At 38.3% G+C, this 69,404-nt stretch overlaps 4 protein-coding genes and 1 long non-coding RNA gene across 6 annotated transcripts; 4 read left to right on the top strand and 1 right to left on the bottom strand.

Annotated features, from left to right (window-relative positions):
- Positions 1–10,769: 10,769 nt before the first annotated feature.
- hoxb4a (homeobox B4a) lies at positions 10,770–12,804 on the top strand. The gene is made up of 2 exons (XM_041173746.1): positions 10,770–11,229; positions 11,561–12,804. Exons 1-2 carry the CDS (start codon positions 10,824–10,826, stop codon positions 11,878–11,880), a joined length of 726 nt encoding a protein of 241 aa, XP_041029680.1. The 5' UTR covers positions 10,770–10,823; the 3' UTR covers positions 11,881–12,804.
- Positions 12,805–24,089: 11,285 nt separating this feature from the next.
- LOC121294067 (homeobox protein Hox-B3a-like) lies at positions 24,090–33,476 on the top strand. 2 transcript variants are annotated; one of them, XM_041217626.1, is made up of 6 exons: positions 24,090–24,319; positions 24,643–24,720; positions 26,060–26,126; positions 28,118–28,198; positions 31,187–31,717; positions 32,553–33,476. In XM_041217626.1, the coding sequence occupies exons 5-6, from the start codon at positions 31,303–31,305 to the stop codon at positions 33,320–33,322; spliced, it is 1,185 nt and encodes a 394-aa protein (XP_041073560.1). In that variant the 5' UTR covers positions 24,090–24,319; positions 24,643–24,720; positions 26,060–26,126; positions 28,118–28,198; positions 31,187–31,302; the 3' UTR covers positions 33,323–33,476. The 2 variants fall into 2 exon arrangements, with proteins under 2 accessions (XP_041073560.1, XP_041073561.1); XM_041217627.1 differs by lacking the exons at positions 24,090–24,319; positions 24,643–24,720; positions 28,118–28,198 and having other exon boundaries at positions 26,112–26,126.
- On the bottom strand, positions 29,356–31,422 carry LOC121294069. The gene is made up of 2 exons (XR_005946690.1): positions 31,357–31,422; positions 29,356–31,202 (listed from the first exon to the last, which is right to left on the bottom strand). It is a non-coding gene; the product is annotated as an uncharacterized LOC121294069 (long non-coding RNA).
- A 4,539-nt stretch (positions 33,477–38,015) lies between the features above and the next one.
- On the top strand, positions 38,016–40,245 carry LOC121294068 (homeobox protein Hox-A2-like). Its single transcript, XM_041217628.1, has 2 exons — positions 38,016–38,472; positions 39,059–40,245. Exons 1-2 carry the CDS (start codon positions 38,112–38,114, stop codon positions 39,772–39,774), a joined length of 1,077 nt encoding a protein of 358 aa, XP_041073562.1. The 5' UTR covers positions 38,016–38,111; the 3' UTR covers positions 39,775–40,245.
- Positions 40,246–48,005: 7,760 nt separating this feature from the next.
- Positions 48,006–49,704, top strand: hoxb1a (homeobox B1a). The gene is made up of 2 exons (XM_041173523.1): positions 48,006–48,588; positions 49,361–49,704. Exons 1-2 carry the CDS (start codon positions 48,006–48,008, stop codon positions 49,702–49,704), a joined length of 927 nt encoding a protein of 308 aa, XP_041029457.1.
- The last annotated feature ends 19,700 nt before the right edge of the window (positions 49,705–69,404 follow it).

Below are 69,404 nucleotides of genomic sequence, written 5' to 3'. Positions count from 1 at the left end.
GCTGTGAGCAAAGGTGGGCCAGGAATGCTCAAACATGTTCGTAGTTTTAGTTGTTAATGTAAACTTTACTCTTGCTAATAGTCGAGGTACAAAATGTAGCTCAGCCTCAATGCAGTTTCTTCGTTTCTATCTTAGTTTAATCTTATTTTCAAAATATTAACAAAGTTTTTGCAATTTCCTGGAAAAATCATTCTGCTGGAAAACGGGCAGTTCAACAATGTCCCGTGTGGTTTAATATAATCTTTTGTAGTTTATTTACATATATTGTTTAAAAAGGAAATCGGCCTTTTGAGGAAGGCCGTGTGCAGTCAAGGACACCTTTATATTATTTTTAAAGCACTTCCTTGGCTTATTAGTGTTCCGAATGTTAACCACCCCACTAATTGAATGCCGAAGCAATAATAACCACATGCCTTTTTGAATTAAGAGTCAAATTGATCGTCATTGTTTTTATTGTTTAAAAGAAGGCATATTCAAATATATGTTTGTAATCGTAATGTAAGACTTTGCAAAGTTAAAATGAAGAAAGGACTCTATTTAAACGCAGCCTTGTTAACATGGAGTCTAATCTCAAAATGACCCTTAATGATATTTTGTGATTAAGCTATCACCCCGCCCCCACCTTCCCCACTGCCTCACCTTCGGTATCTCGCAAATTTGTTTTCAACTCTGGATCAGTAGGTTTTAGTTAGGCTGTGGTTCCGAACCTTGGCCTAACTGAACTCTTTTAGAACTCATAATGCCTTCAAGGTGAGCAAAGGAACAGGCGCTAGACGGCCTAAGACAAATGTCTAAAAGTGGATAGTGGCCTCTTTTACACCCATCGCTAATTGTACAATTTGATGAACTAGTAAAATATTTTCAAACTATTAAGTGCGCCATACTTCCCGCAATAGGGATTCATATGCGAGACCCAGTCACTACTCTTAAATTATAGCCTTTAACTTTTTCAATGCTGTCAGTTTTGAATTATAGACTTTTAGCCTCTATAAATGTCATCATTTTGAAATGTGACTCTTAAGTACGACTAATTGAACGTTGCACAGACTTTTATACGAAAATGTTTCCTTTGGGGTTTCAAGTTGAAGTGAGAGACAGGGGAATGGGTGCTATATCAATTTGTTAGGCTAAAGAGATTCTTAATACAAACAGATATCCTTTGATCCTACAGTAAAGAATTACCCGAAACAAGTATGGACTAACGTTTTATAATTTAGTTAGATTTTATTTATACACGGCACTTACTGTATGTTACAGTGCTTATCAAGAGTATCACCCTTACTGTAATGGACTTCCTGTCATGATAATCTGACAATTGTCTGCATATTTTGAGGTTCTTTGTAAAGATTACTTGTGTAGTCACAAACTAGTCTAAGGAGAAATGTAGATACATAAGAGGAAAATTATAGTTTGACATTTCTCATCAGTAAATGCCAAGTTTCTCACCCGTTGATAATCATTGTTGTGACACAGTCCTCGAATCCGTCAAGTTTTTAATTCTCGCCGCTTCCGCTGTGCAGTTGAGGGGCGGGGGAGGGAGCTTTTTAAATCAATGTTAGGAGTCAAAGTTTTTTTCTCTCAGAATGTCGAAGTGTTTCTGTCATCTTTTTTATTGCCTTTCCGCGCTGATAGCTGAGGAAATCCAATGGGTAAACAGGAAAACACATCCCTGATGGAGGAAGTACATTGTGGTCTTGCGTTTCATTTCTCATTTTATTCAATGTTCGGTGAAACTGAATGATTATTCTTCAATGTTCTGTCGTAAAATGGGAGATAGAAACAATTAATGCAATTATTTTTCCAATTTCTAAATACGTATTTTACATGTGAGAGTATTACAACAAAACTGGGTCAAGGTTTTGAGGTTGGGCTAAACCTGTTCTTTGCAATATTATAGTGTTTTTCTCCGCAATAAAATAACCTGTCACTTTCAGATCCACTTCCTACGTCACCAACCAACTTCTATTCATTTCAGCTTTGATGGGGTCCTACACTTAGCCCTTCACTTAAATTCTTCAATCTGATTTAAAGACAGGATGCTCAGGAAATACTTTAGCATAATAGTTTATGATTAGTGTAAGAAAGAAACTGATAGAGCATAAATAATTACAGAAATAGACAAGAATCTACGGTCTCTTGGTAGATACTGGTACATAATTAAACTATATCAAACCTGACCAAGAAGGTTGCAGTTGAGTGTAAGAAAGGGAATGCTTAATAGCACCAAATATGTATGTAGCCTGGAATGTTCCCTATTGTAGAAAAATGCTGATTGGTTTCCAATTGGAGCTAACTCTGCTAGGGCGAAAAATCATTGCAAATATTTCATAATTCATTCTAAAACACAGATAACCATTCCCACTAATTCCAATCTATTTAAAGTTACCGGGCCTCTCCCCCTCTTTGTAGATCAACACGGGCACCAGCGTTTATGGTGTGAATCAATAATCAACTGTAACACAACTAATTTAGTTTCAGGGAAAGTGGTGTTGTTTCTTTCCCCTTCTAACACAGATGTATTTGCTCCTGATACTATCACAAGAGAATTATCTGTTCCACAGAAACGTACAGAATCGATAATCATCCCTATCAGGTTAACTGCACAGTCTAAAGGTGATGTATTTTCTTTAAGGTTTTTAAGTGGCATGCATTTGGTGCTCTTATGGGCACTGAATGGATAGGAGGACTGGGTTAAGGTTGTAATTTAGGGGGAACGGGAACAAAAGGCAGTCACACAAACGCGCGACGGAGTCATAAAGGTGTCAGATGATTATATTGTCGTATTAAACATCTAGTTGCAGACACATAGATAAAAGCATTCATATCTCACACGTTATCATTAACTCCACTCCGTTGTTTCAACCGTTAGTAACTGAGATCACTTTAGGCCATAAACCGGCACCCTGTTTCAGAACGTGCGACCTAAGCGAGGCCAGCATACATATCATAGTCTAATTAAATGCAACACGGGCATAAGGTGAGATCTTAAATTACAGAGCACTATTATTTTCGATGCATCTCCTTCACTTAATAAAGTGTTAAATAAAAGAAAAAAACTATAAACCACAATATAATTGGTATCAGGCAACATAATAATTCTCATACTCTACAAAAGGCTTTGTTTTTTTTAAGGCAGACAGGCCCTGAAGATTTTTTTAACCCCTGATTTAAATTTAAAAAAGGTTGATGTCTGACATTTGCTGTGCAATTGAACGAGACATTTTGCAACAGAAAATCTTACTCGGTTAGTTTGAAAACACTACTACCAATATCTCAAACTGTTTTATCCAGTATTCGTTCTCCACCGTTTAAAGAACAAGACGATGACTTAATTGAATTGAATTGAATTTGGTTTAATTTAATTTTGCATTGAATTTAAGATTCCAAAATTATTAAACAATCTGATGACAAAGATAATATAAAACCCTTGTTAATGCTTCATCTCTTGAGGGATTGTTCTGATGGCCTGCTTCTCTATATTAAATGTACTCCGCTTTTATTAAACAAGACACGATTACTGCCAGCTTAACGTCACACGGAACGCAGAGAACAGAAAAACTGACAATGGTTTCGAAAAAAAAACTTTTGCTACTAACAACTTGAGATATTTTGCCGCAATAAAAATCGGACTTATAAGCAGAATTTGAAATAAATACGAACAGAATCTGGGGAGTTATTTTACACATGTAACGTGTCGGATCCGCCACCAGAGCCCGCTTCAGACCAAGTTCATAGTCATTATACGTCTCCTTTCTGCCACAACGCTTACCAGCCTTTCCATTGCAGTTAATCTGGCAGAACAGAGTCGGAGGAGTCTGTCTGATATCTCCCCAAAATGTTCTACTTATGCACTATCAGCAGTTTCTAAGTGCTGTAGTCATTTGTCTCTTCAAAACTCACCCTTTCAGTTTGTACATTTTTCCTGACGAATAATGATATAAATTCATTCAAACAATGCCGGTAAGAAAAAAATATAATTTTGAAGAGTTCAAACCCAACTTTCAAGAAATTCCAGTGTCTCAATAAAATCTTTCGGTTTCTAAATTATATGTCTTTAGTGAAGCAGCGCTTAAGTTAAAACAAAATCGAGCCTCGTGGGGGTAAAAACAAAACTGTACAGCAATACTGTCTGAGGATTGCGATGTTGAAACTGTTCATGGGGGCTTGTTAGTACAGCATTATAGCTAAGGGGTCAAAAAGTGGAGGGTCAAAAGTTTACGTCGTGCGTGACTTGGTGTTGTCTGCTTAGATAGACCCAGTTCGATGTCAATGGTAAAAGGGATGATCTTGGCTATCTGCACAGATGAGAAAATGATACCAAGGTATGATGTGGAAGTGGAAGTAGAGTTTAACGATGAACAACAATCTAAAAGTATGTAAAATAAGACGAGGGAGACGGACAGAGACAGACAGGGAGAGAGAGAGAGGTGGGAGTGGGGGTGGGGGGAAGGCTAACTATCCTGAACACGATCTGTGCAAAAACAGGGAGGATTAATTGATCCCTTTTATAGAACACACTGCACAATAAATAGAAATCACCAGATCCACGACGGAAGTAGCTGCGGTATACGTTATAAGAGACTCTGAAAACACAAATGGACGAGAGAAATAATTCCCGCCAGATGTAATCAGTTTTTAAAATCATTTAAAGAGTCAAGTTGTATGGAAATAGAAACTGTTTATTTATAACGGGTGACATGACGGAAAGGATGAATAGTAAATGCCTGTTGTTATATCAGGAGAAGAGACATAAGATAGGTCGAGTCAAGTATACATTATACAAGTCAATGTGAAAATAGCGTGTAAAATAGGACTTCATATGTACAATTATCATATTTTCAAGCATATATAGTCCTGATATGTATAGGTTTAAATGGGGAAAGATAGGACAAGGGAGTCAAAAAAGTAGAGACAGAGTTTTTGGAATTAATTGACGAATTGCTACGCTTTAAAGTGTCACATAAAGCAAGGTCAGTCACTGAAAACAGGAACACGAGACTCTAAAATTATTTTTCATATTCTTAAACAGGGAAATATTAACTTCTTTCATTTCTCCGTGCATTTGCTTTTAGGTGTTTCTCCCAGTTACCCGCTTATAGACCCTTTGAATAAAATTTATCACGCGAAGCCCATTCAGGAAGATTACGGGAACTTTGATTAAATTTTACAAAAGTAAAGAAAACAATAAGATAGATCCAGCTTCTTGCCATTGGCCTCAAAAGTAACTAGATGTCAGTTTTCTTTGGTTATCATTAATGCGCAGTTGTTGCTTCCTATATCAGCCAAAACACTTTTCAAAGTTGCAAACCATGGGCCCTAGTCTGATCATTTAAACAAAGTAAGCCATTTAAATCTGCCTGCAAGGCAGTGTCTTTGGGGTCGTTCTGCGCACCGAAGACGTTTTAAATCTGTTTACACTACAGTTGCTTTGCAATAAATCTGTTCAAAATAAATATACAAGCTCTTAAATTTTGAATGTTTGAATGAACATTTTGCGTAGCAAACTACCAGAAGTATTTCCAAACATGTATTTATAGACAGTGAGGGAAGAATTAGGGGCTGCCTACATTCAGGTCACTTTGCATTGCTTGGCATCCACATCGAAGCAAGTGCTTTTATATAGAATAATAATGTAAGCATGATATCAATGATTATACAGCATACGTTTTCTTATTCTTACAAAGACAGCAGAGATGTACAGCTATCATTTTCAAGTGCCATAACTAAAATGAAAACGAATTGGATTTAAGAGATTTTTTTGTCTTGATTAGATTATGTTAATGTCTTATATAACTTGCTTGCACTTTATAGATATAAAAACGTTGCATTTCTTTGGTCTTTCACGCTTCAGGATTCCCCAAAGTGTTTTACAACCAATGGAGTACTTTTGAAGTATGGTCACTATTATAACGTAGGGATTATATATTTACTTTCCACTCCCTGATATAAAGGGAATAGAAAACACTACTTTTGCATATGAAATGTTTTGCAACGGTTTAAATTCGGTAGCAAAACAAGCCAGCTATATTCTGAAATGGCGAAAAGATCATGTTCACCTGAAATCACATGTGCGTTTTTTCGTTTTCTTTCAAAAAATTGACTGTTCCTAAGTTTTATGTATTTTATATAAATATCTGTTCTGATACTTGTTTATTTTAATATCTTAAATTCATTATTTTAAGCCAGTGTGGTTTCTGTAACTTACAGGGTTCTTTTTGAGGGGGAGGGGAATTAATCGTCAACAGGAACAGTAACAGAGTCATAGAGATGCTTATATCATTTAATGCAAACTATGATTGTGTTACTATGTGCAATGGGCAACAAACATATGATTCAAACAATAATTGGCGCCGAGAACATCGAGCTGACAGAAATTGATTCAATCGATGAATGTGTCAATATACACGCAATTTGCTCAATCTTAACTGAAACATTCACTCAAAAACAACATTCACCAACCCTTCGCATGAAATTAAATTTCCCACTTTGTATGTTAAATAACATGTTGGAATTGGAAAATATTTGAACATTTTCTTTAATCTATGTCTCCATATTTAACATTGTACCGACACGGTTTCACTAATCTGTCAATAGATGAAAAATGCATTAGAAGAAAATGGAGAAGCAAATGAAATACAGTTTGAGCAAGTTTGAATATAAGTTCATCGAGAAATTTGCCGACATTTGCCTGGAGGGGGTTGCGTCAAGTGGGCGTATTCTCCTTAGTTTTAATTAGAAAATCCTCTGACGTGTTAAAACAATCATTTTCAACAAATTAAATTAATTCGCTGTTACACACACATGCACACATATATAGAATGTGAAATGTGCTGGGACTTTTTATTTGCCTGATGCCTTATCAATTGATGTTATTCTTTGGCTTATCCAACGTAGTAATACATGAAATATTCAACTGTGAAAAGGATAACATTTTATATTTATGCAACTAAGCATGCCCAAGAAAACAGATCTATTAATTACTTTTGTTATTCAAATTGGAATCTGGGTACGTATCTGCCAATAGAGGACTAGAACTGTGACTTCTATAATAAATATTTGATGTTAATGGAATCACAGAACATGCAATGCTTGAGAGAATTTCCAGAGCCTTAATGCTGTTTTGGGTAAACTCCTGCCTTGCTATTTTTCTCAAACGTAATGACCTGAGCAAAATTCAATATGACTGAGAGACCTATCCATACTATAGAACTTGTAGAGGGGGAGAGTCCAAGAGCGGGGTGAAACTCAGGTCAAAGCGTCTAACAAATATTAAAATGTACTCGGACGCACGGCACGCCTTGGTGTTTAACAAAGACTGTCAGTGTATGAGATTAATACGAAAACTGAGGGAGAAAACAAAATGTTCACCAGGCCGGTTCTCGGCCACTTCTTAAAAAGCTGCTAGGCATTTCGAATGGGGGAAAAAAGAGGGCTGCTGGAAAGCTTTGCTCTAACTAGATGTTATCAGTGCAAGAACAGACAAAGGAGAACGAATATGTTTATGTTGAAGTTGGTATTTTCGGCCTCTCGGTTTGATTTTTTTTTTGCAAAGCCCACACCGACGCGTTCTGTAATGTATAATTTGAGAATGTAGAGGAAGAAACACCAAAGGGTTTTTGTGTGTGTGAGAGGTTATGAGTGTGATTTAACGCAATCGGAAAACTATGCTGGGATGTAGGAGTAACTTGGCGACATGTTTAGCCTTGAACTAACCCCAATAGATGGAGGGGCTGGGAACGATGTCGAGAGAAGTGTGTGTATGAGTATGCTTAAGACAGAATACCACAAAATAACTTTGCAAAAACGATCAGAGTATGTGATTTAACTACCAGTAATGCAAAACTAACCGCAATAATTAAATGCCACCGTGTTTAAAAAATGTAAAAAATGCTGATAGTTACGTTAAATCAGTTAGGTTATCAATGCTTAGTAAGATGGTAGTATTTGCATGTTCACTTTTTTAAATCATTATCATTGGCTGTAGCGAGTCCTTTGCTACAGTAATGTTGAGGCCTGCGTTTCACTTCCCCTATGGCAAGCTACAAACAGGAGGGGGAAAAGGCCTCCCCCATCCCGCTGATGTTTGCATCCTCTGTTAGGATAGCAATCTATAGCGAGGTTCTTTTGAAATGCAGAACAGATAGGGGACAGTAAATATATTCATCTTCCAAACTTCCGAAATGTCGACATTTTTATTACGGCGAGTTAAACAAAGCACTTGGATTATCTTTTATGAAAAGACACCTTTGAAGAGGCTCTGTGTTTCCTTTTTAACTACCGTGATAGTGAAAAGATGTTTAAAAGGCACAACTGTAAAGGCCAAGGATATTGGACAAGAGTAACATTACATAAAATTCCGCTTCTGTTTTTTGGAAGGTTTGAATGGCAGTGATCAACATGATCGTAAAGTTAGACCTATAAACAGGGCTTTTTTTGTAAAGGCCATAAAGTCTTTTTACATGCGTAGGGTGTACTGAGAGAAGTCTCTGCATCATTTTTATGTTTTATTACTACCGGAAATAAAGTTCTTTGAAGCAGTTTGCATGTTTCAAACAACATTGGTCTCTATTCATAGAAGAGCTTTATGTTAAAACAATTTGGTATTTCTGTTTCTCCGTCGTAAATGAATTTAGATTGACAAAGTTTTTAAATTATAATTTTGTGGGCAATTTATGCCAGCCATCATATTTAAGGAAAAAAAGGCGTAACCCTGAAGGAAATTACTAAGGTCGTTTTAGTTGGTCTTTTTAACCCCACTACTTGGGCCGCATGCTACATAAAGATAAATCACCCAGGTACATCACAGTAACACTCCTTATTTTGTATGAATTTATCAGAGTGGAGGATGCCATGATTTTCGCAATGTCTGCTGTAAGATTTATGTAACCATTGCGTGGAGGCTCCTCCACTGCTCTTGAATAAATTAAATATAAAGAAAATGTATTTGTCTCTGTTGCAGCTGGAAACAAACTTTTGGGAAAGTATCACGTGTGACTTGTCCTCCCTCCTATCTAGCTGTTTTGTATGAACGCATGGATGTTTGCTTGTGCGATGATTCGAAGTTGGCCCTGAAAGTGGATTGTTTGGATTCTTCCAGAATACTTTGTTCAGAATTTACTGACATTGCTTTCGTTGCATTTGCAAAACTGTACGCCTCACATTTCAATGTATAAAGAAGGTCCATAAATTGCATTACAAATCACTGAAAGAAACCGGAGAAAGGGATCCTCACTCAAGTTGTGCAGATACATATAAAACGCACACACGTATGTATTCTTGGTTCAATAATGCGTGCACATTTACATTGGATGCTCTTGAACGTCTCTGGGCTACAAAAATGCTGAAAATATATCTGTCCTCTATATATACCCTGTAGATCCGAATTTGTGTTGACAAAGTTGTGGTCACAAATTCGTATCTAGGGGAGTATGTAGTCGACACAAACGCTACAACATTCACCCGGAAGACAGAAGAATATGTTCACGCCTAGAATCTTCTTCGTACAAATCGATAATATAAAATAAATAAAACCGAAACATAGTATTCATCTACCTGATTCTGCGGGTCAGACTGGTGCCTGGAATGACGTGCTGCCCTTTTTCCCCCCTTTTCAGTCGTGTTGCTACAACTCTCAGCACTCTCTGGTGCTGTATTTGTTACGTCATTTAAATATGGAATGTTACTGTTACCTTTTTCGATAATCCCGCGCATAGCTCCGTTAAAATGGCCAGCTTTAAAGGGTTTGTTATGACTTAGAAATTAATCAATTCGAACCCCCCACGCATGTCGTTTACTGCCCATGGAATCACAGTCTACCATGCATTAAAAGTATATGAACGTCTTCAATTATTTAATCCAGTTAATTGTGGTTTTTTTCACAATTTTATATGTATCATTTTAAATAAAACTTTACAGCTATTTGTGTCATATTTGCTCGAGAATTCAAACATGACGACTTCAAAAATAAATGGATTTTGTAGCTTTATTGCTTAGTGCACCCTTTATAATTAAAGTCAACGAAAGCTATTCAATGTGGCAAGAGGCAAACCTGTATTAACATTCCTTCCACACTTTGGGATCATGCTTTTAATCGAACATGGGCAACTTCGTTTAGACTTGCGTGTGAATGCTACTTGTGAAATATTTCTCTCTTTTTTAATTGTGCGTATTCTAGGCATGTTTCGAGGGGAATCGTTTCACCAAGAGATATTCTGGGTAAAAATCGCCAGTGTAATGCATTGCTAAATGCAATTTGTTGACTTAGGTGTCCTGAATTAGTTGATGAATTTTCTATTGATCCAAAGCAGCCCGATTTATCTTTGCCAGCTAAAATGCCTTCCTCCTCCCCAAGCTCTGCAAAGGCGTTAGCATTGCGATTACAGAAAGATTTACAAGCCGCGGATAGATTCTAACATATCAGATCGTATTTTATGTTTTTTGAAAAGCTGACTCATTTTTTTGGAGTGATATCGACTGGCAAGAAACCATTGATGCATATAACAAAAACTTTTGGACGACGTTAATTCTGTTTAACGGGCTTGAAACAAAAAGGTCCCATTTGCAAACTTGCCAAGTTTTAGGAATAAAAAAAGGCACATTAAATGCTGTAATCAAAAATTGTTTAGGGGAGAAGCTTGGGAGCATTCAGCGTCCAATTCTATTTCCTTATCCGGGAATCGAACGGGACCTACCATTGGCTGCCGGTGTCACATGAACGCCTAACTTTGTTCACTTGACAGTAAAGTAGGAGGGTTTAGGTAACAGGAAAAACGGCTGGGTTAGAAAAAATTTTGAGTTATTTTGCATTTCAGATATTAAAGGTCATGAGTTCGTTTTTGATTAATTCTAACTATGTGGACCCTAAATTTCCACCGTGTGAAGAGTATTCACAGAACAATTACCTACCAAGCCATTCTCCGGAATACTTTACCCGGGCACGGGAGCCCGGGTTCCAGCATGAGGCGATGTACCCGCGGTCAGCGTACAGCGAGCAGCCCTACTCCTCTTGCAGCAACCTCCAGGGCTCGGGCGAGCAAGTCGTGGCGCCTAGGGGTCACGTACAATCGCAGACCGGCCTGCAGAACCACTTAGCCAAGCATGGCCACCAGTGTGTCTCGGTGACTCCAAGCCCACCGCCCTCCTGCAGCCAGAACTTCAGCAACCAAAACACTCCATGTTCCAAAGAGCCTGTGGTTTATCCGTGGATGAAGAAATTACATATAAACGCCGGTGAGTCGTTTGCCTGGGCTTTTTACCACCTGAAAGCCGGGATCTATTGCACCCACTGTAAATAGCCATTCTTTAGATTTACGATCGCCTATCTGGAGGTCAGTAATCACATCCTCCATAAATTTTTATTGCAGTACAATTACACTTCTGGCCATGTGCCTTTGATGTGTTGTGTCCTAGCCGCTCAGATCTCTTTGAGCAGCAGTTAATGATAGAAGTGAACTTTTTACATTTTTCTTACGCTAATGCTTACTTTAAGTGCACTAGTTCTATTCCTTGTGAGATTCGTGGTGTTCAGTCAGTTATTTCTGTGTTGTTGCTTTTTGTTCAGTGAACCCTAATTACAAAGGAGGGGAACCCAAACGCTCCCGCACTGCTTACACGAGGCAGCAAGTTCTAGAGCTGGAGAAGGAGTTCCATTTTAATCGGTACCTAACCCGGAGACGCAGAGTGGAAATAGCCCATTCTCTTTGCCTGTCAGAACGACAGATTAAAATATGGTTCCAGAACAGGCGAATGAAATGGAAAAAGGACCACAAGTTGCCAAATACCAAAATCAGATCTACTACAGGCTCCTCATCCTCTGCAAGTCATCAATCGCAAGGAAGCTCTCAGAACCAGGAGCCAAGTGGACCATCAGCCACATTATAGCTGCTCTTGTGGGAGAGAAATTGGTAGACGCGCGCATAAGCATAGGATTTTAACTGAAAGACTGTTTATTTATAATGGCAAACTCTAAACTGTAAATACTCCGATTTTGCCCACTCCACTCACCCCTCCCCCATAAGTAATATTGTAGATTGCAGTTTTCAGAAGAGATTGGCAAAGATGAATCCTCGTTTCATCTTTAATCACGCCAAAGTCTCCCCATTTGTCATGTTTACTTGGTGGTACAAAGGATGAACTCTATGCCTACGATTACCTCGACAGCAAACGAACACTTTAATAAATGAGGCTCCGTTTCGTCAACCTGGGATGACAAACTGTCTTTTATTCACACAAAAACAAACCCACAACAAGAATGTTGAATCAGTTCGGCAAGATGGCCCTTGTGGTTTTAAGCTCGGAGTCATTTTCCAATGGGGTTTACAAAAAGAAACATTTTGGGTATTTTCTTTGGAATATTACACTGACATGTACTCCATTTCCTCAGACGTTTTGATCCCAAATATATTACTTACGGTGCCAATAAAAATGTATGTAGTTGGACTTTAAAAACAAACGTGTAAAAATCATATGTAGGAATAAATTATGTCAACAAAGTTATTTAAAGTGGTTATGAAAATGTTGCATGTGACTTGTACAGCCACGATACAATACTTGCTTCTGGCCTTAGTATTAGGAGATTGTATAATAGCCGAAAGAAGTGGAAGGTTAGGTAGATGAACTGTTTTCATTTCCTTATCACTCTTTATGACATTCCAAACTATGAAGTTTAGCAGCTACTTCGTTCGGGCCCACAGGAGTTTGTATTTTCGTTAGCAGTCTATGTCCTTGCATTGTTCTGTATGTATTGACTCTCATCCAGACCAAAATACGTGTACATAGTAATAACCGAAATAAATTTTTTGAAGGTGTATCTTTTCCTTTGTTTATTTATACCTACTCTGCCGATCAAATTCTCGAAGCAATATGATCTGGTAACATGACTGCAGATTTTTCTAAACTCATCCATCCATCTGTGTGAGTTGGCCAGAGTGATAACAAAGGACATTGGCTTGGTGGAAAAATTGCCAAAAGGGGTACACCTCAAAACAAATGTAATACTTATTCTACATTGTTAGAGGCTTTTACACCTGTTTGTGAATATAGATGTATTGCACAATAATACATTGGAGTAATAAGTTTGGAAAACACTCTTTTGTGAAGACTTGTTAATTCACAATAGTTATCTGTTATTCCTTGATTGTTTAGGATCGTTACCATATCCCTTTTTTCTTGCACAATCCTTAATCTTGTAAAGTTAAATCCTTTTCTATCATTTATACCATACCTCTTAGCATTTTTTTTCTCTTTGTGCATGTGCGTTTGGGTATTGGAAAGGGATTGGAGGGTGTAATGGTTCAAGCTTTGACAAGCAAATAGATAATCAAGAAGACAAATGGCCTCTTTTGTCAGATGAAGCTCCGTATTAATTTTAATTTTCTTTCATATAACACATTGCATATGCAATCTAGAATCTGAAAATGCAGCAAATTTCGAAAGAAAAGCTAACCGGAGTCCATATCAATACACAGCGCAATATTCTACACAATGTTAGGAGAAATGTTCACTGGTTCAAGAGTTTAGTTCACTGATGCACGTATTTTGCCTTAGACCTGTAATTTAACAAATAATGTTACCAAACTGCATTTTGAAGTTATAATGAACGATATGGTGATCCCACCCTACCCCATTCCTACCCTTCAAAATTATTCATTCCAAATGCAACCTGCAAAACATCATTGATCTGAACACGATACAATGTGCCCTTTTTTGATGGTTGTTTGTAGTGTGTTTTGCAGCATGATGAGATTTCACATATTCAATTGCTACAAAAGAAACAAGAATAAAGTTTGATTTTCTGAAATCACGTTTTGCCTTTGGAGACAACAGAAAGATTTACAATCTGTCGCTTATATGAGAAAATCCTGTCTAACCAATGTATACGTGTTTTGTGTTCTCCCCCACAACCCCCCCGCCCCCCCCACCCCCCCCACCCCACCCCCGCCCCCCGGAGGTCCCACGAAACTGAGACGATGTGAAATGCAGCCTTTCCAAATGTAACATTTTCGTTAAGGTATATAATTCTGAAGTGTTTTGAGGAGTAATTACTTTAGTTAATAATATAAGAATTATTCATTGAATCTCGGCAATCGCTGCTCAATTTTCTCTATTCATAGACACAGATAACAGGCCAGCCAGCCCTACACCCTCTGCCAGACTGTTGCCAAAGGCTCTGAATGCATGCTATACAACTAAAGTTCACAGGCATTATTTGTACGCAGAGAGGTTCTGAAAATGTGAGAATTAACTTGAAATCATTAATCACTGCTTTCTTTAAATACTTCTCCCATTGTTACTCAACAGCAAATCTGGATGGCTCTTCTCCGGGAAAAGTGGTGCGCGACCTGGAGGGTTCTTTAAAAATATGGGCAGAGCGTGGAATTTCTCAGTCAGATCGGAAGATTCCCTCTCAACCATGATTAAAAATCGTAAAAATGTTCAGGGTTCGAAAAAGGAAAATGCTGAAAGGAAAGGTAATAGCAAACAAAGTCAATTAATTTCCTCACTTTAAAATCGCTTTGTTGTTCTTTTGACAATTAAATGTGAACGCACACTCGCTGTGCGCAACTTGAAACATACAATCATTGCATTGGCTGTAGAATCTGCTTCTACTTAGCGTTTTGAGGCTTATCTTTTTATGGTGTTTTTAAACATATATGAATCTTACGGAATAAAAGCAGCGTGATGGTTGGTCAGCGGGACGGCCGAAAGGGTTCACGGAAAGGACAACTTTTCTATCCGATTAGCTGTTTTTATTCTAGCAGTCTGACCTCTGAAACCCTTGACCTTTAAGACATGACTCTGTTCTATCTGAACATTCTCAATACTAAAGGATAAAAAAATCTAGGGTTACCCTTCGTTCATTCGACTTAAATTCGGTGCTGCGTCTCTGAAAAGTGTCCGTTCTGTTAGACTTGCCTGTGTGCAATTATTTCCAACTTCCATTAGAAAAGATGGACGATCTTGAATGTTTGTTTTGAAATCTCTTTTCATTTTTAATATTCAGTGACAGCTAAGAGTAGGTTGTGGAATGAATTTTAGATGCATATGTGTGTATGTGTGTGCGTGTTGCAATCACATTTAAAGATGGTCTCTAAAACATCCAACCATTGAGATGAAGTGGACCATTGTTTTGCTCTCAGCCTGTCTTTTCTCTGCAGAAGATTTAATATATTGACATGCCCTGAAATTTCATTTCAACATGTTTGTATATTCATGACAAGAATAGGATTTTAGGCTGACTTTTTTATCTTTATATTCGGTTTCCATGCGGACAATGAGCATCGGGCAAGAGGGAGAGTCAGAGAGGGATAGAGAGAAGCATTCCGTGGGCACAACGTGTTGGGCTTTTCAAACCAGTTTATTCTTATCAAAGCCCCGCTACAGAAGTGAACGCCCTAACCCAAATCTTATTATTACTCAGTGCGCCCCTTCACTAAGAATAGAAAATAGATATCACCTTTTCACGATTTAAGAAGCAACTACCGTGGAATACAAATTCTATTAAGAGGGCGTGAAACTGAAGCCCAGTTTCCGCACCTTTACTGAATTCTTTTAACTCCAATTTATTAATGTGACGTTTGTGCTTTTTTCTAGGCAATAAACACGTAAATGCAATAATTTAACATGTAGTTTAGAAAAAAGTTTCAAATATATGTTGAAAGCAAATAAACGAAAATGATGGCTTTGTTAGTTAAGAAGTCTCCGCCCTGTAACTCTTTCCTTTTCGAATTATTTACAAGGCTTTTATAACTAAATGAGTTTTATTTTCTTTTTAAGCCTCTGGAATTTTCTAACATCATTTTAGAATGCAATAAATATGACGGATGGGATTTATAAGGACTGCATTAAATTATGTCATTATAATTTTCTGAAAACTGTGGGGATTCTGACGAGAACAAAGGCCGAGTCCCAGGTAATATTTTGGGCCACTTAAGGCGGATTTTTTAAACTTGTAACGAAACAACCCCTAGTGCTATTGTAAATACACCTACAGCAATTTATATTGCTGGTCTGCACATTAGGAATTACCCGCAGAGAGAATATTGAAACAAGACCAAGTTAGACAGCACTGTGTCAAATTGGTTTCTCGGAGAATGATTCTCACTAAGATTATTGCTTTTTCCAAAGCATTGCTGCTGCCAGAAAAAATAACGAGGATCTCCCACCCCTATCCACACCTTCTTGCCAATAACTGAGATTCAGTGTCCCCTAGCACAGATTTGCTAGAATCGTTATAATGTCACGAATGCAAAACACCTCGGAATGGATTTTTTTTAAAAAATGTGTTATTCTTCTAACTATTCGAATTTTTTAGGAAGGTATTTATGTTGCTGGTAGCGACTGGTTGCCAGGTTGTAACAGAAGGAATAAAAGTGTCCTTGTGTAAGTGAAAAGGGATCGTTCTTGTAAAAGATATATTGGTTCCACAGTAGTACAAAGAGAACTGTGCGACAGAAAGGAAGGATATGAAGGGTAAAACGGAGAGGGTAAAACTTGGAAAGACAATGCATGGGAGAAGCAAACTGGTGGTGGAATGAAACAGGCAGTTCCTCAGTCTAATATATATGCTGAATAGAATACCATCGGCGCGATAAAAGATGGTCATGGTTGTGAGTCTGAAGAAGCGTCTCAGGGTGCAAAAAACGAGACTTAGAAACCTCTAAATCCATTGATACAGTCACACTTCCATTTAGTTCTCGCCTTACAGAATCTCTGCAGGAGCCTCTGAATCCCGCATTTTTAACAAGAATCACTAGCAATGTATTGATACGTTTTTGAGAACAAAATCATGGGGAATAAGGAGAGATATGAAATATTTTCCGCTCTCCCAGTGGAAGGTGACACTTCTCCTTGGAGTATGAATTTGAAATCCCCCCTTCCCCCTCGATCACGTGACTCATTAAATAATTAATGCAGCTGTTGCAGAATAGATATGTATTCGTCGGTAAATCGCCGACATGGTCTCCCTATGTCTGACGTGAAAATCTACTGTCCTTTTAAAAACAAGCCTTTAACTTGAGAGAGAGGCTGGAATAAAACAATTTGGGAAGAGAGACACACCGTGGGTTGGATTATTGTAAGTACAGCTGCAGTGCCTCGTGTCTCTGTATGTAAATATTATGTGTGTTATTTATGTTTTACAGGACTGTCATAACATTTGACAAATAGTGTCTTTCCTCCTATTTTTCAATTTACCACGGTGGTATGTTTGTTTATTTCTCCATTTTCTTTGATTTTTTGTGTGAATGTTTTTCTTCTTGCTTTCTTGATTTATTGCAAAATATGTCAGCAACACTATGGATGCCATTGTGTGTAAGTTGTGTGTTGTTTATGTTCGTCTGTGTGATAAATCATGCTCTTTGAGAATGATGTGCAAGTGATGATATTCAGGAATGAGGAAGGTTGTAATCCTCTCCCCAGAGTTGATTATTGCGGGCCATTTGTAGCAATAGATCAGAGGATAATATGAAAGCTATAGCTGGGGGTCTTAAATTACAGCATCCGTGATTACCAATTATGGATAGTTTTGTATGAATTCTTTAAAACACAACGCCTCATTGGAATAAAAACCTAGTAAAGGAGGCGCTTTGGGTGACCAGAAATGAATTGCGAAACCCAATTTTGAAAATGAGCGAAGACTAACAGACTTCCACAGCGCCTCGGTCCTTTTATTCTGCGGTTGGACGACAGCCAGTCAAATTGAAGCCATTAATAGCAGCGTAACATTTAACACCGATCGTTAGTGCAAACCTTTATGTAGTAAAATTAGAATAACTCAGTGATTGGCATTAAATATTAATGGTTGCAGCAGGCAAGGAACATCAGTATTGAAACACGCGTGCCTTTCAAAATACCATTATCTGTCGGCTGAATAGCAATCTTTTTCTTATTGAGGGATACTTAATGGTCGTTTTTAATTATGATTATCTGAAGTGTTTTCAAGTGTTTGTTTTGATAATTACAGACGGCTTCGTTGGAATTATCTATTGTATGTCCTGTTAGCTCAACACAGATGAAAATCTCAAAATGTTTCTTAACCATTTAATTGTTTAATGTACAAGGCACAGACGTCAATGACAGACACTATTACTTGAGAACAAACTACAAGTAACATGGAACAAATTTGGAACTTGCTAATGGTGTAATGCATTTTATCATAAATATGATGTATCTTCTTTGTTCTTTTGTATTTGACATTCATATATATGTTTCACATAGTCATATGTATATATGCTACATAAAGTAAAGGTAGGCAGTCATTGAATGGATTGACAAAGTCTTATAACAAATTGTGGCACATAATCTGTTTTCCTCTATCTCTGAATAATAGTTATGTGCTTGTAAATGAGGGGGAAAACAATGAAAACACAGAGTTGCTCTATGATTGGCAGGCCTTCGGGATGTCGATTTTCTTCATTTGCCAAAAAAAGGCTCCTGAGAAAAGAGAAAGGGGTAAGGCATTACCAAATCGATATTAGAACACAATTGGATATTGCTTAGCTTCCATAGGAAAGATGTGTAAATTTCTTTGCAAGTCTGACCCTAGATTCAATTGAGGCTTTATTAATTGGTAACTCCCAGCACCAAAATGGAAAAATAATGTGACTCTGTGCCCTCAACACACATGAATCATGCTCAGTCGCTCTGCATTCGTTCAGAGGCGCTGATAGCAATGTGTATTTTATTTTAGAAATAATTTATACCATGGAGAGGCAAAATACGCTCTTACATTCTGAAAATGTTAAGGCTTAATGGCTATTTCTTCTATCCGTAGAATTTACAACCACTTCCTTACATACGATAACTATGCTTTAAAACAAGCCTGACAATGCCGCGCCGATCTACACAACGAAAAGCCCCTCCTAAAGGCTTTGTTCGTTCGACTCTCTTTAACGAGCGGTGGCGACTTCTATAGAAAGCAACACATAAAGACTAGAGCTAATCTGTTTCAAAAATAGGAAAACTCCGAAAACACAGTATTCGAAACCGTGCCGAGATATTGAACAATATTTTGTGTCTTATTATTTTCAGTTCTTGGAATTTTTATCAAAATGTCTGCTAATTTTTTTCTCCTACAGATCACATTCCACTGCATGAAAAAAAACCAACAAAATTATGCAATCACGAAGGGAAATTGCTCAAGTTCTGTGATCTCTGGACTCTTTCCCCTTAACTTTTTTTCCCTCTCTATCCATCAGCTGACAGAATTAACTTTGTGAACGAGTCTAAGATTTATTTATGGTGTCTCATTTCATAATTGCTTTGCTCTCTCCCTTATCTACATCGTTCATTTGCGTTGATATCCTTCAAACTTAACAGATATACTTTAAATAAAATCCTTTTAAAGGGATGATAATGTATTAAGGGTTGCAAGGAAACAACCCTACATAGTCTCAGAATAGACGTTGCTCTTATAAGATGGCTATTTAATATACAGGTAATTACACTCCTCATAATAAATCATGTCCCTTCTCCCTGTTAATATATTTTGCTTGGCTATATATGGCTACTTAAAATTGATGAAAAATTACGACTATTTTCAATGGGAACTGTACCACAGCCTATCTCACACTACGCAGAAGAGTGGGTGAGGATGTCAATACACTTACATTTCCCAATATTTGAATAGTGATAGGAAACAAAATTAAACATACAACCATTACAATTTATAAACAAATCGCTTCTTAAATAATAGTCAGGTGGTTAAATAATTTATACTTCGTTCATACATTGAATGACAATATTGAAAGAAGAACTTAATGGAAAATTAATGGTAAGAATCAATGCAGGACGTGCGATAAGATCATGGGTCATAAATAAAACCCTACAAACATCCTAATTTCGCTGCTAATCTTCTGTAAAATAAAATATGTAAACATCAGCCAACTTCGACAAAGATAGCCAAGCTAAGCGGTCGCTGTGGGTAAACGTGTTCAGTATAAATTCACATATTTCCTTAAAGAAAGAATATATAATTAAACGATCAGCATTGTAGGTAGGTATGTAATGTTCCTGACTTTGCAACTCATGGCGTTTCAACGCTTCTCAATAACCGATAAAATTAGCTCCAGTAAAGACAGGGTAATAAATTATAGTGATGCTGCTCCACGCTCCCAGACTGGCTATTATAAAAGCGAAAATGCAATAACTATAACCTCTGACCTTTTACTGATAATACAAAAACGAAACTAATTTTGAGATACAATTCACTTGATGGCTCCAGTAGTATATGGTTCTCTTTTACGAGAGATCACGATTTTTGATTTTTTTGTTCAATGCTGGCTTCAAATCACCAAAAAGCTTGTATTTTTGGTGCCAAATTTTCCATGCCTTTTCCATTCCTTTGTGTTGAAATGTGGTCGGTCTCTAAGGAGCAATTGTCCGAAATTGTTGCAATTGGAGGAACAAAAATAGGATAAGGTGATGCCCTGTTCGCACTCCGTAGAGATTTGGGGTTTATTTGCTTGAAAGTAATGACTGTAATCATTTTATAACTCACTTGGACATTGTTAGGAAATTGACATAGTACGACTGTATCATTGTACTCAGGAACTAACGTTGCTTCTATTTAAGATATCTCTCTCCATTCCCCCCCCCCCCCCCACCCACCACCACCACCACCGCCCCCCACGCCCCCCCACCCCCCCCCCTTCTCTCTCGCTATTGCTTTCTTCTCTGTCTCTCTTCTCTTCTGCATGTCTCTCCCTCGCTTTCTGCATTTCTTATTCACTCTCGCCCGCTGTTGAACATCACAGCATATTTAACTGGCGTGTCCAGTATTTAAAGGAATCCGGCTAATGTTGCTCTGCGAATCCTCAGCTCATATGGCAGCAATTTCTGACATCCATCGACCAGGCCAGTTCCTATTGGACAAGTTAACTCACATCTTCATTTTGCGTTCTATTTGACATTCTATCGTTTTTTATTGCCTCTGTTGGCAATAGCCTTATCCTTAAATCACGCTAAGTTTATAATAGTAGTTTGAGTTTGTTTTATTTTTTGAACAACACGTACAGAATTAAACTTCTGCAGTAATGAAACTGCCCGGGTTTTTCCTGGAAGTCCGTTCAGGCAAAGGTCTGGTCGCAGTTTGGCCGCTCTTGAATTCATTTCTGCCAGACGAACCCATACATCTTTCGATGACAATCCCGTGATTTCCAGAAAGCATTTTTTTTTCAAAATCCATCAGAGTCCAATAAATATTTTTCCTCCAGTGGGGGGGGGGGGGGGGGGGGGGGGGGGGGGGGTGCGGGGGGGGGGGGGGGGGGGTGGTGGGGGGGAGGTTGGTATAGCTGAGCACCACTACCTGTGATGAAAGGCCAAATTCAGTGATCTTTTTCCAAAAGCTCCACTGCAATAATCCAACAGGTAAGCGAACAAGTAAACTGCAGTTTCAACATTTTTCCCCTCAGCAGCTCTGAATTCCAGGGTGGATATAATTAATGGCCCACAGTGTGACCTGAGAGAGAGAGGTCCCCGGTTGGTTTCCGTGAACTATTGCTGACTTTTGTGTGTAACGGATTAAGACAGACATGGCCTCTCCCACACCAACTACAGCCTCCCCCCACCCCGTCTCCCCCAAAGTGCTCTTTCTTGAGAAGGCGGGTGAAGATTTCTTCAAAAAATTCTTTTTCTCCTCAAACTTCCGAAAGATCTTTCAAACAGTTAAACGTTTGGTTTGGGCCTACCTTTGATGGCTGTTAACACTTCCGAATTCGTGGAAGAAGCTTCAAAAGCATTTTCAGATAGGGTGTTATCCTCAAGATGAATGTGCACATGATTTATGACCTGGGTAAACAGTGTTTACCTATTGTACTCGCGACTTTAAAAGTTCCCAAATTAAAGACCCATCCAGTGTTGGCCGCTTAAAGATCCTCAACTCAATCTCTTGGTTTTTTCATTGAAACCTTGAGAGAGAGAATTAATTTACCTCTTTCCAGTTTCCAGAATTGTTTCATCCCTACTTCTATTCCATACGGAAATAACTTCTGCTTTACTAACCACTGTTGAGAATATAGCCGTTATTTTAGAATGCAACCGAACGGTTTGTTGGTAAAGAATGCGCCACCCTGAAATAGTACCAAAAAGTGCTGGACCATTTTCTAATTCATGGGAGTGCAACATTCTGTTAACGGAAAACGTTTTAATAGGTTTCCATTTCCTCAGGCATTCCTAGCCAGATAGACGACTAGCGATAAGGCGGCGTTTGATGTTAGCAGAAAATGGGTTTACATTAAATTCCTCTCCTTTTTTTAACAAATCATTTTTATATGCTGCGGCCAGCCTCCGGCAAAATGAAAATGTTCCAAGTGTTTGGTATACTGAGGAAGATAGTTTGAACTGCAGGCGTCAGAATGGATCTAGAAATAATCAAATTGAATTTGATCGTTTTTGGCATATAAGCAGAGCTGACTGTTTTATAACAGAGGGCCCTTTTTATGGGAATAATATCCAAATGGAAAACTCGTGGCTTTTTTGATGCATTTTTCTTGGTGGCTGCCGAAACAACCTAATCTAGTTACAGATTCTTAAGGACACTCCGAAATGTTCTTTCTATGCACTGAGCTGCAAAGTATTTGGTAAAAGAACAAAGGCATTAAAGACATCCTTATTAAAAATTAACTCTTTCCTGCTGTACAGCCTCTTCTGCATTATCTCGCAAGTGAAGCGAAGAGTTTGTCACTGCAATTGTGCTTAGCTTCGTAGATCAAAGACCCTCTGTTCTAGTTGTACAGTAACCCTACTGATCTCCCTTTGACTAATGCCAGGCAATCTCAACCCACCAAAACAGCGTTCTCATTAATTTAAATCAATATCTTTATTTATCTTAGTTTGTGATTTTTTAGGTTTACGTTAATTTCTCAGCCGTTTGAAATTCAAAATGTAAAGGCAGTGATACGAGGCAAGTTGCAGAGCGCAAACTGCTCTATAGCACGTCACTGTGCTATAGGTCAAATGTCACATTAAGCACAAGTTATGCATTAATAGGTCAGATGAAAAGGTACATTTGGAAACGTGCCAGTGTACATTATGCAACACGTTTTTTTGCACGGCGAGCATTCACTATTATAGTAAAAACTTATTTAAGTATTGAAGAGTACATTATTTAACGAAGGCGATTTTTTTTTAGATTTTAGTACTGCGGCCTAACTTAAGACGCTTGAGCACATTCCGATGGGTGTATAACGTACTGGCACATTGCATTTTGATGAATAGTTCTTAGTTGAAATCACAACATCTATTTCAAGCAACACCTACCCAAAACAGAGTATCAAATAAATAATGTTTGGTTGAATTAATACACATGATGTAATATATATTGTATATAAAGATATACGCACATATTACATGATTTACGACTGTACCACAAATTATGCGATGAATTATTCTAAAAAAAATAAGTTTACATGTAACTTCACTTTAAATCTGCCGAATGGGAGCAGAGACATGCTGCTAATTTTACTATCGGATATGTGACCACTTTGCGAAAGAACGTGTACTGCTGTGAACTAATCCTTTGCTTGTTAAGAATAAATAAGGCGTTTAATTTTGGAGTCCCGCATTTCTTTGACAGACTGTGCGTGGGTGTAAACCAAGCCCACTATCACAAGCGTTCCACATAGCAGAGTGGGAAGATCACAGGTTATCAGTTCTGATCCAAAACAGGCGTCCCAGTAAAGCTTGCCTCCTCAAAAATCAACGTGCTGCTTTTTAACAGCGAAAGTTGGAGAGGGGAACGGATTGGTGGGGTGGGGGGGGGGGGGGGTGCGGTTGGGGATGCAAACAAAATTTACTCAATCTCTACTTTTCCTAATCTAGGTTCCTTGGAAGAAGCTAATTATGTGAATTTATTTTGATTCTTAAAAGGAAAACAACCTACCTTTGCAAACAGCTTTTACGGAAAACAGTAAGAATGTAGAGTATCTTTCGTCAATCCACTAGAAAGCGAGAAGTTTTTGAAATGCGCAAGTTTCAGCGATGCAACACAAAAAAAAGAGTTCAATTAACAATTGCTAAAGTCTGTATAAAATGGGGAAACGTTGACGTACTGACCACGTGAATGCATAATCCAAGCGCATTTACTCTGGCATTTGGATGGAAGGCCTTCGCCTGTGTCTCCGGGCTGTGATCACCCAGTCAGTACTCTGATTATTTACAGCAGGCCATTTAAAAAACAAATCGGGTCAGGGGGAAGATATGTGTGCCGTCCAATATCTCTTATAAAAGGATTATATGCGATCGCAGAGAAAGCCTGGGATAGTGGGACGGATTGTTATTTTGGAGACATTTCAAACCCTCCCGTTGATTGATCATTAATGTGGTGAGTTATTACTATTCAAGGAAAGGTCATTCAGAGAGAGGCTTATATCTGTCACAATGAGCCAAGACATATTTTATTTCTTTTCCTTTTTTTTATCCACTTAGGCCAACAGCAAATGTTTAAGCATGCTCCTGATACTCAAAGACTGTAAATTAGTTCACCGGGAGAATAATTCTCAATGTCTTTTACTCAACTGTGAATGCGCGCGTGTGGGTCTATATGTGTTGAATTCAAGAGTACTCATTCAGACCCATCTTCATGCGTCGATATTAATGCTCTTTTCCTTCTCTTTTTCCCCTTTGGATGTCCTCATATTAATTTAGCAAAAAAAAAGCAAACGAATTTTAAACATAGCCGTTTATGGCACCCAATGATTCATGAACATTTGTTTTCCAGACAAGGTAAATAATTTATGAGTTTAGTAGTCCGCAGCGAAGAGCTAACCCTTTTCGATGGGATTTCTCTCAGCACTCGAACCCTGCTCACGAATAAATACCGGGAAAGCCCATTAAAGTTAACATAAATATATGATTCAATATATTTTAACGTCTTATATGAAAACACAAAGGACTTTCGTTTGTTAGAACTAGCAGGTGAACCCCTGCATTAACTCGTATCCTACCTAGTCTTTCTCCTTTGTTCTGCTACGGTACTGGCGTTTAGTCATATATAAGTACCCATGTTTTATTATTAAGATTAGTCCAAGAACATTACTTCTCCGTTTCTCCCATTCGCATTTTACCATTTTAAATATTTATAATGTAAGTCATTCGATAGTAAACGAAGGTAAAGATTCAACATGCGTAACTGTTGCCGCTTTTGGTTGTAACAAAACATTTATACTGGAAGCTCACAAAGCCTTGTGTGCTTTATCTTTCCGAAATTGATGCCTTTTGGGGGCAAAATGTAAGAAGTATTTAACTGGGGACAAATAACAGAACCACATAGAAAGAATATCCCTATTTTCATTGTGAAAGACATCAGCTGCTCTATAATTTTTGTTATGTAGGAGGACTGGGATATATTGAAACAATTGATTTTAAAATATAAACCCACTTTTTAAATTATTCAGCTTCGTCATTCTAATTTTGAATAACTGCTCCAAATAAAATGCCAAATAAAGGTCCATTGGAAAATTCAAACGCTTTCAAATATTCATTTAATATCCATTGTGTTCTGAAGGCCCAGCATTGAATCACAAGCCTACTTGATCCAAATATCGCATAAAACTGACTCAATGCTGTGTGTTTTAACTAAAGACAGGCTAACATTATTAGGAGACAATAAAACCAGGCAATTAAATGAAGTGTATTGTGGTACACATATATTTAATTTATTGACGCGTTAGGAAAGAATTCCACAAAAATGCATGAAATACAATTATTAAGCACAAATAGCTTTACATGAGCAATTTCAAAAGATATACACCGCATATTATTTCAATTAGAAATGTCAGAATTCTGGTTGGGTGAGCAGACCAATATATAAATAATGTATAAATATATAAATGAAAGCATTGACAATTAATGTTTTCGTGTGAGTACGTTATAGTGCCACTTCTAATACAATATTACTAATACAAATTATACTTCCAATTCCTGACGCCCCACTTTTAACTGTTTCTTGCTGTCATTAGCTCAAATACTCTGCCGATTTCCTCAGAGGTCGTGTGCAGCGAATTCGATTTTGTAACGATTTCCTTGATAGAAGGTTTGTCTTTTTCTTTCTTTTTTTTTGCAGTCTTGGCTCTTTATAAAGACTCCGTCAGCAGCTATACCTTGGCTCAAGGACTAGCAGCACTACTGCGGTAAGCCACATTATATTCATTTACTACCTGAACCATTTCCCACAATTCAGTGTTCTGCTTATGTATCAGATAGATAGAAAGATAGTAAGTTAGATAGGCTTATAGAGGTATTGTTAGATAAACAGATATACATTATATAGAGCATTTAGTGTTGACATTGTTCAAGCTACATAATACCTTAATATCACGGTCAAAGCGTTCAATTGTCATTTGTTTGGTTAAAGTCTGGTTTAGGTTTAAATCAGATAGTTTTTTTGACCATGATCTGGAATCATTTGTTCTACAGGAATACAGGCAAAATTTGAAACTGCATAAGCAAGTTCAAGTAAAATATCTTACCACCACATGAATGTTCAAATTAAAATCCCTGTATTTCAAAATTGCTGAAAGTTGTGGTTTTCATCAAGAAGCAAATGCTTAACAAAAGTTAATTGTTGAAATCTCTGAGGTGAAACTGACTCTTCTCCAAGTCGCGGAAGTAGATTACAAACAAAATAATAGGTGCAGGAAAATGTGATTACCGAAAGTCGTTCAGTCAAACAAGTTACGAAGTTGCAAAGTTATTTATTCAGCCATGTTACGATGGTAAAATAACATACGATACTGTCTAACGTCCTGTATAACCTGTCCTACTTCTAAGCAGAAGGAACTCGTTTCTTTAACGGCAAGAATGCGAGTCTCAATTTGTGAAGTTATACCTTTGGCAGCTGCGCATTGTTGTAGAAAATCACTGCACGTTAACAAAAATCAATCCGTTCGTCTCCTCACTTATTCCAACTGAAGTGAAGCATTTACGAGGTTTCGGACTTCTGAATTGCTTTTTTAAAACCCCCAAAAAGACATAGTTGGCAAAAAAAAGAGAGAATAGTATGAAGGCGTAATAAAAGTTGCAGAGTTGTAGATTCTTTCGCCGGTCTTCCTCCTACGCCGCTCTGGCTCCCCTTTCATGTACCTAACTAGTGCAACATCTATCCCTTTTGCACTGTTTACAGCTATGGTGCCATGAAGTCATAAATCTTACGTAGCCATAAACGACAGAAGCAGTGGCATGCATAAAAAAGAGCTTAAGTTCCAAATTCTTTTTTCATTGGCTTTCACTCAAGTGACAATTCTCTCTCTCTCCCTTTCTCTCCATTGTCAGGAGTGATTTTTTTTAAATTTAAAAACACTTTAAGTGTCCAAGCAAGTGCAGCCCACAGCCCACATTAAAAGTTTATAGAGAGGCTGTTGCATCTTGTGCGTTGCTGCATGTTCAACACGACTGAATTACCTCCTCCTCCTTCCCCTACGCTGCGTCCATTTTCTTTTTTCTCTACCGCACCCAGTCGGGCACTAAAGTTTTTTTTGTCGTGAATAAATTATTAATTAATGATTCAGTCCACGAGTTAGGTGAACAAGGCGATAAATAGAAATATATTTCTTCGCTGAGTTGTTCAATGAGGAGTTCACTTTATTGTTATAATACCTTTTATTAATATTTTGAATGGTGAAAGGTTGCACATTGCCTGAAAAATATATTAGCATAAACTGACACTTAATTGCCAAACACGTGAAGCAAACAGCGAGCTTGCCATCTTAGTCTAGGCCTTGTCCACCACGTCGCTAATTAGCATAATTTTTCACTTGTGACGCTGTGTTTCGAGGGGATTAACACTCGTTGCCTGCCCAGCACTCAAGAAAGAAATCGTTTTTTCCTCTTAAAACCGTGCTTCTAATATATATATATATATGTATTCATAACAAACATACCGAATATATGGGTTTCCTTTCTAGTTCACTCTGCCCTGTAAAGCTGAGAAACCATTGTTATCTGTGAGTAGGGCGTACCAGTCTAGGGCTCAATAATATCAGGGCTGTCCATTCAAGCCTTGAGCTTTCTACAGTTCTTTGAAGCTGTACCATCTCGCCTTTCTTTGCCGTTGCCTTCAACGAGTGAATTTCAGCGCCATAACCAGCTGTTTTATCCTTCCTTTTTTATATGTATATAAAAGAATTTGGGAACTCCTGCTTATCGATTGCGTGGTGAATCTGAAATATTATGTCTTGCTCTGCTTCTATCGTCAGTGGCTAAGGTAAGCTGGACTCAAATAGGCTATCACTCGTGAATGGCGGAGTATATGTCCCAGTGATTTATGACCATATGACTTCAATCTCGGTTCAAGAAGAGTTCACAAGCTATAGCTTCCTTTCACGCAGCGACTGTTTCACATTGCATCTGAATTCAACACGGAGCCCGGTTCTTGGGCCTTTTTGGGGGGCTAATTTGGAGTATTTTTCAAAACCAAGCTCTCAGTTGTGATTTAAGACATAATTACGTGGACGTCTTGCGGTGCTCTATAATTTAAGGTGTATGACGACTTCCCCTATTGTTGTCCCATTAGCTAGGATGTTTGTTTTCTGTATATTTAACACATATTGGACAATCAAATGCCCCTTCGCTTGTTTAATTCTGTAAGGACTTAAGATATGCAGGTACAGCGTGTCGGGATTATCGAGAGTGAAATCTTAGGATATTACTCTTCAAGCCTCTGTGTTTCTCCGAAACATGGTGGCAACCGGCGACTGGAGCACGCCTGACTTTTTCCTGGCTCTGTTCTCTATTTATAGAAGCATCATTTGAAATAGAAACATTCACCTATGTTGCTGTAAAATTCTAGTTTTATTAGTACGCTTGAACTCCGTTACAGTCTACAGCTTCCTTAAGTGCAGCACCCATCTGAAGGCTGGTCATTTATTTTAGAATTTATTATTTTGCGTATGTTTACTTAGGTAAATAAAACTTTGCAACGCTTTGTCTCTGTTGCAAAGGGTGGAAAGGATATTTCTCTGTCCGGCTTTGAACGCAAAGCCGAAAATTTCACTGTTAATTTTATCTTCTGATTGTAAATAATTAGGAACTCTGGCCATGCTTTAAAGAACAAAGATAATATCCGACAACCGGCTGTAGCCTCGCTATGTGCAAATAAGCAGAAGCGTAAACCACGGAATTATAAAATTCGATTTTATATTTTAAAGTATATATTTCGAAACAGGTAGTCCGTGACGACGGAGTTTTATTTTGTAGCAAACCCATTCGGTTTGCTTTTCCAGAAATGTGCATTCATTTGGATGCTTTGTTTGATTTTTAAATACATTTTCCAACGTTTTACTTGGATAGTTTATACCGAATAAATTAAATATAATTTTACGCAAAGCGTGAGAGCGTAATAAACATTCCATGAAGCAAACATCGATTTTGCGAACATATTTTAATTCCCTCTTTCACAATAACAGATCTTTCATACATTTCCAACGCCGAATCGTCTGATAGTGAACATTTCGCTGATACAAACAGTAAAAAGCATTAGCGTCTTTATAAATGTTAAATCATATTTAACGTGGTGAGAAGTATTGTATGCGATACAGACAAGCAAGCATTTGGACTGTGTTGCTTGCATCTATTCTAATAATTTTGCTTCACATATATTTAAACAATGTCAGATACCAAAATTGATATTTCAAAATAACTAGTTTTTAGAGAGAAAGACGGAGAGGGAGAGAGAGAGGAATCGTGCAAGTTTACAAAAGAACTGGCTGGTTCTCGAACATATTCGCCGATTTTTTTTTTGGTCGCGTTCTTCATAATTCTGGCAAGCGCTTCGGATCATTTAAAAACAGTGTCAAAGTGGAATGGTACTTCAAGCACAAAGTGGAAAACGATGTGCGAGTGCAGAGCAGAAATGAAAACTTTGCATATTTTAGCAGCATGGAGATTGTGCCGGGGGTGTCTCGCGGTTGACTCTCCGTGTTTGAGCTGCTCCGGGAGTCCTTGGGCATTTTTTCACCAGAGGAAAAAAAATCTTTGTTGGTCTGCTGACCCCTCATACATCAAATTATAGAGCACCTTCCAAGACAGTACCTATTATCCTTTTTGTCTCTTGGTTAAGAGAGAGGTTCAAATTCTGGTCATGGAGAACACAATCCCCTGTATTTCAGGTTTGAAATACTTTGCCGATCCATCATGAATAGTTAAAGCTGTGGCGGAGAGGAGGAAAGGAGTCCTAAAATATCGCCGCAAGGCCAAGCATGAGCCGTCCAAAAACATATCCAGTTTACACATGGACAGAGAAAGATAGAAACAAGCGCACTTACTTCCTTACCTTCACCATGGCAAAGTGTACACTTTAAACAGACACGTTAAATACATATGTGTATATATTCAGAAAACAATCGAGCCAAATGGTTAAGAGAGTCTAATTCCTGTGTATATAAAATGGGTGTTGTTTCTCAGCACTATCTCATTTTATGATTTTTTTATCTGTGATTTTCTCCTGTGTTTTCAGTGCTGGCTCTTAACAGTAAAAGGGTTAGGAGATATAAATTCTAGATTGCCGCGTTAACCAACAAATTATGGTGGCTATAAAAGTATGTTTCGGATTAGAGTTTGAATACATAGCTACTGAAACATCCATAAGTTTCCTTCTATTTAAACCAGATGTTTGCAGGGGAAATCTCATCCCGCCATGAACGCTGCACATTTATAAATGTTGATACTTTGGCAGCTCCGTTTTATAACAATAGATGTAAACCTAATTTTAAGCGGTAGGTCAGATTTTTAATCTAGAATATTGACAGCATGACAATTAATCAAGCAAGGAGCAATGAAATGAAATGTAACGATGTTTTGTGTGTATTTTAACTGAACTGGTTGTGAAAGTTTATGTAACTCGCGGCTAAGATACCCAATCTGAGTTTGTCTGAAGTTTTTTTTTCATAAATAATTATCATTTTTGGAACATTGCCTAAACCAAAAGAATTTAGCTGTGAGCTAATGCTGAATCTGATCTCGATTAAAATAGTTTTGCAGTTGGCTATGTGAATTTTTTAGTTTTCTTCCAGGGCTCAGTGCAAGAGTGTGTTTTTTCGTCCCCTCCTCTCCAGTCCAAAATAGCCGGGAATCAAGATCAGCCGTGGCATCTGCTGTGCTTGTTTGGTGAACGCTATTCATGTCATTTGCTTTTGAGTATGTAAGATGGATCCACACACGTTCCACTATTATTCTGTGGTTCTTCTAACCTTAGGTCAACTGCCAGGAGGCTATTGGAAGAAAACGTCACGTGAATCGGGGTGCCAATGTTATTCGATAAGGGTGCAAGGACCCTGACAGTTTGTGAAATAAATATTGGGAAACTGCGAGATGCAAAAAACGACGTACTACGACAACTGTACTCTATTCGGTGGATACACATACCAAGGAGCAAATGGTTTCAGCTATGAAGTGGCGCAGGAACCCTATCCACCATCTTCTCACGTTGAAAGTGATTACCAGAGGTCGGCCTGCTCCCTTCAGCCAGCTGGCACTAGTGCTCCGCATCCCAAATCTAAAGACATCAATGGAAGCTGCATGCGTTCGAATCTCCCCGAGCACCGCCAACCTCCACCTATCTCACCTCCCCAAAATCCCAGCAACAACTCGACACAACCAGGCACCAGCAAGACTCTGCCCAAGTCTTCCCACACCTCCACACCCAGCCTCACCAAGCAGATATTCCCATGGATGAAAGAGTCACGGCAAAACTCCAAGCAAAAAAATAACAACTGTCCCAGCACAGGTACACCAACTTTCTTTTTGCAGTTTTAGGGATTCAAGCATCAAATGAAAAGGCTGCACGATTATTTAAATCAAAACATTAAGAACACGATTTTCAAATATCTGCAGCACGTAAAGCCTTTGTCTATACATCGTTAACACTTTGTTGGCCCATTGTTAACATCAAAACATATTATTCTCCCCCCACCCGCACTTCTTCCAATTTCTCAAATAGTTATTATATTGCTTTGAATATGAAGCATGCTCTAACATGTAATTCAATAAATATGTACACTGTACCACTGCTCCTAAACAGCCCAGAATGCACAAAGGTCACGTACTGGTTGATTGTGAAACCAGAAAGTTGATAGGACATCAAAAAGTGAAGTAATAAAACGCAGGTAATACAAAAATTGCTACAACCCTATAAATACTAATGCTGCTTCCACTAGTATTATTACTAATAACAACAATATTAACCATATCGGATGTAGCATTCTAGATTCTAAGCATGATCTTGGATGGGCCATAATTACTTAATTCGGTTGGTTACGTTGCAAATCATCATTTGCCCTGTCCTCTTTAAGTGTATCACTTCAACTGTGGAATATATTGTTCTAAACATTGTGTCAATATGATTATGATTCAATTTTCTGAGCTCTAGGGATCCCACGTCATATTTCTGGTGTTGGGGGTATAGAACTTTTAATAACGTTTACTGTGAAATGATAGACCTTGATGTGTTAAAGGGGGCGCCTCTGCTTTTCTTTCAAGACTTATTAAATTTATGTGGAGAATTTTCTTGTTCAGATCGGTGCACTTTTAAGAGGTAATTATCTTTATTTTATTGCTCACAGCTGAAAATGTCAGCGGGGACAAAAGCCCGCCGGGTTCTGCCTCAAAGCGAGCGCGCACTGCCTATACCAGCGCGCAGTTGGTGGAACTGGAGAAAGAATTCCATTTTAACCGTTACCTTTGCAGACCTCGCCGAGTGGAGATGGCGAACCTGCTTAACCTCAGTGAACGACAGATCAAGATCTGGTTTCAGAACCGCCGGATGAAGTACAAAAAGGATCAAAAAACGAAAGGCATAGTGAGTTCTTCCGGAGGACAATCGCCCACGGGAAGCCCCCCGCTTTCCGTCCAGCCCCCCACTGGATTTGTAAACGCCATGCATTCTCTTGCTAACAACTCTGCCTATGACGCCCCATCACCGCCGCCTTTCAATAAACCTCATCAGAACACTTATGCTATGACCACGAGTTACCAAAACCCGATGAAAGGTTGCCCATCTCAGCAACAGAAAAGATATCCTGGGACAGCTCCAGAATACGACCCCCATGTACTACAGGGGAATGGCAACTATGGGACACCAAACTTGCAGGGTAGTCCTGTGTACGTTGGCGGGAACTATGTGGATTCTATGTCCGCTTCGGGGCCTTCTCTCTTCGGCCTCAATCACCTTTCTCACCCTCCAAGCACAAACATGGACTTCAATGGTGCTGCTCAGATGGCTCCCAGTCAGCACCATGGACCTTGTGACCCACATCCAACCTACACAGACCTTTCATCGCATCATCCTTCTCAGGGAAGAATTCAAGAAGCTCCCAAGCTGACCCATCTGTAGCAGGCCTAAGCAGGGAGATTTACTGAAGAGAAGTAAATAACAAGTTATCCTTTCCTTTTCTCATGATACCTCTTTGACCCATTCCTTATTCGTGTCTTCTTATTCATATATGCTGACTTGTATTAATATATTTTGCTTACATTGTCCACTCACACGGCCATCCGTCCTCTGCAGACTATACTTGCTGCATCCCACGGCCCAGCCCCCACCCCCCCCCACCCCCACCCCCACGACCCTTCACCCCCATTACAATCTTTAGGGTTCATTAAACTTGATAATGCAAAATCCTAAAGGTTGTACAGGTACATTTCTTTTTTGGACTTAACGTGAAACAGGGTAAATGAACAAATCTTCTGTCCTTTGAAAAAAAAGCAAAAGTGAAGACATTTTGGGTATTTGCTGATGCTGAATTTCCTTTGGACACCTGTATTGCACTTATTGTTTACATTTCAATGGGTGAAAACGCTCATAAGAGGCAAGCAAATCCAACTCGGCCTTGAAGGAATCTTAAAACTGAGTAGCTGGTGCGTCTTTCAATATGTGTCTATTCTGGTGAACATTCAGATATATTTATTGATTAATGCCAGGAAAATATTTCTTCTTTTTTGTATTATTTATCCCCAACAATACGTATTTATATAAAAAAATTTAAAAATCTGTACTTTTTAGTATTTACCTGTCGAAGCGGTTGTATTCATGTCACTGTAAACACGTTTATTTTAGTTAATGTAAACTAGAACAAAAATGTAGTTTTCTGTTACCATTGTACCTACAAATAATGTAGTTATATTGAAGGCATGGGAACAGAATCGGACAGTAATTGTATAGTCATGATTTAGAAAAATATAGCAAATCCTCCTTTTCTGACACTCCTTGCCTTCTTCGTAGTTATTTTCCTTGCTAAGAGTTGTCTGTCAAACAATTCTGGAATAAATCTCCTGTTAACATATCTTGTTGTATGATTTATATATATCAATGATCATAGCATGAAAATATAATACATATATGTATATTTTATATATGCAACCATCGAAACATATTTCATAGGTTGTTTACATTAGCGCCCGTCTCTGAAAAAAGCAATTGTGATGGCCAGTCTATTCAAATCATATATTTTAAGCTCCCTCTGCATCACTCCCACACAGGCAAACACGCTTACACACATTGGTACCAGTAGGAAGCTGTGCCCCGTTTATAGTTCGTTGCCTAATCATTTCTCTGCTCTTATACGTCTCGTCTATTCTAATATCAGAGTGGGGGAGGGGATTAGTACGAAGCTTAGTGCTCAGATCATGCCTCCTACAAAACTAAAGAATGAAGCACTTCTCCAGCTTGTAAATATCTTTATTACCAAACAAGGTCCAGAGACTTACACAAACATTCAGGAATTAAGGGGTAAAAAGTTTCCATCCGGTGTAAGGAGACACCACGTGCTGTCTGGGCAAAGCAGTCATTGGATCTGCAACAGAAACAAAGACCAAAGCATGAGCAGCCTGCCAAAGTACACAGACATTTTCAGCCCATTCCATTCAAAATGAAAGATGCTTTCCTTGGTCTGCTAATCAATTCATTTCATAAAGTGATGTTATGAAACCAGGATGTGGATGATAATAAATTTTACTCGCAAGGTTTCTATAAACTCTAAAGCATGGGAAATAATTGTGAAAATAGTATTAACCACCATGAAAATGTAATTTGATTCCCCAATTATTCAGTTTTTGATACAAAATTGCAGGAAGTAAATAGTTGAGAAGTTTACTGCTCTAACAAAACTTCTACTGTGCTTTTAAAAATTAAATTTATTAGATTCTGCGTGCTCTAAAACAGTATGAAGCAGGCCTTTAATAGTAACCACTTCAAACACTATAGCTCTAACCACACATTGTAACAATGGTCTTAACCTATCAGAGACTTAGGGAAGCCAAAGCACCGAGTGATTCTAGTTACCTAATCATATAAAACAGCATTTATTTCTAACAACAGTTAAAAGATAAATTTACCTCCTGCAGGCCTATTACATTGAGTCATTCTTTAAGCTTTCTGTACGCTAATTGTTTAAACACCAAGAATGATGTTTAGTACTTTTCATTCTTGGTCAAGTAAAATTAATTGCAGATCCTAACATATCAAATTGCGTTGTTTTATAAGTTACTTATTTTTCAGGGCAAGAGCTCACTGATATGTTCTTACTGCTGTAATTCCAGTAACAAAAACAAACAAGAGTTAAAGTGGGCACCAGTCATAATTCCTGATATCCAATGTGATAGTATTGATAATCATATTTAATATTTCCTTAACTAATGTTCTCCATCTTAAAACTCAGTCCTGGTAATTTGACCATCATCTTTGATTTTTGCAAAATTTAGATTAAGAAAAACTTATTTTCTGATCTTGTGATATCAACATGAAAGGCCAAGCTCCTCCAATCAGTTCCTAATCATATGCACAGTGATATGGATCATTTAAAAGCCACAGATCTGTGTGAAAGTTTTCCTGAGATCGCATAACAATTCTCCAGGGTTTTCTAAATACAATTTCGCAGCTGATGTCAACCAGAGCTGAAACGATTCGGCGCCATATTGTTCGATTTTCGACCTCTCGCCACCCAGAAAAAAACAGCTTCCAGCAAAAAAAAAGCCTGAACACATTTTGTTGTTGATGGCGATCCGCAAAATGCTTCAATCATTTGGAGTTCTTCAGATCTCAACTGAAAAACAACCTTTTACCATCCAGAAACCAATTTTATTTTTTGCCTCTATTGGGTTCATTAATTCATTGTATTAATCTCTATATTCCCTTCTATTTAACGCATTAAAGACTTATTTTCAGCTCCAGGAATCTTCTTTCACTGTTTATATTGGATTCGTTTAAATATATGTATAGTTAGAAAGAGACTGTGTACAACACAATACCAAAGCAAACTGAAAATATTTTAACTTTATCGCTTCTTAACTCGTAAACCTTTTCGAGTTTGTTACGTTTTCAAAGATCAAAGACTTTCAGAGCGAGGAATAGGCTCAATGATTTTAAGAAATGTGCTCAATGAAAATAAATCCGCAGCGACCAATTCAAAACAAAACCATACGCCATGTTACATACAGCTTTTTCTCACGTCACATTTTAACCAATTATTCCTCAGTCAATGCTCCCGCTGCAACGCTCACTCAATGAATCAGTGTCGTTCAACTAAAATTGCTGCTAATTTTAGTGGCCGGATCAGACGCATTTTAAAAGTAATTAAATATCCTAATGTTCGGATCATTTTCTTGCAGGTTTAATAGATTTCTTCTATTCTGAATTGTTTCGGTATCCCAGCGGCCTGTAAGGGCCAGTACGTAAATACTTGCACCCACACATGTTTGACAAACAAAGGTTTCTAGGCCCCATCGCACGAATTCATTTGCACGTCCCACACAGTGTTTTAACAGGAGGGATTGCAAGCTGAGCCAAGGCAATGTTTCATATTTTTTTTCTCTTGAAAACATAAAGATGCTCTAATCTGACTCAATTCATTTGTAGCCTCACTTAGTTCTCATTAAGTCATGGATTCATTAGTATTATGTGTTTGCGGCTTTTGATTTAAAAATAAATGCATTTCGTCACCCTGCTTTAAAAATGGCAAGAAAGGAAGGCCAGCCTCACTTCCTGGCATTTGATATGGGGAGGCAAATTCTTCAGTTGTTTGCTCCCGAGCCTTAGCTGTCAAACCCTTCTGTGGGGAAAGATTGATCGTGGCCGCCTTCAGTCCCTCCTTGGGTTCAGCGTTTAAAAAAGATTTCTGTTCTAACTCTCATGCTAGTCTTTAAATAACTTTTTTTAATGGCTCCGTTTCACGCAGTCACAAGTTTTTGATGAAGCAGTAAATTTTAAATGAGTTTTCGATAAACTTTCGTAGTTTTAAACAAGTTTTTGGATGAAAACAATTTTAAATCAACCCCTCAAAAAGAAAACTCTGTCTATAAAGGTTGGATAGATTGAGGGATAGATGAATGAATGGATACATAAACAGATAGATAGAAACATGTTGCAGCATTATTTTCCTGGATAAATAGATCAAATAGGCTAAAATGGTTACTCAATAGTTTTCTCACTATTTTAAGCCTTCCTCAAATTAAAATCCGATACTTACCTGGTTTCAGAAACCTCTTCTCTGCTTTGAAAAGCTACTGTAATAGCATTTATATCCGTTCGATAATTGGAAAAAGCACATTTTGTGAATTGTGTCCAATGATACGGGCATTTAAAGGGTTTGGAACTTTCCTACAGGCAAATTGCAACTGCCTGGCTGATCTTGTGAAAGTTCTATTTTGTTACTGGCCCTCTTGTCAAAACTTTGAAGATTAATGAGGTACCTTGTTAATTACTCAAGCCGCCAGATTTTAGGTGCAAATCGTCTTCACTTGAATTGCAAAATACTCTGATATAAGCAGAATTTTTTTTAAAAAAATCGACATTCAGCCTTCTTAAAAATAACGAAAAAACACGAGAAGAGTTGGTCAAATCTGGAGGTAAATTTTAAATTCTGACAGTAAAAATAAAGCGGAATTTTTTCTTCACTTTTTTGGATCAATTGCAGAGATAATGATTTCTTTTCATAGACAACAAATTGCTATTGGGCAACGCCAACCATGTGACAGCGAATTTGGTCCAATTTCAATCTAGTCCTCAGTTTAATAGAGTCGGTCCCCATACGCCTTGTAATATCAGAGATACAGAATTAAAGCCTGAAAATATTATTTTTCTCGACCGGCAATATTCATAACTTTCTCCATTCGGGATTAAGAAGGCCATGAATTTCGAATTGGAGCGAGAGATTGGTTTTATTAACAGCCAGCCTTCGCTCGCCGAGTGCTTGACGTCCGTCCCTGCTGTCGCTGATACATTTCAAAGTTCATCAATCAAGAACTCGACGCTTTCACACTCGACACTAATTCCTCCTCCTTTTGAGCAGACCATCCCGAGCCTGAATCCCAGCAGCAACCAGCCGCGGCCAAGTCGCGAAAAGCGGCCTCCAAATGGCTCGTTCCCATCTGCTGCCGCGGCCGAGTTCCCGTGGATGAAAGAGAAAAAGTCGTCGAAAAAAAACGAGACACCTTTGTCATTATCAGCTCCGGTCCCTGGGTCCTCTCAAGCAGCGGAGTCTCCGACAGGTCTGCCCAAAGCCGAGACTTTCTATGCATCGTTTATATCAAGCCTTTTGTTTTAGATCAAAATCCGTAAATTTTCAAAACTCAAACTTTAATGTGCGGTATCTCTACCAATTAGATCGTAGATGACAACGTCTTACAAAGCACGGGGCTAATCTGGGATTTTGCTGCTGTTTGATTTATGAAATGCATTTATAATTGCCTGATGGATCCAGTGCCTGGCTCTAAAATGTTGATTTATTGGAATATTTTATTTAATGTTGTCGATACATTGTAGATTCTAATATTTGCATTCTGGCGGCCATGTTGGTCAAACTCATCAGCTGCAACAACTTGAGAAAGGGCAAGAATTTGTTTTGCTGTACGACTTAGTCAATTTTCATATACTTATTTAAAGGGCAAAGATTCTTATTGACCGGTTACAAGAAAGAAACATTTACAAAGTTAATTTCAACCTAATTTGTGAAAGAGTGGCTTCTGCCCAACAGAAGCTATTGCAGTTTTCTTTTCAATGTGCGTGTTAAACATTTACTTTCACTCCTCCTCACGGTCTTTCTTTCTTTCTCTCTTTCTGCCCTTTTCTTGTTAGAAGGCCAGGGTGAACAGGATAACAGCAGCAGCTCCCGCAGATTAAGGACAGCCTACACAAACACGCAGCTCTTGGAACTAGAGAAAGAGTTTCACTTCAACAAATACCTGTGCAGGCCACGCAGAGTGGAAATCGCGGCCCTACTCGACCTGACTGAGAGGCAAGTTAAAGTCTGGTTCCAGAACCGACGCATGAAGCATAAGAGGCAAGCACAGTATAAAGAAAACCAAGACGGTGAAGCTAGTTTCCCTAACAGCTCGCTTCCAGAGGACAAAGCCGAGGAGTCATCGCCTTACAGCCAACCTGTCGAAGCATCAGGAACTTATTTAGAAAATAAAAACTGCGCCGAGCAAGCAAAAAAGCAAAGCCAAAACACACTTAGCAAAGAACTCCAGAACCTGCAGGATCTGACTGTGTGCGGCAGCGATGGAAAAGCCAAGAGTCCCTTTTATGTGACGGCCAGTGTTGAAAACGGGTTTACAGCAGGTCAAAATTGTAGCTCTGGTCTGGACACTCTCAGTTCGGAGGCCCTGGATTTGGTTTCCCTGCCAGATTTAAACATGTTTTCTTCGGATTCCTATCTGCCGTTCTCCGATGGATTATCTCCCAGCTTGCAGGATTCCATCGACAGCCCTGTGGATATCCCCGAGGACAGTTTTGATTTTTTCACCAGCGCTCTCTGCACAATAGACTTGCAGCACCTTAATTATCAGTAGCAATTCGCAAGACATAAGGCCCGTGTAGAAATGCAACCATGTTTAAAAATATGTTCATTATTTCCTATTTTAAATTACAATAATGTGGGATATTAAAGAAAGGTCTGTGTGATATAGGATTGATCTCACAGTAAATAATTTATCCTTCAGCCTTGACCTGGAGTCTACAAGAATTACAGTCTTTATTGCACAGGTATTTAATTAAATACGGTTTTGTTCAGTTGCATTTTCCTAAATTCGTCAAGACGTGAAAAAATGTAGATTCCCCCTTTTCACTAACTCAGGAAAACATATATCGGAATTGTATTTATAGCAAAGCTGTTTTATCTTATAGCTCCCAAAAGGACAACTGTGACGAGTTATTTTATGTTTTAGAGGTAGCCTATTTATTATAAATTCTGAAATAGTGAATTTTAAATTATTTATTGTACATTATTTTCATAGTTTAAATAAAACGACTTAATTCTTTAATGAAACTTCCCTGTCTGTGTTTCAAGGTGGCTGTTAATGTGTTATTCTTTTCGAAATATGTGCACTAAGAATTAGATCAGAAATAGCTCACACAGGAAGTATTGGCTGTAAATTGACAAAAAACGTAAATCACACTTGATTAACAGAAGTAAATCACAGTATTTTTATCTAAGAATTTTTTTATCTATCCTGAATACTTGGATTGGTCGTGCTGGATCTACAATAGTAAAATGGCAGGTGTTATTTAGCCTAGTTGTTGTGCCAATCCATTGCCTTAAGTAATAAAAAAAGGTGGATAACCAAGTGTTCTAACATCCTTTGGAGCTACTGTAGCTACTGTATATGTTTTTGTAAATGGTTCGCTTGATGCTTGTATATGGTTTAGTGAAATGGGTAGACCAAATGTGTATTTTAACAAATTTGGAGTGTTAATGCCATTTCTCTCTGTGTTTGACGTCTTCTCCCCGCCCCCATCCGTTCGAGAATCAAAGTGACCAACTATTATTCAATCAACTCCCCCTCCAGGCGCTGAATTGAGATTTCAAGCTTCCCGATTTCGCCAATTTCTGAAAAAAACCTGAACCTTCTAAGAACATTGTAGCGTAATTCTATAGAAAACTACTTCAAGAAGAAACCTAGGAAAAGATGTGTGAAATTGAATTAAAGTAGACATCTCCAACATGGAGCAAGGACTACTGCAGGCTTGATGGGCAGAATGGTCAACATACACTAAAATTGATTTTATTCTTTTGAATGTCCATTTTACGTTTAACTTAAACGGATTTTAAATATCTTAGAGTATAAAACTGATCATCGAAATGCGGAAAACATAAAGTTTATTATAGACACAGATGCTCTACGGGGAAGATGGTGGAAGTGGTTGGGTGGAGGGGTTCAATGTGGAGGGGTTCAATTTGATTCCGTTCCCACGCATCCAAACGCTTCTTTCCATTAACCATTCCTCACTGAAATAATTTAACAACTATCTGATTGTGTACGGGTCTCCTGGAATTTAATCCCGTTTAGTTGGCGTAATGGGTTGTTTTAAATATCTGGCATTGCTTGCCCTTTCCCTTTCATTTTTTCCCATGTTACAGAAGGTCGTCACAATGCCACTATGCTGGTTGGTCACCCTTCATACCAACCATCGTTTTTTTTTGTTTTGTCGGGGTGGAGTGAGGGGGGAGTGATTTGGCGGGTGGTTTTACAGCCGGATGCCCTTCCTGCCGCTAACACTCCCAATTCCGCTGCTTGCCTGCACCAATGTCTGGGTTTGAGATTGTATGTAGTAGGTGCAATTGCCACGTTCTCTCATGTTTTAAATAACGCCATAAAATGAATGGCGAGATAGACCGACAGACTAAGATGGCGAGGAGGTCTAAACATAAACTTTGGAGAACCAGAAGTTAAAATTTTTTAAAACTGGAAATAAAAAGTCATATGGACGGCTGAGACAGTAAAAAAAGGTAGCGCCCAAAATGTAGGTTAAGGCAAGAGAAACGTGCCCGAGAAAGAGAGAGTGCGAGCAAGAAAGCTTCGCGCAAATCGCCAGAAAATAAGTAACATCGATCATCAGTTCATTTTTTGTTCGCAGTTGTGCTCCACTTTCCGCCCCACCCCCTCCAAAGCTCTGCCAAGGGAGGTTTATTTACAAGATGTAATTTTTTTTTGCTGAAACTCATACATCAAGCTGCTTTATGAATGAGGGGGGTCATCTTGAGAAATCAATCGCAGTGACATAAAAAATAAATCATATTACGCATTTGCCTAGTCACGGGTGTTTCCCAAGAAAGGCAGAAATTTGGTAGGGCCTTCGGAAATGATCCACAGAAAATGCTGCAAGTATCAGGATCACCAGGTCCGCCTCACCAGCCTCAAAATGGCGCCGTGGCGCAAGGCACAAAACACTCTCACTGTTTGCTAATTATTATTCTTCAGTATTTTTATCTGTACCTTTTTGTTCTCTGCTCATTTGTGTTTTAAAATCTCAAGTTTTGTTTCGTAATGATTTTAAGATGCCTTGAAACACTTACAAAATCGAATTATTTCTTAACTTATCGCCCCGTCCCCCCTTTGTCTCTGGTTTCTTTCGTTCATCTTTTCATTTATTGTTCCTTGCTTCATCTTTTAAGTACTGTCACTATTGGAATAACTAGGCCTCCTGCTCAAAACTACTTGCAGCACAGACTGCACATAAGTCTTGTTAATCGATGAGTTTTCAATATAATATTCAATGCAAAAAAAAGCAAATCACACAAGAAAATGTTCCGTTTGGCAACGCTAGTGCTGTATCTTTAAAATTCTTCGCATTTTTAATGATCTAAATCGAAGAATCGTGAGGAACAGTAAACACAGAGGACATGGACAGAGAAAACGAAAAACACAAAGAATGAATAAATGGTTTAAAAATAACACCAAAAAGGGCACAAAAAGTGAGAAAGAAAGTTTGAGACCAGGACGTGCGGGGCAACTACAGAGATAGGCAATATGCAGAGATGGAAATAAGCAGAAAAAGGCAGAGACAGACACAATGGTGAAGGTAGATAGACGCATGTTAACAGTGAGGACGAGAGAGCTCCATTTCCTATTAAGTGTTCCTAAGAACGGATTGCAAAATTGGCGTCCTTGAATCAAGGAATTCTGTTCATGTGTTTAATGCAGTCTGAGGGCGGAGACTGCATTCTAAGAAATTCTAAGATTTAACCTTGTCATAGAGTTATGTGCTCTGCTTTATTCCAATATAAATGCATGGCAGTTTAATTGAGTAGAAACTCCTTCAACTTACATGTGCAAACCTTGACGTGTATCAATATAAATCTCTAACAAGCGCCTCTTTACATAGCATAATGACCAGTAAAACTTGCTTCACGTCCAGGGAACATGCCAGTGACAATTACAAATCAATTGTACGCCCACAGAATAGCCTTAATAAATGGGAACTAACCATTCAATCCGACCTTCCTTAAAGACATAGTGTATCCCTTTTTTCTCCTCCTACTTGTCAATTTCTGATCAATTTCATAAATTTAAAATCAATCATTCAGACATATTTCTTCATGTACTCTGGCTTAAAAACTGGGAAGTCAATAAACAGATGGCTGAAATAAAACTAAAATATTATTTAAGAAACAAATACTGTAATAAATTTAACAATTAAACACTAAATGTCAATAATAAAACGATTACATAAGTCAGAATGACAAATGTCAGGTACTGGATTTGTATATTACTAGCCGCTAAATTAGACCTTTAAAAGCCTTGGGATATAGTGAATAGCGCTTTAAAGAGGCTGCCTGTTGTTTACACAGAAATCTACAAATCATGCCCGAGAGTGAAAGACTACTATAAACTATCTATATTGAACCGTCTATTGATGGTGGCTCAAACATTATAGCCTGCAACACACCACATGGTTTCTCGTTTTTGAAATGTTCTTTTTTTGGAAATCACTTCATCTCCCATTGTATATAGTGGGAAGTACTAACTATGGTAAGTATACCTTTGCACATAAGCTATCCCATCAGACCTTAGAACATGGATAACCACTGCTAGCCCACTGTCGCTATGGCAACTGAAGTGCGAGATGCTTTTGCCTGAAAATAATGCTTTACAACAGATTTTCGACAAGACACCAACTTTAGCAATGCAGCATTTCGCTTTTCTCACTATTATTCTAACAATCTCATCGGCTCTTTAACCCATTAATTACCAGGGCCTCAAAACTGTAGAGCTCTTTCTCGATCTTCCCTTCCTCTTATAATCTACTGGCCTTTAGCAACCACGTTGTAACTTCTTCTTCATTTATCTCACCTTCATTCATCACCTATCATTGTTTTCAAGTTTGTCGTACATATAGACTTTGATCCTTTGTCTAGATTTTCCCCTTAAATTATTCTGATCCCTTGCATTTCTATGTTCGAAATATTTTAACAGGATGACCCAAAGGGACTTCACATCTGGTTTATATTGGAGTCTTGGGATAACAGGGTACTGAAGAAGATTTTCTAAGGGGGGCATAGAAAAATACTGAACTCTACTCTGTGATTAGAGCCATGACAGTCTTACCCCTTATTCAGTACGGCAGGTGGGCCTCATGTGGTATCTCAGACATCAATGCCCCCTGAAGACGGCGTCAGGGTATCAATGCTAATTCGATGCACTAGCAAAGAGATGGAATTACAAAAGATGTCGTGAAGCCTTTGGTACAAACAATATACATTTTCTTTATTTCTCAAAGAAGGCATTTCTTAATTCTTTAAAAAAAGATATTAGCCTTTCTCGGTAAACTGAATCCAACACTACAGCTTTGATAGACATTGAGATGAAACGAATCACAGAGATATTGCTAAAGGAGGTTGAAATAAGAAAGAGATCGACATCAAGAATTGTTGAGGAATCACTTGCAACTGCAATTTAAAAATTTTGACAGAGAGGTTTAAAGTCTTGCTAATAATGGTGTACGGCTGTAATTCGCTGCGAGCAAATCAAACTCGCAACATCTCGTTAAAAAAGTGGTCCTCCAATTCTGAATCAGGCCAATTCTGTCTCTCTGCTAAATTGAAAATAGTTATTGCCAATGAGAGAACTTCCGCATTTAGAGAGCGAAAATGAATTCTGAACATATAGTTGCGGTTATGACCAGTTGGATAAGATTCGCCTGGCAATGCACCTTAGCTTTTACATTTTTGGCTTTTATCAAAGATTAGAATCCGAACCAGTGAAAATTGAACGCATTTTAGTTCACTTCAGCTAAATGCTTGTAACTAATATTGCACAATATGGTATCAAATGCATTAACCCGCATCCCAACTATCCTAATCAATAAAACAATCCAGTATGGCTTGAAAGTACTATTCATTTCCGTCAACCACCTTCTTTCCATTTACAGTCAGTTTAAATGGAAATTGCTAGTTTATTAAGTAATCTGTGTCAGTACAGTTATTTTCAAGTGATTAATTAAATGTCTTTCATGATAGGTGTAAGGCTACACGGTGGGTGCATAGTCGGACACAGATCTATTTCCTTGAATTGCAACAAATAAAGGGAAGACGAGCAAAGCATTCTGCTTCATAGTGGTTGTACAATTTTACTAACTCAAAAGTTTAACTCGTCAGAGGTCCTCTATTCGGTCAATACTGGCTACATCTGGCACCCTGCAGAAGCAGCCGGTAGATGAACAGCATATATGGCGCTCAGTCACAATCCTGTGTCCGCACGTGTTAAATCATGAGTTCAGTGAAACCCCAGCAAATGGCAATGCTTGGGACATTGCTGCCATAAAACTTTGCTGAGCTACTTATACTTATATGTTATATCGCAATCCAGAGATGCGTTTTTTGTAGATCCATCATTAGGTATTGAGGGTCTCTTTCGGAATTCTGACAGTTGAAGTAACATCTGCGGGTGTCGTCCAGTTTAAAATAACTCAATGATGGTTATGTCCTTTAAACAACTTCCATGTCTCTCTCCCTAGCTCATTTCGTGCACCATCGTGCTTTCATTCCCTCTTTTTTATTGTTCTCTCTGTTTCACTTATTTCTGTACACCTTCATCTTTCTTTCTCTCAGCACTTAGTCGTCTGTCCTTTCCTTCTCACTTCCTGTCCCTTTTTCTTCCTATTTCTTTTCCTTCACATTCCTCCCTTTGTATCTGAACTTCTTCATCTATATTCTTATTTCACTCTCATTTTTTTCTTTCTCCCTCCACCACCCTCCCACCCCACCATCCCTAAAGGGAAGAATGCAATAATAAGCAGCAGCAAAATGGAGCTGACATCAAACATTTAAATTGCTCGCTGCCAGAGCTGCCTTTGACATATGGATCCACCGACTGAATGAGTGAAGGCAAAAATAATGTTTCTTGAATTTGGTGACAGTGATAAGGTATCATTATGTAGAAAATATAAGCTCTCCATGAACCGAACAGATGGCGGACGACGAACAGCTCGAATGTCTAGGTGCAACAGTGACACATCACATACTGTACAATTAATCTTTTTCTGTTAACTGAGTAAATTAGTATAATTGTAGGCCCCGGGCTTCTAGCTAATCACCACTAAACTGTGTGTATATATGTGATAACCCAGAATGTAAAGGGAAAACCATCTTATTATGTCAAACATATTAAACGTGCTTAAATGTTGAGATAATAGTACATTTCCTGACAGCTAGCGAAACTTGACTGTGAAGGACATTGTTTGAGATGCCTTCAATTCCGCCAAAATATGAATAATCACCATTCACTTTGTCAGGCTATTCTGCCACTTTTAGTTGACTTGAGTTTGCTGACTTAGGTAAGATGCATTTCAAACTTTAGATGAGGAAATATTTATGATCCACTGAATAACGCCCCCTCCCCCTCTCCTCCCTCATGTAGAATCGTCAAAACTTCAGTCTTGGTGCTGGAAAGTAATGTATGGCACCAATTGAGAAATTAGATGACTGATTTCTCCCGTAATGCTGTCAGCACTGCATCTATTACAGGTATCCAGAAACTTTATGATAAGGCTAAGGGTATATAAGACAAATATCTCAAAGTTTTTTTGAAACAAAACTGTTTTTAAAATTCAGAAGCATATAATTTACTTAACTTACTTTCTTGAATGTATCATATTATTGATGAATTGAATGAATGCATTACTTTCGGAAGGCAGTCACTTCCACACCGTCGCAATAAGCCTCTTAAATATACATTATCTTTGGCTGAACTCTCAAATTATGGGAAGTATTCTATCGGATTGACATCGTATTTTTAATGTTTTGTATTTTATTTAATTCCCTGTACAGTTTCACTGAAGGAACAGAAATGACTGTATGGATATGTTTTATTATAATACAATTCTAAATTTAACCCGTGGTTTTATGACTATGGCATATCCCAGCGAATTACAAAATTGGGACATAAAACGGTAATTAAGCAACATGCAACTCTAACAGGGTAATATTCATCTGTATTACATTTGTTATGAGACCTTTTATCAAATATCCCATGAGAAACATTACATATCCAAAAATCATATGGACATCTCATTGCTTTTAATCCACCACAGCATTCGTCAAAAGACCATTGTAATTTATTTCAAACGGGTACTTTATTTTATAACCTCTCCTCCACACATTTTTCTGTACTCGTGCCTTACCGTTTGATTAATTTCCATCTACTCTAGAATTTTAAAATCGAAGTCAAACGAGATGCGATGCACCTTTTATCCTGTTTATTTTTTAAACAAAAACTGCTCAAATCGCCTATAAAGCACGTGTTTTTCCCTTGCTATCTGTATTATTCAAATAAAACATTGAAATATATATTAAGTTACCTACTTGAGCTCTGTTGTGCTTCAGTAAGATAATATGCCCAGTTTGTAGGCAGCTGCAGTTCTCGCTTTGGCCAAATCTTTTTAACACTTTAAAGACAATCTTGAATAATTCCAACTTTCTCCCCCCACCCACCGCCGCCCCCCACCCCCCCAACCTTTTTTTGAAGACCGATTTGACGTTTAAGTGTTGCTATCAGATTGATGCGGATAACTTTGATTGAAAGCTTTTGTGATGTAAATGTCACCGCGGTGATGGATCACCTCATACAGTTCACTAACATCAGGAGGTCCCTTGCCATTGGTGACTCGGGGTCACGTGAATGTCTTCTTGACTGATATCGTTTGATTGCCAGCGAGCCATGGAGGAAGTTTACTGGGTGACATAGTGCTTGGGGTTTCAGGGGCAGGGAGAATCCCGAACAGGTTGACCGTCCATCATTGGCAGATGGACAATACCAGGATGAACTCCTTCTTAGAGTACGCAATTTGTAATCGTGGGACGAGCGCCTACTCATCCAAGGGTTACCACCATTCAGAACAAGGGATAACAGCTTTCGCTCCTTGTGCAGGTAACGTTGACAATTGCAATGGTGATGGACGATTCTTAGTAGGAGGAAACGCGCACAATGCGCTCCAGCATCAGCACCAGCCAGCCAGTTATTCCAGTCTGGGGAACCCATTCGTCAGTCCAGGCCCCAACAACTACACGACCCAAACTTGCAACCCGGGTTACAATCACCATTACTTTTTCAACCAAGAATCGGACGGGGCATACTTTCAAACCTCGGGGTACACTGGCAATATAGCATCCACTGTCAATCCGCTTTCAGACGGTTATTGTGGTGTCTCAGGGTCGGGTCAGTATCAGCATTCCTACGGCCAAGAGCAACAGGGTTTGGCGTATGGGATTTATGATAATCTGTCTCCATCTCAAGAGGGGGAAAAGGAACCTTCTTGCACCTCTGATTCATCTTCTTCGGGCCAGACGTTTGACTGGATGAAAGTGAAAAGAAACCCTCCTAAAACAGGTTAGTATGAGAAACGCTCTAATCCTTTCCATACCGAGTCAAGGAATTGGCGAAAATTCAATTCAAACACTTTCCAACTTTTACATTTTAATTCTTCCAAATTGTAAAATAGCTCTGATGTTAATAAGTATTTGATTTCAAAAACGTCTAAATTAAATGAAAAATACTTTGCCCTCTATTTGAACTTTGCAAATTAAGACCTACAGTATTCGAATGGGTTTTGCAGGCACCCATTTGCTGACGCCCCTCCCCCTTCCCTAGATCAATCGGAGTAAATAAAAGATAAATGCTCCGTTGATTCTGAATTTATGAAACTGACCTGAAATTGACAGACAGGTCGTTGTGGAAAGCGGGACTGAAGCTTTAAATGTAATGTGCACGGGTCTGTTCGTGTGACACCATTCGCTGAAGCTTCATGCCTGTGTACAAGTTGCTAATTTATTATTTAAGATGTATCTTTCCGCGGTTTGGTTTAGTGTGCTTCACAAAACATGTTGACCCAGCATGTATTAGAAAAATTCAACGGGAGAGTGCAAGTATTTCGCATTGACTTTGCAATGGCTTAATTAAGGGTTAATGTTCTGTTTTAGAGTCTTGTCGTTCAACGAGATGGGCTAAATTCAGCCTAAAAGCCTGCTGTTGTATTTTATCTCTTGCTTCTATCAAGTTCCGGAACACTAAGTGCTGAAGTTGTTGGTTAATGCTGGTCCTTGGGGGAGGGGTAGTTGCTCATGTTGGGTCGATCTAATTGTTTTCCTTTTCGTTCTTGCAGCCAGAATTGCTGATTACGGGTTAGGTGGCCAGACGAATACAATGCGCACCAATTTCACCACCAAGCAATTAACAGAGCTGGAGAAAGAATTCCATTTTAACAAGTACCTAACCCGCGCCAGGAGAGTGGAGATAGCGGCCACGCTCGAGCTGAATGAAACCCAAGTAAAAATCTGGTTCCAGAATCGTAGGATGAAACAGAAGAAGCGAGAAAAAGAGGGATTTGCTCCCCACTTCTCCGTTAACGCTGCAAAGGAAACCGGGGACGGATCAGACAAGTCATCAACTACCTCTCCATCCACATCGCCCAGATCGTCTACATCAGAGAATGTCCAAACCTCTTAACTCAGGCTATCAAAAGAAATAACAATACGATTTTTATATAAAAAGAGGAGAATTTGACTTCAATTTCTTTCATTACAATTTACCAATGTTAATTGCCCTCCTTTGTTGTGCTATACTTGTATTAAACTCAGGGAAATTACAAAAAAAGCATTGCACTTTTTTCATGTTTACAATGGCAGAATACCATCCCATATTTTGATACTGATGATTGTAATACTTTACACCATATGGCCACTTGACTGCCCGCCTTAAGTTATTGGTAACTTTGTAGGGAGTCTGGCTTCATACAACCTTGATGTCTATGCATAGGTGTAGATCTCAGTCTATTTTGTATTTAAGAAACGTGATTTCAAATTGAATTGTTTGTATATATAGGAAATTGAGAAAATCACACCGTTATTCTGCAGTGTGAATTGTGTTTTATGAAATCTGTGGTACTTTTTGATTGCACTACTAATACTGTAACAGGGTTATCGATTAAAACGATACATGCTAGATTTAGAAAAGAGATGAAGATTTGAAGAAATTGAATGGAGAATGTAGCAGGCGCGTGTTAAATGTTAACAGACAAATACTAATCTCGTTTCTTTACTTTTCTGGCATTTATATTGTTTCTATTGCGTAATCGAAGTTTCTTGGTTCTTAAATCGGAAACTGTTACAACAGAGCCAAATATTTCCAAAAAATGGTAATTCAGAAAATGTTTGACTTTTCAATTGCTTTTAAGTCTTGAAGCAGGTTTCTGCTGCTATCAATGTGAGGAATTTTGGAGTGGATCAGCTCTGGTGCCAAATGTGTTGTAATGTGATAAAATGCATCCACAAAGATTCCCTCTAGCCATTACTAGTCGAGTTTACGATTTCGCTAGTAAAGCCGACCGCAGGACATTTTCAGAAAAGAGCATCGCTCATGTCACTAGACATGGCGACCGGAGTAATTCTTCTCTCAGGTGATTATTCTGTCATTCAGCTGTTTTACTGAGTTTTATCAGTTTAGGTTTTTCAATCCGACTAACAAACATTCTAACATGCTCACCTCGTTCAAATTACAACCCTCGTGTCCTGCTACCTCATTCCAATAAAAATCGATTTGTTTATTGTAATACGATTTGTTTCTTGACTGTTTTCATTTTTCTTGGCATTCTTTCTTAGATAATACAAGTTATGTAAGATGCATCTTTCTAAGCAGGGTCTATGATCGAGGTATAATATCTATAACAATATAATGATCCGGAGCTATGTTTTGTTTCTTGTAGTTACTGCACTTTGACAGCAATGAAATGTTCCAATCTATAGTCAGTTATCTGTGTGCTGGCAGTCCATAAATAAACCAACACGCACAACCAGATCATCGAATGGTTGCTTTTTAGGACATATTGTGTTACAAAATACAAGAACGTTAAGAAACGCAATTCAAACAGCTCCAAAAAACCATCCAGTGACTGCAAATATAGATAATTTGAGAAAATATTTAATCCAGTGTACACTGCTGGAATCTCAAAGGAAGCAGTCAGTCCTTGTAGGCTGAATATCGTTCTTGAACGACATTAAACAAACACTCATCGACCGCGTCTTTAAAATAAATGTATAGGCAAAGCGAGGAATGCAAGAGCAAACTCCGGATGTACGAGTGACCTTTTTACCTCCAAACGCCTCTGGGATTAACAAACAAGTCAACAAAAGCCGCCTGAAGATGACACCATTGTCCATCTCAGGCGGAGAACTCTAACTTTTTATATGTACATCTACATTATACATAAGAGAGAGAGAATGGAGAGATTGGCAGAATTCAGGGTAAACTGTAGGGTACAATTAATACAATACAGCAGGACTGATGCTTTAAAAGAAATCGCCCAGAAAAGATTGACATTTTCTGTACCTTTTAGTGGTTTTCCGTGCCGTTTAGTTCTCATGGCAAAAATCGAGATGTAGAATATTTATTCATTCAAAGTAAACCATTTCTCTACAATAGCCACTGCCCTACAGGAAGAGACAATGTTCCTTTATAGAAGTTAACACACTGCAATAATGTATTACTCTTTAATTTCTAATTAAACCCACTCAAGATATACACTGTGACCTATATAAGCTAACATTAATGATTCAGTTGTAAGTATCGAGTTCCATTCAGTCTCCTATTCAGAGCTTACACACAAGTACACATTATAGCTTTTGCACAAAATGCAAACAATCATATATAGTCCCAAACACACTGTAACACAGTTATTTACACTTGCACGCAGATATATAGAAATATAAATTACATGTTTAATAATCACACACACACAAAAACATACCCGCACACATAACACACACATCCAGACCTATCACAAACATTTTGACAAACTTAGGCTCGAAACGCTTGATTCCATAATTCAGCAAAATAAACGATTTAACGATGTCTTGGAAAAATTTTCACCGGTGCTGCCGCCAACTTTAGAAGAGTTTATTCAAGCAGAAAACTGCACAAGAAAAGTTAGACTAGAGGCAGCTTGAACCGGCTTAGAGTCCTGATTGTAGAGCAAACCAATAGATTCGGGGAGTGGAATAAATATGATATTTAAAAACGCAGAGGAGGGAATTAGTGTTGCTGAGCCCGGGGGAGACAATTCTTGGGAATAAAAAGTTGTATTGCTTTTTGGAAAGAAGTGCTTAGTGCAAACTTGATTTTCTCTTTCAGCTTTTTTCACTTCAAAGCATGTTGATTTTCTACGTGTGCTTAAGAATGCTATAAACTTCACCCGAACCAGCGCACTGTGCAAAACCTCATCGATGAACAATGCGTTTCAGCTGAATATATGTTGCCGGAGAACAATGATGTAACCAGGAATCCTTCTGAGCTGGTTTGTATTGCGGAGACAAAAGACAAGAACAGCTATCCACTGAAATCGGGAAGTTGTTAAAGGGAACCGCTGCAAACTACCCGGTTCCTCCGGAGTGCGGTTTTTTTGTGCATTGTTACTACAAACATCTCAGGAATTCACCAACTGTAACACGTATTAAACACTGTCTAACCATTTTTATGTACAGTGCCTCTAAGGTCAACGTTTTATTTTTATTGGCAGGCTCACATAGCTCTAACCCTTCCTCGAAATGCAAACTCCAGTGCGAAACACATACTTAGCGTGTCGCATTTTTTTCAAACCTGCCTTTGAAACCATTAAATGAAAAGAAGTATTCGGTGTGAGTGACTTCAGCAAAAGCTGCAACAGCCCTCGGCGTTGCCCCTCCCCTCCCAGTTAGTATATGAATAAATAAATGACTCCGGCATTCACCCCAAAACATCCCTGTGAAAGCTGAAAATAAATAAAAGCTAAGGTTCGGAAGTCTCTTGTTCTTAATGGATGTAGAGGGTTTTGTTTAAAAAAAAGTAAATTTCAAAGGAACTTTGGCCTCGACGCAAAGGCACGGCCATCTGCTCCTGGCGACTTTGTGTTAATTGCACTTGTGTTTTTGGGGGCTTTTACCCTCCCTATGTGATCCCTTTTGATGTAAAGGAAACCGCACTCATAAAATTTATGACGGCCCCCTTTGAACTATTAACACGCCTTTGTCATTCATGTTTTTTCTCGCCACAGGTCCGGTGTTGAATTTGCTGAAACTTCACGCGTTTTAAAATTAAGTACTTCTTGTATTTAACGAAAAGCAAATAGGGAGCTTGTAACCAACTTTACAGAGCCAACAATCGGCAAAAGTTTAAATAACTTCCAGCGTTTCAGCTCCTCTTCACTGATATTAAGCCGTTATCCATATTTCATCTTTTTGGACAATATCTCCCTACATTTCAATCTATTACCATAAAATGTTTCACTGAAAATGTTACATCAAATATTGGTCGTAAGGTTCTAGTACAGCTCTGGTCACTACAACCTGCGCAGTACCAGAGAGGGGTATCACACAGAGAAATTATAGAGGCCGAGAGTGAATCAGGTAGTGCAAAGAGACTGTCCTTCCCATGGAACATGATTTCTGAAATGTCCAAAGCCGATATTCAGTTCTCTTCCTATCTTATCCTCATATCTGTTTCACTTCACATAATTCAAGTGGATATGATTAAGGTGCAGGTAAAAAAAATGTAGATTAAGGTTAAAAATCAAACTTTCATTCAGTTCCATTGAAGAGGAGAAATCTAGTTATGGAAAATCTTAAAACTGACACAAAAAGATTATTTTGGTAGGGTAACTACACATTCATCATGAATCTATGTGGCAATATTACCTCTTGTCTTAGATCATTAGAATACTTGGCCGCTTCCACGTCAGGTTATTTATTTAGAAGGTCAGGTCAGAAAGTAACTTACCTAACTTCTAAACCCCTGAAAAACTACAGAAATTAAACTTTTGAATGTGCATATATGAAAGTTATTAAAGTTGTGAAGAATATAGTTCTATCCATCAGCTGCTTCCTGTGTTTTTCAGTTAAGTACTAAGTTTAAAAGTGCTATTGAGAATGGGGAGGGACATTTAACAGCGCTTGTCTCTTCCATTTAATTACTGATCACCTCTGTGTATCTTTACTTAGCGGGCAGGTGAAGGGGTGGGGGGGGGGTGGGGCGGTGGGGTGGGGGGGTGGTTTGAGCTGAATGGAAAACAATGAGGAACTGGCCATATAGTTTTCAGCTCTTTTTGGATATGCCCTCTTTAAGTTTACTTTTTCCTGACAGGACCATTTCATTTCGGCCATCAGCTGGACTCGTTCAATATTTACTCAGGCTGAAAGGTTTGCCCAGGGCCAGCCACAAGAAGCCAGCTCTCCTTCACTAGTCTTTGGTTCACGGAGAGTTCACGCCGAAATTAATTCAGCAGTCTGGGTCACTGTTGATTAAGCGTTCGTAGCTCCTCGCTTAGGGTCAACTTTGGACTAGAAGGAACCTTCTCTCTTTGTCGTCCAAGGGCAATGCAGTTGCAAAGCAAAAAATTGCCTTTTTCAAACCAGCCTTAGAATTATTTTGTAAGTTTTGCAAGTGTCAAGATAGAGAGCATGTATCAACTCATTTAGATTTGGGAAGGTCAAAGGTCGCATCTACACTGCATAAATGAATAGTTAATGGAAGTTTATGGACGGCGTTGGCCACGCCTGTCGCAAACTCAGGGTATGGCGATAGGGAGATTACAGTCCCAATAAAAAGTGACCTTTTAAAAATCTGATCATTTATACAAACTGATGGTTTATTTGATATGAAGTGGATTGATCATGAGGCTGCAAAGGCAGCTACTTTAAAAATATAGGGGGATTGGAAACCAATTTTTGAAGTTTCCAAATGCTTTCTTTTCCATATTTCAAATAATTTCGTTGTTTTATGTGGTGCAATCAGTTTAATTATTTAAACATTATATCAAAATCTATCAATATTTGATTTAACTCAGCATCACGGCGCTAAAATATTCGTAGCAAAGTCTGCCTCAGATGAATCTTTATTGCATTAATGAATGTTCTCATTTGGCTTATTTTTTTGTACCGGGGTCACAATAGCTTAGTTCTCATCTATCAAAGAAACAAGACGTAGCGGTAATAACACAGCAGCGATGAACTGCTCCAGCAATGTATTATTACAGCCATAAATTCTTATTCATTACATTATGAAAAACAGGAGGGGAAAGTAAATTGCTGCAGAAAATGCAGCAACTGAAATTTAAGCATTATTTATCACAAATGATGACTATTTTCTTTTAAGAATTGAGAGCACCAGCACACCTCATTTAAAGGATACATGAAAAGGTCCAGCACGTCGCAAATCCTGGTCAGAATTAATTTCATCCCGTTTTAGTTAAAAGTGTAAAGGCTAAAATTAGGCTGAGAGGTTTTTTTTAAAGTTCCCGGAAATATCTGACAACAGGGGCAAATTTACATCTCCCCACCTCTATCAACAGACAGACACTGAAATAAAATTCAAGTCAAAATAACGTTAAAAGTTTCCGTTCTTTAATTGCGGCAGCATCTAAACCTAAACTTCAACCTTGTGTCTCCATGGTGATGCATTATCCCATGCATATATAAAACTCGCAGCAATACATTTATAGGAAGTCGATTATTTTCTTTTTGAAAAATATAAGAAACATGTCTTTATTGCTCAGTTTATTGGGTCAATGTACAAAGGGGGAATACATTAAAAATTGACATGGAGATTACAGCCAATAATTTTAAAAACACATTTACTGTGTGCATATTTTGTTGGGGAGCATTTTACTAAAATATTGATATGATTTTGCAGTCAACTGTTCAAATACATTTCCTTACACAATGTTGCTGTCAAAGGGATAAAAACTCAGGACCATTCTACTGAAAATAATTAAATGAGGCCATAACTTTGGGGTGTGCATTTTATTTAGGATCTATCCATGTATCTATCGTTCTGTCATTCTATTGTTCTATCTATCATTCTATCTCTCGTTCTATCTAATATACTCTGTGAGGTAGGTTTTATATATAGAAAACATAGACTTGCATACATTTTTACAACACAAAAACATGTTTCCAGTTGAAGGAGAGAACAGAACTTGGGATCATAAATATAATATAGTCACTAATAAATCCGATAGGAAATTCAGGAAAAACATAATCAAACATCTTTACCCAAAGAGTGATGAGAATGAGGAATGATTGAGAAAAATCATATAAATGCATTTAAGGGAGAAGTAGATATACACAAGAGAAAGAAAGAAATAGAAGGATATGTCGATTGCATTAGATGATATAAGGTGGGAAGAGGCCCCTGTAGAGCACAGACACTAGCATTGACCTGTTGGGCTGAATGGCCTATCTCTGTGCAATAAAACCAAATATGTAAACAGGCCATTCGGCCCAACTGGTCAATGCCGGCGTTTATGCGCCATATGAGCTTCATTTTTAATATTTTATTCATGGGATGTGGGCTTCGCTGGCTGGGCCACATTTATTGCCCATCCCTAATTGCCCTTGAGAAGGTGGTGCTGAGCTACTTTCTTGAACTGCTGCAGTCCATGTGGTTCCTCCTAAAATATTATCATGTTAATATACATAGCTTACATACACATATATGAATACACACACACACATATATATATGACTATCTGCATACGTACATACACACATGAAAAGGTATATATACATATGTACACATAATATAATACATGGATTGGCACAGGCCTGATAACACCCTTTGAGATGTAGCGTGGAACAAATCAATTAATGGATTTGCTTCTGTTTTTGTATAGAAAGTTATTTTTATATCGTAATCCCTCTGTAAACCAGCATTAATTCAGTTTAATTCCAATCTATGTGTACATTGCAGATAAGCAACCCAAATCCGTCAATCTGTCTGCAGCCCTTGCAACCGTTGTCAGGAGCTATGGGTTAGGGATGCAGCGTGTCTGAGGAAGGCCATCCCGCTAACACCTCAGAGAGTCCGATTGCTCCCACCACCGTTATTTGCATATATACACTTGCATAAACAAACAGGCGCCTCCAGGAGGAGGTCTTCTCGCACTCCCGACCAAAACAGCCTGTCAACAATGAAATGGATAAGAAATGCGACAGAGACAACAGTTAACTATTTTTTGTTATTTCTTCCAAAACTCACGTCCGAGAAACTTTCTGGAAATGTTGTTTGGCAAATAAATAGACACATACATAGATTATCCTGGTCGAAAATTCTCGATTAACCGAGATATGCACAAGTACATAAAGAAAAATGGATAAGTAGATACACATTTACATTCTATGTTTCAATAGGTGACGGTGGATCCTACATAACCTCTCTCTTGATTGTTACATAAACGGATAGTGAAGGATAGTTTAAAGAATTAGATAAACGATTGTAACTCTGTGTTATAATTTCGAGTGAGTGTACACCGTGGCTAAACATATGTCCAATAATTGACAGGGTACTGTAGAACTCAAGATCTGTTGGTCATTTGAAATTGATCGCAGTGACTAATATTCATAACTAAGTAACACAAGGCGGTGGTCCATGCTTCTACTTCCCAAGTAGTCCTTCTACTATGATAAGATCTTGGGGAACAGAAACTGATAAGCCCGGATGGTGGTGGCCAAAACCGGGATCACCTGCATCGACTCTGTCGTAGCAGTTTCCCTACCGGGGCGGGGGATCGAAAGAACATCCAAATATCCATACTCCCCAATGTACTGAGAACCCGGCATTCCATAAGTATGTCCCACCAACCACATCCCGTTAAACACCCGAATGCTATGTTCGCCTGCATTCACATATCCCACAAAGATAACTCGAATCCTATCACTCAAATTCATCAAGTTTATTACAACTCTTGACTTTCAGAATCTATATTGAATTTTATATTCCAATACTAAGCTGTGAGAACGAGGAATTCATATTTAATGCTAAAAAAAATGTAATGAAATCCACGACTGGTGTTGTTGTGTTCTATTCTTAACTTTTGAAGCAGCCGATATATTTACTTTTAAAATACTTTAAATTGGTCTCATTCAGCATTGGATATTATGGATAGGGTCCCGATGTCTCACAGCAGCACCTGCGCCACAAAGGGCCATTTAATAAAACAACTTGGGGATGATTTTTAGTGAATTCCTGTCAACCTAATTGCGTCCTTCTAATAGTTAAAACGGTCGATAAATATTCATACTCAAACTGAAATGGCGCGACAAAGCGAACGTCCCAAAATGTGAGCGGGTTTTACTTCTCTTTTTAAAAATGAACCAGATTCTTTCTTAATATGTTACAGACTGACCCAAACACAATACAACACAGGAAAGAACTGCAGGTCATGAATTGAAGGGTAAGAGGAATTATAAATCAATGTATTGTTTATATATAAAATCATTCACACAGAAATGTGCGATAACCGGATGTCACTCACCGAAAAACTAAACTTGCAGGTGGTCCTGTCCAAAGTTTTGAAATTTTATTTATAAATACACACAAACTTCGCGCGATTTCCTTCATCGAGGCGTCTTTTCAAAGCAGGAAATTAAACGTCAAATTAATACATTGTTTCTGTATCTGGGAACGAGAAGGAACTCTCGCCCCTGTGAGTCGAAGGTGAATAAATGTCGTTAACAATACATCATAAAATGACACAGGAACAGGTGGAAAAATGGAGGGCTTAATTTCAAACATTTTAGTTTATTCTCAAATTTCCTGATCGAACTACGAGGTAGAGGACAATAAGAATCCCAGTAGAACTTTTAAATATGTGTTTTTCCTCATTATTTTGGGAACGTTTAAGTTTCGTTTCTATAGTGATGCATTTTGTAATTATGGAACCTGGCAGGAACTAAGATCTATTCTGATAATCACAGTCATGAAATATGGGAGAATGGGTGTGCTATTTCTATTATCACCTGTGCGACGCACGCCTGGTAAACACACAGCCATTTAATATGATTGTGGGGTTACATTAGCACAATTCGAAGCAGAGAGCGTCCCCCAGTTTTGGCACCAGATACAAATATCCCCAAGTGACAGCCTTGAAACTTGCATTTATTTTCTATTCTAACTTCAGAACCTATTGCACTTTATAACAAACAGGGTAGCTGCTTCCGGAGTTTCCATTAATGAACAAATTCACATTAGTTTTAAGGTTGAAACAATTTCTGTTTCTTAATAAAGTCTTGCTGTGTACTTCATCGTTCTCACCCTACAGAAATTATTGACCAAACGTTTAAGCAATGGCTAAAATACATATTACCTGGCCTTAAAAAGGCGGATAATTTCCGTTGGGATGTTAGAAGAGACTTTGGTTCAATGTGTTATGTTTTGAGTCAGGGATTCTGGACAGTGATGGGGAGCGAATTTAGCTTTAACTCTGCACTTGAGCGCTGATTTCTATTTTATTCCTTTCGACTATCAATATTATCGACTTGTTTCATTAAGAAAACAATCTTTCTCCCCGAATGGAACAAGGGCCTATGTGTGTTCGGTACAATCTGTAGCGTTGCATACAAGTGAGCTCTTGTGCATGATCCGGTGAATCCAGGCAAAAATTAAACCTGTACTATCGTATCGTTTATTACAAGTCTAGTAAGATTATTTCACTCCTGCGGCATTGGTCCCGATGACCATGTTTATTGTTTGAAAATTTCCAGATTTTCCAAAATCATGCAAATAGTCGCAACCTTAAAATACTTAGCTGCAGGGGCTGCCGCGATTCATGAAGGCAGCTCACCATCACCTTATTTAGGGCAATTAGAGATGGACAATAAATGCTGGCCTAGCTAGCGACGCCCACATTCCGTAAATGAATTTTAAAAAGCTCTCTGGAGCACCAGTTAGAAACCAATTTCTGGTTTGTTAATCTGAAAGTTATCTAACTCTGACTTTCCCCTGTACCCAGACAGATCCACTTTGATCTTTTGAGTCAATTTTATTCACCTTTCTTAAGTAAATATTCGCTAAACCATCACCATTGGATATTATTACGAAATATTTACAGATTAGAGGCAGTTAGAAACCTCCAAACATACATAAGCACAGATATAAATATGTAGTTCATAATTTATGTATAATCCTCCGAAATGTATAACTGCAGATTACAAGATAATGGATATAGTTTATTTTGTCCATAGCTACACTCGTATATAAATAAATATATATTATCTATGTATTTTTTGTGCAATCTAATGTTTAAATGAATATAAATTGCTTTTTTTGTAAATCACATTTACTATCATCTATCTGTCTTTCTATATTTTCTGGGAAAACGGTTGCCAATGGTTGCTCATGTTTTTCTGCCGTACAACATTTAGCTATTTACATTTTGGGGAAAAAATTAAGTTTGTCCTATATTTTTGCTTTCTTCATTGCTATTTGCTTAACTTTAGAACACCCGGGCATTAGGTATCACTGACAACTGCAGTTAGAAAAACAGATATAACTTATAAAATACGAAACATTTGTCATGAAAAAAATCTAATAGTATGAAACAGAAAATCGTGCGAGAATATACTGAATCTTATTAATGCTACATATTGAGTGCCATAGCATAATATTTCACTTTGATATGCTCAAACCTCAGGACCATCTCCAAGTTGTTAAACGCGTGGCGGACGGTTGGACCCAAAGATCTACAAGTAATGAGAAGGCGTTGGGTTTTCATGAGTTGTTGACGGTGTGACCTTACAGGTGCGAAACACGAAATTCAATGAATATAGACCCAGACAGCAAGAATGCAGAAAATGAATCACTGTTAATATCAGAAAAAGCTGGTGTCAAGAGCTATGCATAAATGTTTAGTGTATGTGTATGTTCAAGAATAAAGCTTGGGACAAACTTGATGCGCTCGATTCAGACTTCGACACTGATCACTTTAGAAAACAGAAAAGTCCAAAGGATGATGAAAAATATAAATCTTAAACTTCTAATAAAATTAATATTCTTGCATGACAGAAACCCCGAATACAAGACCAATGAATCAGCAGAATGCCTTCAAAGCGTTTCAAACTACACACACCTCAAAATATATTTTAAAAAACAGAAAAATGCTAATGGAATTTAAAAAGAAACTCAAATATCAGTATGTGACCGTGTTCTGTGTTTGTGTCGGGCCTGCCTCTAGTTCCAAATCTATTCTCGAAGTATTGCTTCTTTAATCGAAGTGAAAATGCAATCCAACCCTTTTATGAATGAGTTGGGTTGAAAGGTTATCACTGTGTAAATACCTGGGTTCAGTAAAACCTATTTGAAGGGAAACAGACGTGATCCGCCGCATATTTGGACGCTGTGCACCCTGGGCGTGTGTGCACACTATTAAAACCACATCAGGCACTTGCAAGAGGGAAGATTGAAAACAAATAGCGGTTAAGTCAATTCACCTTATTGGGTTTTATCAGCAAAACAGAAATCTAGAATCAACTGCAAAAAAAAACCTTTTTGTGCGACAATCGATGATTCGCGATAACGGGCCAGAAATTATATTTGCCCGATTTAATCTAATTCTTGATTACCAATTAGGTTTCTGAGAAATTAATGTCGTGACCTTCCTTAAGTAATGGGGCTAATATTTATTACAATATCATGTAATCCGTTGTAATATATAGGGGGTTTAGAATTTCCTTGTAATATACAGCAGATGATTTCCTGGTAATACTGCACTAATGATGTCACCAAAGAGGTTAATTACGGAATAAAGAATGTGAGACCCATATAATGGGGTTGAATATGTCCCTGATTACTTTGGATTGAGGCAATGACATGTGTTGGTTGAATAACTGCCTTGGCTAAAAATCCGCAAAATGTAGGGACATTGTGTATTTGAGGCATCCAAGCCTTTGTGTTAGTTGGCAATATTGATACGTTCTATGAACCTCAAAGGTTACTTATTACCATTTTTAACATGTATTCTCAGGGTGTGGGCGTCGCAGGCAGTGCCATAACTTGTTGCCCCAGTTACCCTGGGAAGGTTGTGGACCACCTTCTTGAAACACTGCACGAAGAGTCTGATGCATTATCAGAGGCTTACTAGGCCACTTCAGAAGGCAGTTAGAGTCAACTGCATTGGTGTTTGACTGGAGTCACATGTAGGCCAGATTGGATAATAACAGCAAGTTCCACTCTCTGACAGACGCCAGTGAATCAATTGGATTTTTATGGCAATTCAGCTGCTTCAGGGTCACTTTTCCTGATATCAGGTTGTTATTTTCTGATGTTATTAAAAGGCTGAATTCAATTTCTCAAATCAGCCATGGTGAGGTTTGAATTAACGCATCCGTTAACTTAGATAAATCTCAAGTTGCTGATACAGGCAAATGTGACCTGATATACATAGAATTACATTGCTTCACAGAACAGACTATTTGGCCCAACTAATCTATGCTAGTGTTAATACTCCACACGAGTCTCTTTTCACCCTTTTACATCTCAACCTAATGGCATGTCCTTCTATTCCTTTCTCCCTCATGTGATTATTTAGCTTCCCCTAAACTGCATCTATAATAATTGCTTCAGTTACCCCACATTCTCACCACTCTCTGGATAAAGGTGTTTCTCCAAAATTCCCTATTGCAATTAGTAGTCAACATCTCACGTTGATGACCCCTAATTTTGGACTTGCCCACAAGTGGAAACATTTTTTTCTATGTTTATCCCATCAAACCCCATTGTTTCTCAAAGAGACTGGCTTTACAAGAAGTCTTTTCCAAATCTTCAGGCCCACAAAATTAAAACAAGACAGGCCAATCAATAAGGAATAAATGCAAATAAGATTCAGGCCTTGTGGTTTTCAGAGGAGCTGGATTGCCAAGTCTTAGAGACCATATGTGGCTTGGGTTATAGGATGGACACCCCGACCATAGATTTTTCACTCCTACCATTGGCTCCTCAACCAAGCACTTGTCTAAATGGGTGAAATTTCACTGTACAATAGGAGCAAACAGAAACTTCCTTCCCTGCATTGCTAACAGAAGCTTGAAATCATTTATTTTAAGTAGGCTAATAATAGCAGGCAGCAAAATTATATATGAATACATAAACTTGTCCCTGAAGTTAAATTACACAGCACAATTTCTTACTACAGATATCCAAACCAGCACTAAAAAGAAAAGAGCTTGCACTTAAATAGAACATTTCACAACCTCAAAAGTATTTTACTGTCAATTTTAAAGTGCAGGAAATGTGGCAGACAATTTGTACACAGCAAGCCCCCATGAAACAGCAATGAATTAAATGACTGGGTCATCTGTTTTAGGTATTAGTTAAGGGATAAATATTAACTTGAATGGCAGAGAGAATTTGCTGTCCTTCAAACAGTACCACAGATTTTTTACATCTACCTGACAGGGCAGATGGGGCCTTGGTTTAATATTTTACCCAAAACCCAGCACCTTTGACAATACAGCACATTCTCAATGCTGCATTGAAGTATCAGCCTAGGCAATAGGCTCAAATCTTCAGAGTGGGGCCTGAACCCATAACCTTCTGACCCATAAGGGAGACTGCCACCTGCTGAAACAAGAAGAGAAAGAGAATTCTGCCAGGTGTCCTGTTAACCCTCAAGCAACATCAATAAAACAGGTGATCTGGTTATTATCACTTGTTGTTTGTGGGGTCTTACTGTGCGCAAAACTGGCTTGCACTTTTCCCACATTACAACGGTGGCTACAATTTAACAATGCTTCATGAGCTACAAATTGTTTTGGGATATCCTGAGGTTGTGAAATGTGCTGTGTAAATGCAACTTATTTCCTGCCCTTTCATTTTACAGGACCTGCACTATAAATTCCATTTGCACTGATTGTAACACTCTGCATCTGTTTAAACTTACGTGCAAGGAGTTCTGCTTTGTGTGACTGCAGAGTGGCACAGAGATGTCTGTATTAAGCAGGGGTGCCATTGACCAATGTTGCAAAAGCAAATACAGAAATCAAACTGCTACCTGCTTTAGAAAGACAACACTGAATCATATAAATCATCAAACCAGTGACAGCTCTGAGCATAACACTTAAGAGATTTAAAGAAACTATAATTAAACCATCTAAATGTGACACTCATTATGAATTTACATGTAGGCACACGATTCTTATCACTAACATAGTGATATAATACTCTGTCAATGTAATTGCACTGCAGTACTAGGGCTTTCTGTATCAAATAGGAAGTTCCTAACTTTGAAAACACAGGCAGTATACATTAAAGAAAATACCAACCATGAGTTCACAACAGTAACTTAATCCTAAAGTTCAGATGAATCCATTATCCACATACGAATATACCCAAATACATATTTATAATTCAAACCTACATAATAGATTCCAATCTTTTACACTTGTTATTCTTTATATATAAATCACCTGAACTCCTCAGTTAAATGATATTTTAGGAACGTGGGAAATAGGAGCAGGGGTTGACCATTCAGCCCTTTGAGCCTGCTCCACCATTCAACTAGATCATGGCTGATCTTCTACCTCAACATTTCAAGTGCATTTCATGCACTTTCCCCATATCCCTTGATATCTTTAATATCTAGAAATCTATTGATCTCTGTCTTGAACATACTCAATGACTGCACTTCCATAGCCCTCTGGGGCTAATCTGATAATCCTCAATTCCACTTTCCTGCTTTCCTCCCATAGCCTTTGATTCCCTTACTGATTAAAAATCTGTCTATCTCAGCTTTGAATATACTTAACGACCCAGCCTCTGCAGCTCTCTGCAGTAAAGAATTCCACAGATTCACTATCCTCTGAGAGAAATTCCTCCTCATCCCGGTTTTAAATGGGTGACCCCTTACTCTGAGATTATGCCCTTTGGTCTTACAAGGGAAAACATTCTCTCAGCATCTATCTTGTCAAATGCCCTAAGAATCTTATGCGTTTCAATAAGGTTGTCTCTCATTCTTCTAAACTCCAGTGAGTACAGGCCCAACCTACTCAACCTCTCCTCATAGGGAAATCCCTCAATACCCAGGATCAACCTAGTGAACCTTCTCTGGACTGCCTTCATTTCCAGTATATCATCCCTTAGATAAGTGTTCACACCATTCTAGGTGCGATCCAACCAATGCTCTGTATAGCTTTAGAAAGACTTCCCTATTTTTATACTCCATTACCTTTGAAATAAAGGCCAACATTCCATTTGCCTTCCCTATTACCTGCTGAATTTGTATGCTAGCTTTTTGTGATTCATGCACGAGGATCCCCAAATCCCTCTGTGCTGCAGCTTTCTGCAGTCTTTTTCCATTTAAATAATATTTAGCTCCTCTATTCTTCCTGCTTTACATTTTCCCACATTATATTCCATCTGCCAAGTGTTTGCCCACTCACTTAACCTGCCCATATCCCTCAGTAGACTTTTTGTGCCATCCTCATCACTTGCCTTCCCACCTATTTTTGTGTTATCTGCAAGCTTGGCGATAGTACATTCACTTCCCTCATCCAAGTCATGAATATATATCATAAATAATTGTGGCCCAGTACTGAAATCTGTGGCACTCCACTAGTAACAGGTTGCCATTCTGAAAATGCCCCCTTTATCCCAACTCTCTGTATTCAATTAGTTAGCCAATACTCTATCCATGCTAATATACTACCCCAACACCATGTGTTCTTATCTTATTAAATAGCCTTATGTGCAGTGCCTTATTGAACGCCCTTTGGAAATCCAAATATATTACATCCATTGGTTCCCCTTTATCTATCCTGCTTGTTATATCCTCAAAGAGTTCTCATAAATTTGTCAGGCATGATTTCCACTTCATGAAGCCATGCTGACTCTGCTTGATTATATTATGTATTTCTAAATTCTCTGCTATTACATCCTTTATAATAGACTATAACATTTTCCCAATGACAGATGTTAAGCTGTAGTTACCTGTTTTTTGTGTCCCTCCCTTTTTGAATAAGGGTGTTACACTGGCAGTTTTCCAATCCTCTGAGGCTTTTCAGAATCTAAGGATTCTTGGAAGATTACTACCAGTGCATCCACTATCTCTGTAGCTACTTCCTTTAATATCCTAGTATACAACCCATCAGGTCCAGGGCACCTATTGACCTTTAATGCCATTAATTTCCCTAGTACTTTTTCTCTAGTGATAGTTATTGTATTTATTTCCTCCCCCTCACTTTTGCCCATTGGTTATTTAGTATTTTTGGAATGCTATTAATGTCTTCTACCGTGAAGACTGATGCAAAGTATTTATTCAACTCTTCTGCCATTTCCTGGTTCCCCATTATTATCTCCCCAGCTCATTCTCTAAGGGGCCTATGTTCACTTTGGCCTCTCGCTTCCTTTTTATATACTTAAAGAAGCTCTTACTGTCCATTTTTATATTGCTTGCTAGTTTACCCTCAAAGTTTATTTTCTCCCTCTATTTTTTTTGGTCACCTTTGGTTGGTTTTTGAAACTTTCCCAACCTTCTGGCTTACCACTAATCTTTGCCACATTGTATGCTTTTTCTTTCAACTTGACACTATCCTTAATTTCCTTGATTAATCATGGTTGGTTATAACCCTTCTCCCTCACTGGGATGTACCTTTGTTGTGAGTCATGAACCATTTTCTTAAACATCTGCCATTATTCATCAACTGTCTTTTCTGATAAGCTCTGTTCCCAGTCCAATCCAGCCAACTCTGCCCTCATTCCTTTGCAATTACCCTTATTCAAGTTTAGCACAGTTGTTTCTGACCCAAGTGTCTAACCATCAACTGAATGCTAAATTCTATCATGTTATGGTCACTGTTTCCTAAGAGATCTTTTACTCTGAGATCATTTATTAAATTTAACTCATTACACATTACCAGATCCAAAATAGCCTGATTCCTGATTGGATTCACAGCATATTGCTAATGAATGAAGCTGGGGGACAACAAAGGCAATCACATGGGAGAAGGAAAACAAACTTAAGTTTTGAATCTGCATTTTTGAAGGCAGTTTTTTTTGGAGAACAAGCTGAGGAAAAAAGGCTCCCTCTCTCTGCCTTGCCTGAAATTGTGTGCGACTATCCACCTGTAGCCATAGATCCCTCATCTGAGTGTAACTGGTCTGGATTTGGAACTTATGAACAAGGGCACCTGGGTCCCTTTGGATATCAACATTTCTCAATCTCTCCCCATTTAATAAATACTCTGATTTTCCTCCCAAAATGGATAACTTCACATTTTTCCATATTACGTTCCATCTACCATGTTCTTGCCCACTCACGTAGCTTCTCTAAATCCTTTGAAGCCTCTTTGCATCCTCCTCACAACTCACATTCCCATCTGGTTTTATCTCACCAGCAAACTTGGAAATATTACATTTGGTCCCCACATCCAAATCATTGATAAAGATTGTGAATAACTGGGGCCCAAGCACTGATCCTTACAGCACCCCATTAGTCACAGCCTGCCAACCTGTGAATGAGTCATTTCTTCCTACCCTTTGTTTTCTGTCTGTTAATCAATTTTCAATTTGTGCCAGTGTGTTACCCCCAGTCCCATGTGCTCTAATTTGCTTACTAACTTGTGTGGAACCTTATTTAAAGCTTTCTGAAAATCCAAATGCACCACATTCCCTGATTCCTCCTTATACGTTCTGCTAGTTACATCCTCAAAAAACAGGTTTGTCAAACATGATTACCCTTTAACAAATCCACTCTGTCTCTGCCCAATCCTACTATCATTTTCTTAGTGCCCAGTTATAACATCCTTTATAATGGATTCTAGCAATTTCCTTACTACTAATGTCAGGCTAACATGTCTGTAGTTCCCCATTTTCTCTCTCCCTCCTTTCTTAAATAGTGGGGTTACATTTGCTACCTTTCAAACTGCAAGAATTGTTCCAGAATCTTTAGAATTTTGGAAGACGACCACCAAATGCATCCACCATCTCTACAGCCATTTATTGACTTTTGTCACTAACTTCTAAGAATGAGAAAATTACACTGATAATGTGAGATGAGGAAGGATAGGAAGATGATTGTGTGGAGCAGAAGCACCAGCACAGATCAATTGGGCCAAGTGGCCTATTTCTGCGCTCCTCTTGGAACCTGTTCTCAGGTTTCCATTGGTTGCTGCACAGTAAGGATGATGGCCCAGAACTGGAACTATTTTTATGAGTATCAGTACACTTCAGAGATGTTTAATGATAAACTACCACCGAGCCAAAGTCAGAAAGATTAGGAGGAACAGCCATAAGCTTGGCCACGCAGGTAGATTTTAAGAAGGCACCGAAAGGAGGAGAGAGAGGTGAAGAAATGGAAAGGTATAGCAGAGGGAGTTCCAGTGAAAGGCGTGCCTTCCAATAGTGGAGTGAACTGATTAAAAGAAGGGAAGCACAAGAGGCTGTAGTTAGAGAAACAAAGAGCTTCACTTCTGTATATCTGTCTTTATCTCATTGTGAATAATTTACATAGTGTATCAATATTCTAATAGTTTTAACTCATTTCCTGGGGTCAGAAAGATTTTGCAGTAGCTTTTCCTTTCGGCATTTTTTTAGGAAACATTTCAATTAGAGTAGAAAAAAGTAGAGTTAATTTGGGGGGAATTCCACAGCTTTGGGCCCAAGCTACTTAGCTGGCAATGGTGGAGTGATGAAAATCAAGAATGTGTTATAGGTGAGCATTGGAGATTTGCAGAGACCTTGGAGTGTCATGGAGTTGGAGGAGGTTTCAGATATTGGGAGGGATGAGGCCATGGAGGGATTTGTATATACAAGGGTGAGAATTTTAAATTCAAGGCATTGCTAGACTAGGAGTCAATGTGGGTCAGCAAGCACAGGGGTGAAGGGTGAATTGGACTTGGTGTGAGTTACGATACAGGCAACAGAGTTTTAGATGAGCCCACATTTACAGAGAGGGGGTGGAAGGTGGGAGACCAGCAATGAGAGGATTGAAATAATCAACAATAGAAATAACAAAGGCAGCGATGAGGGTTTCAGCAACAGATTAGCTGAGGCAGGGATGGAGATGAGTGATATTACGAAGATAGGAGTAGGAGGTCTTGGTGATGAAGAGGCTATGAGGCTGGAATCTCAACTTGGGGTCAAATAGGATGTCAGATTTGTGAACAGTTTGGTTCAGCTTTAGATAGTGGCCAGGGATTGGGATGAAGTCAACGACTAGGAAACAGAGTTTGTGGCAAGACCCAATAGCTTCAGTCGTTCCAATATTTAACTGGACTCTGAGCTCTGATGAAGGATTTACACATGAAATCTTAACTTATTCTCATCAAATATCCTGACAGTGAACATAGTATTTCAGCCAACTTCTTCCCTTAACTATCATTACCAGAAACGTACTAACTGGTCATTCTCAT

The sequence above is a fragment of the Carcharodon carcharias genome, chromosome 23 (genome assembly GCF_017639515.1).
Source record: "Carcharodon carcharias isolate sCarCar2 chromosome 23, sCarCar2.pri, whole genome shotgun sequence".
In the NCBI taxonomy this organism is placed as follows: Eukaryota; Metazoa; Chordata; class Chondrichthyes; order Lamniformes; family Lamnidae; genus Carcharodon; species Carcharodon carcharias.
Note: the sequence above shows the minus strand (reverse complement) of the source record. Positions and strands in the feature narration are given on the sequence as shown.

Coding starts and splice junctions, on each gene's coding strand:
- hoxb4a (XM_041173746.1), top strand. CDS start 10,824: ATGAGTTCGTTTTTGATTAATTCTAACTATGTGGACCCTAAATTTCCA. Junction 11,230..11,560: donor GAAATTACATATAAACGCCG/GTGAGTCGTTTG, acceptor CTTTTTGTTCAG/TGAACCCTAATTACAAAGGA.
- LOC121294067 (XM_041217626.1), top strand. CDS start 31,303: ATGCAAAAAACGACGTACTACGACAACTGTACTCTATTCGGTGGATAC. Junction 31,718..32,552: donor TAACAACTGTCCCAGCACAG/GTACACCAACTT, acceptor TATTGCTCACAG/CTGAAAATGTCAGCGGGGAC.
- LOC121294068 (XM_041217628.1), top strand. CDS start 38,112: ATGAATTTCGAATTGGAGCGAGAGATTGGTTTTATTAACAGCCAGCCT. Junction 38,473..39,058: donor AGCAGCGGAGTCTCCGACAG/GTCTGCCCAAAG, acceptor TTTTCTTGTTAG/AAGGCCAGGGTGAACAGGAT.
- hoxb1a (XM_041173523.1), top strand. CDS start 48,006: ATGGACAATACCAGGATGAACTCCTTCTTAGAGTACGCAATTTGTAAT. Junction 48,589..49,360: donor AAGAAACCCTCCTAAAACAG/GTTAGTATGAGA, acceptor TCGTTCTTGCAG/CCAGAATTGCTGATTACGGG.